Raw genomic sequence first — 71,567 nt, 5'->3', positions numbered from 1 at the left:
TGGATGTTTTACTTGTTGTGGATGCTTTAATATCATTTTGGATTGCATGCATAGTATTAAGTAAACTTGTTAAGTATCTCTACCGGTCTGTGTTTCAAGTGGTATTGTTTTTGCTGTCACTGATTCACCCCCTTCTCTCAGTGCTTTATAAGTCTGTCAATTGGTATCAGAGCCAAACTTCCTTAAGGCTTAATCGCTTGGAAGGAAACCCTAAAACCACCATGGAGGATATGAGCTACTTTGAGATGTCTAGAGTGCTTGAAGCTACCAAGGAAGAGCTTGAAACCCTAAGGGTCATATTTAAAGCTTCACAAGTCAAAAGGAGAGAGTTGACTGAACAACTATTAGAGATATCTGATAATAGTTCTTCAAATGAAGCTAACATTGATGCATTGGATGAAGAAGTTGATAAACTGAATGGTGAAAAGCTAAATCTAAGAAGAGAGTTAGAAGCCCTAACTATTCGCATGAGCCAAGAGCTTGAAGCAAGAAGGGCAACTGAAGACCTAATAAAAGAAAGAGATCATGAGATTTCTAAGATCAAACAAGAGAATGCAACTTTGCATGAGCATTGGCATGAGGAGAAAGAAGAGAAGGAGGCTTTGTAGCTAGATCTTGAAATGGAAACATCTCTAAGAGAGACTCTGACAAAACACAATGAAGATCTTACCAGAGAACTCACTGAGGCTAATGGAAAGCTAGAAAAGTTCAATAAGAGTTCTTCTATGCTGGATGAGAAGATCCAATCTTAGATGATGAAAGGTGACACATCTGGACTAGGTTTTAATACATCTGAGAAAGGAGAATCTTCTAGTACATAGAGCAACATACACAAAGGTAAACTGCTCCTAAGGTTAACAAGCCTACCGGTAAGAAAGTTTTTAAACCTATTTGCTTTGCCTGTCATAAACTTGGACATACTGCTAATGTGTGTAGAAGCAAACCTAATGAGAATACAGGCTATAATGCAAATGCTAGGTATGTATCTAGGAGATTTAAAGGTCATTGTTTTACATGTAATATGTATGGACATAGATTAGTTGAATGTAGATATGGAGCAAACAATCTAGCACCGCACATGAATCCAAGACCTAATGGTGACTGTAGGAGAACCTATGACAACCGGGGAAACATGAACTGACAGAAACCCTATGTCAACCGGTTTAGTCCATTTGAAATGGAAAAGGTAACTAATGTTATTTGCACCATTTGTAGCAATTATGGTCACGTGGCTATGAACTGTAGAAGGAGAACTGACAAAGGTAATACAAGACCTTAGAGATCATCTGGAATGGCTTGCTATCATTGTCACAAACTGAGACACATGGAGAAGTTCTATAGAACCAGAAAGAACAAACAGACTAATCATTATGTAGATCAGAAGGGTAAGCAGAAGGTAGATGTTGAGGAAACCAGAGAGGAGATGAACTAAATCTGGAAGAAGAAGAGTGAGGATAAGTCTGCAGAAGAACCTAATCCTTCACCTGGTGTGGAGAATCCTACACCGGTGAATTAAGCCTTTCAACAGGCCTAAGGGGAGCATAACGGTAAATCCACTTCCAGACCCCTTGAAAAATGCGTAGTAAGAAAGTTTGCATTTTTGAGTTATTTTGTGAGAAATTTTGATATCTTTGTCTATCGGTTTTTTGAAAGTCTATCAACCAGTTATATACTTGTCAGTATTGGAAGTAGAATTAAGTGGTGTATTAGGGTTTGTAACCCTATCGGTCGAGCAATTAATGTAGTAGGTAAAGTTTATAAGAGCAAGTTTTACTATGATATTTTTACCCTAATTGCTTTCGAAAGAGAATTCTTGAGCACTTGCAGAGCGAATAGAGAATTGCTAGTTGATTAGAGATGGATTTCTGTTGCGAATTGAAAGATTGAAGCCGATTCAAATATTAGTGAAGGCAGAACTGGTGTACATTCGAAGTGATCAACCAGAAACCTTGCCAACACGGAGGAGTTAAGGTATTCTTTTGCCAATCTCTCTCAAATTGAGTTTATCTAGAATGGCATCATCGTCTAGGCAAGTAGAGAGACTTATGATCACATATGAACCCGTGGAGACTACGGAATCGGAACAAATTGTGTCATATAATAATTTGTCTCAAGTTCTTGATGGTGTTATTATAAAAGGTGATTTATCTAGTTACATTGACTACAAAATTGAGGATTTAGGATCATTATCAATTTACTCTCAACTGAAATCCTTGTGTGATGAAAGCAGCAAGATCAAACTCGAGTTCATTAGGGTTTATGAAAAGGGTTTTCACAATGCAACATATTTCCTTGAAGACTTTGAAGAGGAACATGTTAGGATAATTCTTAGTCAAGAGCATGGTGAAAATATGTATCTTGAAAGGTCACACACAATTACTAAGGAAGCAATCCATGTTGTGACTGGTTTTTGGCAAACTGGTGAAGTTCCAAAACTAAGGAGAATCTCAAAAGAGACTGTGACGACATTAACTCAGACCACCTCTAATGGACATGCATTTTCAGTTAACAACATAAAGGACCCATCATTTAGATTGTCTACTATGGTTATTGGTTAAAAAATATTTTATTCTAGTAGAATGAACAGTGTGTCATCTGCAGCTGTGCATACAACTTATAGAATGATTGTTGAGGATGCAAATTATGACCTTTCTGAGGCTATAAGGAGTTAATTGATATTGAACTTACAATCAATCAAGGCAGACATCAGTCAAAAGTTCAAATTTGGTCAATGATAGATTGGTTTGTTCTTTTACTTTTAGAGTTTCCTACCGGGAATTGGTGACATTCAATGGTCACAGGACTTACCGGTAACTGCTCAAATCAAGAACAACATTAAGGCTGTAAAGAACACATTCTCTGCTGCAATGAATAGACATTTTAATGAATTCCAAAAGAAGATGAGTATGAGGGTGAGGCTACCTGAAGATGTGGTGAAAAACTTTGCAAAAGACATCCGATTCATAGTCACCATAGACTTTTATCTCATGGAAGCCATCAAACTCAGGGAGGATGAAACGGAAGATATGAGTTATGAAGTTAATTATGACTTGTTAAATGGTTATGCTAATAATCTGTTGGCATCTCCAGTGGATAAGAAGAAGAAAAGATTGGGAACATTCGAAGAGCAAACTACACTGGCTCAAACCAGTAGTGCTCAACCTAGTAGTGCTAAAGGAAAGAAGAAGAAGGTTGTGCAAGCACCTTCAGTACCAAATAGTACAAGGATGACACGAAGTGTCCAAGTCAAAAAGGAACAGACACCCAAAGTGCATGCTATGAAACAAAATGCAACAAAGAAGAGAGATAGGCAACTTATTCTTCAAGTAGAATCCGAGAATACCGACACTGAAGAAGAACCCAAGAAAATGAAAGCAACTGGTAAAGTAGCTAAACCAGTAGAAGAAGTGTCAAAGGCAAGTGTTCCTATTAATGTTTTATCTTACAATCCTATGACTGATTTTGAGAAGACATTGAAAACATTAGGGATAAATAGGTTTGATAATGTGAAAAAATATTTTGATTCATTTGATGAAGACCAGAAGGAACAAATTGTTCAACAGGTAATCAACTACTTATGTCAATACAATCGATTACCTTAGGATATTGAAAAGGATATTTTTGATTCTTTGTACTCTATTCTTGCAAATAAGTGGCAAATAGCTATTGACCAAGATCAAGAAATTATTGATAGTGTTTTCATTCAATATTTTCCTGAATTATTTAGAGATGAATTAGTTACATTATTGGATAATTTCAAAGGACTATTTATTTCTAAGGCAAGAAGATTGAAGTTATTGAATGGGAAAGCTCAATCTGTTGAAGTTGAAACTCATCAGATAGCTCGAAATATTAAAAGGATGCATGAGTAGATGGAGTCTCGTAATGATGACCAAACAAAGACTGTAGAACGACCAGAACTAGATGAAGAAGAGATTATTCCACAGGATATTGTCTATCCAATTAAGCATAAGGATGACACTACTTCTCTACCAGTTATCTTTGTTGATGATATTCATGACATCATTGATCTATCTGTTAATATCATTGAACCTATTATGCAACCATTACAACAACCAGTTATTAATGTGACACAAGTTAAAGCAGTTGAAGCACCAGTAATTTAACCTAGTGTGGATATTCCACCTCCACCAGAAAAAGATCCTCGAGTGGAAAATCAATTGCCACCGGTTACTATGGTTACTTAGGAGAAACAAACACAAGCAGAAAAAGAGAAAGAGAAACCTAAGAAAGAGGTTGAAGTGAAAGAATATGAACAAAAAAAGGAGGAAGAGAAAGAGAAAATTGAGGAGATGATACCTGCTGAAAAGGAAAAAGCAATAGTTAAGCTGCAAATTGATGATGAAGATGACTCATTAGGCATCAAAGGGCCTATAGATGTAGAAAATATGAGTGCATCTGAACTTATGGAGATTGCAACAATGATGCAATCTAGAGCTCAGAAGAAAAGGTTGAAAGAGCAGAGTTGAAATTCTGTCTAGTTTTCTACTGGAAACTAACATTGGGAACTTGTCAACTCCTATTGGCAAGATTGACCAGTTGGTTGTTGATGCTTCTGACCAGTTGAAGTCCCTTGAAGAAGCTGCTCAGACCTTAGCTGAGAAGAATTACAAAAAGAAACAAGGATAACACATAATGAAAGATATTGATACAAGGAAGATTGCTTTATCCTTGAATAAAGATCTTTTGAGAACTACTATTGAAACAGGAGGAAGGGTATTAGCTTATACATCTAATGTTTCATTTTTCTATACCGATTTAATTAAGAGGCAAGAAGAGACAGAATAGGAACTGGAAAGGATATGTACTGCATACATACCTTTATAGGATTCAGCCTTGACTTTTGGCAAATCAGTTGATGATTTACAAAATTGGTTAGATATGTATAATTTTGAATAGGCTAAGAGACTTTGATCCCTGAAGGAACTAAAGAACCAGTTGAGACCCAAAGTGGACATCTTGCAATGGTCATATAGGGATGTAGAAGCGGTTTTGGCTACTCCAGAGATGAACACAGTAGATGCAATGGAAGAATTTGCTGCACAAGTTATGACAACCATAAAGATCACTGAAACCTTATTGGAAACATGAGAAAATGATTTCTCAGATGAAGATCACTTTTAGTGACATTTTATTGAAACTTGCAGTGAACACTCCTTGATAAAGACTCTTACATTTTTGCGTATGTAACCTTTTGATGCAAATTTTGCTATATATATGTATTTTACTTTTCAATTTGGCATTGTTGTCAAAGGGGGAGTAGAAATATGTATTGTAAATTTTTGTATGCACACTTAGTTGTAAAGTTGTAAAATTTTCTAAGTGTTGCCATCAATGCCAAAGGGGGAGATTGTTGGCTTGACGATGATTGTAATAGATGACTTCATGTGTTGTCATTGATGGCACATGTATACACACACATATGATCACATTGTCTTAGTCATCTTAGTTAAGACAAACCGGTATTACTCCTAAATGTTCTCTGTATTGCAACCGGTATTGGATGTTTAGTTTAAGTTGGTTTAGAGGGTGTCAAACCGATATACATTGACAATCGGTATATGCAGGAATGGCTTGACATCATCTTGGAGATTCAGCAAAGACCATCAAAGAAGCAAATGAAGGACAATCGGTTTATGTGTTGAATATGGTTAACTCTTAACTGGTATCAGTGTTCCAACTAGTATTCATTGATTATGTGATGAGTTATCACCGGTCATGATGAGTTATCCCTAACCAATAGATTTGGCGGCAATCTGTGATGAGTTCTGTTAGATTGTCCAGATACATTGCACCATAGGAAATTGTGATATGATTCCTGAGATGACATGAAATCTAATGTCTATATAATGACATTATGATGAACTATTTTTATGATGCGAGATAGAAGTGTTAAGTTGTTGAAGGCATTGCAGAATATGTCGGTGATACAATTGGTGATGCAGTTTTGAGTGAGCAAAAGAGGATCTATTCAAGCAAGTTGTGCTACTTCTAGATCACACCACCTATTGTTTTTTAATCACTACAACAGTCAAATCCCTTAACTGGGTAAGCTCTAACAAGCTTCAATGTACAAATCCTTTAACAAGGTGATCCATTAGTTTGGATTTTGAAATCCTCTATCGAGGTTACTCCTAATAGGGTACTACCTTTAATAGGGAATATAACAGGGCTTTGGGATCTTTAACAGGATTCGCTCCTAGCATAGCACTTTTGTAGACCTTAACCGGTCAGTTACCTATTACTGCAGATAGTTAACTTGTGAGTCCCATCTCACTGTGGTTTTTCCCATTTGGGTTTTCCACGTATAATCACTTGTGTTATGGTGGATGTTTTACTTGTTGTGGATGCTTTAAAATCATTTTGGATTGCATGCATAGTACTAAGTAAACTTGTTAAGTATCTCTACCGGTCTGTGTTTCAAGTGGTATTGTTTTTGTTGTCATTGATTCACCCCCCCCTCTCAGTGCTTTATAAGTCTATCAATTACATAATTCAATAATGTACTAGTCTATTTATTTCTTAACATTTATTGTGACTTTTATATTTAGTGTAACCACTAATAGTTTAGGTAAACCATTAAATGCTTGTAAAGGGCAATGTTTTATTTTTGCTATAACTTACAAATGGGAAGCTAAGTTTTGAACTTGAATAGTTAACAAAACGGTGGTTCCCTCATGGAGACTAACTATGGTGTAATCAAAATATCAAAACTATGCCTTTTAAAACTATTTTTAGAGTCTAAATTTTAGTTTTGCATTAAATTTTGATGGGGCATAATGTTCACCCCAATTATCAAAATTTTGCAAACTTATAAAAAATTTACAAGGAATATATTTTCGAATGAAATAATAAGATTTGGATAGATAGTTTTATTAAAATTCTAAAAAATCTCCATGTGTTATAAATAGATAATTTAGGCAATCAATCTTAAATAACTTATAATTTTGCTTCCATGCCTTTCTAGGGGTTTAGTTTTAGTCATAATCAAATCAAATGGGTAATCTATGTGTTTTTCCTTTTGATTTTTTATTTATGTGATCATTTATCTCACAATAAAGCCCTCCCATTAGAGTAATGTTTACAATCCTCAAAATAGATGAAAAATCAAGCGTGGATATTGTGGGAAGAAGATATGGTATAGTAGAAGATTGTATTTATAATCTGATTGATGAAATAAAATAACTTCTTCTTGATCATGGCATTGTTTTACCTAATCATCTAGCTCCAACACATGCAAAAATCCATCTCATTTAGGGATGAACAATGTAGTATAATAAATTACATTGTGATATATCCTCCATCACCTATTGCTACATCTGAATCTAGTGTTTATATCTCCATGAATTCTAGTGATTCTATACATCAAAATCATTTTTTTAGATCTACCATATTGGGACACATTTTTACTAGATATATAATCCTTGTTTGTAGATTCCCACATTGTAGATTTGGAAAACAACTATTTAGAATATTCATCTTCTATTTGATGACAACCACATCAATGTTATTATCCCCACATACATATCTTTGAATATTGTTCTATATTAGAATTCACATGGAGAATTTTAGTAATATTTAAAGACATCACCATTGGAAACATCTTGGGCTTTGGATCATGTCCAAAATTCAAAGAAATTCATCATTTTTTCTGCATATTCCTATCTAGAATATGAAGTCTTCTTGCATGCATTTGCGATGTTACTTCTTCCCGAGGGGATAACTATTGTTTAGTATTAATGGATCATCTTCAACATCTAATATTGAGCATCTATTGACACTATAGGAGGCATTTTAAGGGGAGGATATATGGTTTCTCTTCACATCTCAATTATGGGAAGGAGTATTTTTTTGCATGGAGTTCTTTCTTTCTCGCCTTTTGGGGGGACATATAGACCTTTTCTCTTATATCTTCTAGTGCATGGGGAGAAAATTTATTGTAGACTGTGTTAGAAGTAGTCCTTGTGGCGGGGTCATGATAAGTCATCCCTCTATCTTCTTCACTTACATTTTTTTTATTACATTATTTCTATTTTGGAGAGGAGTTTTATTTCCTAGTGGGTTTTCTCTTTTACTCCAGTTATGTGAAATTTGTACATGGGTACCTAATATGACATAGTAGCTAAGATCCATCATCATTTTATTTATTTGAGCCCTATGTTACACTTAAGGGAGGTATTAGTGTAAATAGGATCATTTCACATTTAATTAGCATATCACTCTCTCTAGGTTGACCCATCCACACTTATTATCTACTTCAAGTTTTTTAAATTTTTATCTAACTTCATGTGGTTGAGACACATATACTCACCTCTCAAGACACCTGTGTTGAACAATTATACATGGTCTCACACTTGTCATATGAGCTAACATGTGTTACACATTTGGATGTGTTGTCAAGCATTCAATCCTACCTTCCTACCTCCTATTCTTTACTTTTATATGCAAGTTTGATCATTGTATATTTGTTGCATTCTAATTTATATGATAGACATACTGTAATAATTGTGCTCATCATTCACTTGTGGAAGTTATCATTATTCTTACATTTTGATCTTGGTTGCTTAGACATGATTTTTCCCCACAAGCTCTAATTAACTCTTCTAGTTGCATGCTTGTACATGGTAGCATCGACCCATCCAAAGGAAACTTATTCTTCCATGGACATAGTGCTAGTCAATGTGGATGAATGCAAACCTTTTTCACTTGTTCCATCTCACCATGATTGGTCAATTATAGGATCCTAGTTAGTAAACATGGTGGTATAGTTACGCTTTAATTGAACTATTTAACGTCTTGTAGTAGATTGTGACCTCCTAGATGACTCATGTGTCTTCTTCCCAAATGGTTTGAGATTTACTCATCATTCTATTGTAAAGTGGCATTTGTCATGCATTTGAGAAGGTTTTATTTTTAGCTTCTCTTTAAAAGGATTGAGCCTTTGTATTGTAAAAGTTGGTAAAAAGAGGAGCAAAAAACTTTGACTATAAAAGTGTCAAAGTTATAGAATGCATGATGTTTGTTGTTTATAAAATTTTTATTGCAATAGTTTTCTTGAAATAAATAATATGAATGAATGTTAATAGTTTGAATCGTTTCCAATTGCATTCTCTTAGCTAAGGGTTATAGAATTAATTACACACATTCATTGTGCTAAATTGTTGTTTGATGTTAGTTATTGTTCAAGAAATAATATAATATTTCACTAGTAATAATAGGGAGTATGAAATCTACAAGGGATCATTATGTGGGATTCAAATTGTAGATCTACATATGGTTGGTTTTATTATTGTAAGGAAGTCTTAGGAAAGTACGCCATCCAAAATATTTTTGTATTGATATGCAATAGATATATTGAATTAGGTACTCTGTAGCTCCATATAAGGCATTGATCTATATTGAGTATCATATCCTAACCCATGATATTTCAATCATGAAAAATTTACAAAATTATTTAGTTCTTCAGATTTTTACTTCATTCATACTAGGAAAGTTAATGGTATAAGGAAAACAATTATTGTTGTTTGTAATTTCACAAATCCTTGTTATAATGTATCAATGTTCATATCTAGAATGCATTGTCATTCAAAAATGTTGTACATATTAAACTAGTGTATGGATTAGGTCCACTTGCCTTGGTCTTGCAAAACCTAAAGTGCAGGGGAGGATATCTAAATCTCTCCCATTTGTTGGACAACCATGTAATAATCTTGACCAAGGGAGTTGGGAATTTCTCAGAGATTATTGGTAGTAGGTTAAGACACCAACAAATGTCACACTAAATTCCCAACATATAAGCTCCTTGATGTACTTTTTTCTATTGTAAATAGTGAACCGACCCAATACTTTAAAACTATAATTTTGAAGGATTCTACCATCCCTTAGATTCACTATCTTATTTTTGAGGCATGAAGCAAGAAACTTCTTGAACCTACTTGCTCATACTAGTGCGTCACAAATTTTAAATGATTGATGACTTGCTAAGATAAATTTTCATAACCCTAAAGGCTCTTCTAAATTTATAAAAGGTAAATGAGAGCATTTGTTTATTATTAGATTCTATTTGAGGCCTAGGTATTGGTGAGTCTTTTCCCACCTCACATCACATGCCGAAACATGCATGGTTAAGATTGACCAATCTTTACAATATTGAAAAACCTTGACATAGGTTTTCTAACCTATACCACTACTACAAGGAGCAATGTAATAAAAAATGCTTAGCATCCCACTACTTATATCATTTTTTAATCACCAAGATCTTGTAAAGTCAAACCTTTAGGGTATGCGATGAGTAGTTTTCGCAAGACACTAAACTATTATTGTTAATGTCAAATGCAACCCTAGAAAGTGCTCATATGCTACTTGGTAGGTACTTACCTACAATATTTTATCAAATAAAAGCAATAACATATAAAAAGACAACATAATGCTTAGAAATAGCTTTAAAAAAAATTATATTCATAAATTTGAAACACATGTCATGAGCCCCTTTGAGGAGGAAACTTTCTTATGAGAAAAGCCCCAATACAAAATATGATTCCAAGATGATCTCTTGAATACAACACACGTGATAACATGTGAGGTAAATCCACACACTTAATATGAACTCATTATACTATTACACTCATATTAACCAAGCAATCTAACCCTTTCCAAAAATAAATAAATAAAATATAACTATTTTTATGAAACATATTAATGCACTTTGAAAAGAAGAATAATTTGTCCATTTTATATTTTTCTACAACAATAAGAAAATTCACAAAAATTAAAAAGAGTTCATCGTCCAGAATTTACATGATTAACTCTCCTCCTAAGAATCAAGAACTTCTATTCTCAAGAATTTGAAATGACTATCTCTCCTTAAAGAATCTTAAGAAGCTCAAGAAGAAGCTTCCACTGTCAAAAATGTGCATGGGTGCATCTCCTAAGAAAATTAAGAAGTTTAAAAGGAAGCTTCTTTGGCCAGAACTTTGGAAGAAAAGAGACACGTGTTGTACCATTTGACTTGACAAAATTCCAAATACAACATTCTAGAATTCCAATTAGGCGTGCAGCGAGGTTTGACCAGAGCATATGGAACCCTTTAATGGTAGCTGAAGCTGATAACCTAATTTTATAACTAATAGATTTATTTGTAAAGTTGACACCACACCGCCAGCGTTTGCTCACATGGTTAAACGTGTACATGTAAGCTTATACAGATGCAAATTATAACATGCTCTTTGCCTGAATGAAATTCCGCTGATTTGAATTCAAATATTTTGTTTGATGGATGGTTGGTATCGACTATTTTGTTGAAATAGCAAGATTGATCAAAACACAATCATCTACCATTTGTTTGAGAGAAGGATCAATCCGAGCACTTTTTGTTGGCTTGTGGAATTTGGATTGAGTGTTTTTGGAGTGCACTTAGGGTGTGTTGTTTGTGTGAAAGAAATGCACATTGACTGATATAGCCAATTGGTTAGTGTTAGGTAACCCTGAACTGCAGAGGAGGCAGGGAAAATCATAAATTATTTCTGGGGTAGCGTTTCTTGTATATATAGGCATAAATTTATGCTGTGTGATAGTGATATTGAAGATCTCTCTTGGTTCTTTTCATTGGGATTTCATAAATTCTGAGCTGCGAATTCATAAATTCTGAGCTTGTGTGAATATTCTTAAGGATTTGGCATGATGATGGAAACCATGGCTTTCAGGCATCTGAGTTCAGCATCTGATTTGGGTACCCCCAAATCCATCAAGATGTCACAAACTAGTTATTATGCAAAGCCTGCGGTGTTCAGAAGATTGCCAAGGCAACATAAGATGATGAAAGTTGTTGTCAATGTTCAAAAAGCCCCTAAATTAGTGAATGGCTTCAGTAAGCCCAAGGGCACAGAGCTGTTTGAAACATCATGGGTTAATGAGTCTGGTTTGAAGGATATTTCAGGATTAGCAGAAAATGGATTCAACAGGGCTGGGAGACTTATAGAAGGGCGTATGGTTTATAGGGAGAAGTTTTTTATTAGGTCTTATGAGGTGGGGGCAGACATGACTGGCTCAATTGAGACAGTTTTCAATCTTCTTCAGGTAAGAAGGCACTATTGATTGCTAATTTGGAAGGAATGTGATTCTTTGTTGATTTGGTAATTTTTAGTTTTTGTTTGATATATATAGAGAGCTGGATATGGGTGGGCTTAAGTATATGTATTGTTATAAGTTTGCTTTAGTGAAGGGCCATGAACTTCAGACCTGAAATTCATCAGTGTCTGAACTTCTTAGGAGCTGCCATGCTCTGTTTTTGACATGAAACTATCTGCTGTCATAGCATATGCAAATGGGCATGTGCAGCCTAGTTCTTTAGGTGAGGCCATCATTGTCTATGGTTTGTACTAATCCTTTAAGCCAATGTTTAAGGACCATTTGGGGCAGAGCTCTCAGGGTGGGCCACTTGGGTTCTCACTAGACCTGGAATCATTGGGACAGAACTAGTCTGGGGGTGGACTCGGGTCTTTATAAGACCTGGAATCATTGGGGCATAGTTCATCTGTTTCATAGGGTGACACGGGCTAGACTTGGGCTTTTTAAGATCCGCAATCATTGGGGGATAGTTCATTAGTTTCATGAGTTGACATGGGGGTTGATTTCTTTTTGGTCTTCTGTAATCCTATTAAGAACTATATATGTGGATGTTTGGAAGGAAAGTGATCTGAGTACATTTATATATGTCTTGTGCAGGAAAGTGCAGTGAACCATGCATATGTAGGAGGAGTTTGCAGAGATGGATTTGGGTCTACCCACGAAATGGCTCGTCTAAATCTCATCTGGGTTGTCACTCGCATGCAAGTTCAAGTTGATCGTTATCCTTGTTGGTATGTGTGTAGGTCTATACATCCATTTATGTTTTTGCCATCATGCCCTGTTCTGCAGAATTGTATGGAAGGGCCGCCATGACAGCTTTATATAAAAGTTTCATGGTATTTTGTTTACAGGGGTAATGTTGTGGAAATTGATACTTGGATAGCTTCATCCGGGAAGAACAGTATGAGGCGTGACTGGCTTGTTCGTGACTCTGAAACTGGCAGCATAATTGCACGAGCTACCAGGTATAGGGAACTACCATAATCAATCAGGAAATATTTTCTTTCAAGTCTATTGTTTATCTCAGTTTCTGATTACCAATTAGCCTCCTGCCAATACCAACTTTTACTTTCTATTTAGGTGAGGAAGATGGGGATGGTTGGAATTTCCCCACCAATACTGCAACAAAATTAGCATTCATTCAGGCTATTTTAGTCAATAAAAATCACCCAAGAGAACTCTCGCCTCTTTCTTGTTTGATGGTGGTTGTGAAATTAGATTTTCCTTACATTTAATTTAATAGTGTAAAGCTACTTTATATTTCTACTTTTTCTCTTTTGAGTAATTAGAAAGAACATTCTTTTTGCTCCTGTAGTTAAAAGTAATTTTAAATTCATTTATCTTTATCTTTTTAGTTAAATATGTTGGAATTATTATTATTTTTTAAATATTGATTTAAATGTGGATAAAAGTTAAGAACAGGGGTTATTTATTCTCTCAAAGTTTTTTGGATACAGCTTCATCTCTTATATCATACATCCAGGATCTTTCTTATAATACCTCTATGAAGCTGACTTTTACTTTTGAATCGTGGTAGATAGCATAATCAAGTAATATCCCATCAACCTCACCAATTGTATATCAACCTCACCAATTGTATTCAATCGATATTGAAATACTTGAACTACAAACCCTTTGATTTTTTCTCATTTTGAAAATCCTCATATAAACATATACCAATGTAGCTTATAATATTAATTGTTTAAAAACTGGTCTGAAAGACCATATATTTTTATAGCTGAATGTGTGGTATGTTTGATTGCTAATTTTGCAGCACCTGGGTTATGATGAACAAAGAGACCAGAAAACTCATGAAATTCCCAGAAGCAGTGAAAAAGGAGATATGCCCATATTATTTAGAAAGGTCAGCGATTGCACAAACAGATGTCAAAAAGCTCGAGAAAATTGCTGAAGGTTCTGCTCAATATGTTCTTTCCGGTTTGACAGTAAGTTCTAACTAACTGCAAATCCCTTTTCCAGGCTCTGGGTATAATCCTTACATATCTGATATAAAATTGAATTTCTGTGCAGCCCAAATGGAGGGACCTGGACACAAATTGTCATGTGAACAACGTCAAATACGTGGGTTGGGTTTTAGAGGTGCTTATTTAAACAAAAACATTCACAGTTTTTAAGATTTGATTGTATAAGTATTTTCAAGTTATTGAATTGGATTGTTAATATCAATTATGCATTTGTTTAATGCGATGTACAGAGTGTGCCAGTGTATATTCTAGAGAGCCATGAACTGGCAAGCATTACCTTGGAATTCAGAAGAGAATGCGGGCAATCACACGTCATCCAATCCCTTACCAGCGTGGACAATGACGAGGCATCTTCCGATTCAACGTCAGCGCCAGGTGTTTCACATTGTAGTGGAGTAAACAAGAAGTGTTTAAATGCATTACACTTGCTTCGATTGCAAGATAGCAGAGTTGAACTTGTGAGAGGACGTACAGAATGGAGATCGAAGACGCGCAATATTAACTGAATATTCATTCAAATTCTTTATTTTTATATTTTTATGTTATTCCTCGTTTGGAGTGTAATTCTAGTTATTCTTTTGGGCAATATAGGTATATATATATATATATATATTTAAATTTATATTTTTCCATGAAACCGTGTGAGATCCGCTTGAGTGCATTGCACATAGAGTGCCATATACATTGAACCATTTAATGGTTATAAATAGTCAATTCTATTTTATTCTTCTTTGAACAACTTTTTTATTAATTTTTTTTTAATTATTCAATATATATGAACACAAGTTAATGTTGATATTAAATGCAATATTTTATTAAGAATAATTTATATGGAAGGAGTTTTTATAATAATGATAAAAAATAAAGAATGAATTTAATGTATCAAAATGTTATTTTTCAACAAATTTGATCTATTTTTATGATCTTATTATATGTTGATGTATTTTTATGGTTTTGTATATTGTTTGGAAATATTTCTTTGATTATTAAGATATTATAAAGAAAATACAATTTCTCTAAAATATTGTATAGGTTAATTAAATAATGATAACAATAAACATATAATTAACTAAAATAGTAAAATTGGGTAAATTTGTAATAATGTTAACTTAAAGAAACTAATTGTGAAGAAACAATATATGAAAGTTGTTTAAATATATATAAGAATAAGTATTTTTGATGCGTCAGTTGTCCAAAAATTTGCATAGACTTGTGGTTCTGTCTAAAACTTTGTGTAGACTTGTGATTCTCTCTAGTCACTTCTATGGTTCTAGGTTGATCTTGCATTGTGTGGATTCATTCGATGAGATACATATTTGATTTGGAGTAACATAGATGCCTATGATCTAATTTGTTTTGATTCTTTTTTTTAGAAGTAAGGACTAATTTTTATAAATACCTTGGAAAGGCTAATAAGGGTTTACTCTCTTCTTAGTCAATCTCCTTGAATAGTTGCCTTTATGAACTTGTTAAATGTTGGTAAATAATAAACAAGCACGTTAGTGATCTAGGATGTTAATTCTAATGCAAATATTGTTCTATTTAGTGTACTAATATAATTTTTTCTCATTTAATGCTCCTTGATGTTCTAATTTTTTTGAATTATAATTAGATAAAAATTAAATTTTAAAATGAATATCTTTAAATACCAAGACATAACAAATTATCATACAAACATGTACTGAGTTGGCTCCAATGTCTATGTGAATAGTGTAGGATCAATATTTTAAATTTTGGGTAATCTAAATGGTGCAAGATCATTTTTATGCAAATCGAGAGGATGACGTGAGATAGGGGAATGCCGATTTTGAGATAGGGATCAAACATACAAGGATTAAGGCTTCTAATGATGTAAATATGAGGGATTAATGTTAATAAAATAAAGATAAGGTCAAATGTGTGAGAATGTGTGAAAGTGAGAGAAAATGAGGGTGGTCAATGATTGAGTAATGAACCAAGCTTATCACAAGAGTGTAACATATATTTCTTTATGTAATCATATTAAGACATCATCTCAAAATGACCTAAATTCAAATGATATTTGACATAGGTATGCAAATTTCACATTATAATTCACCTCCACTTTGAGGTGCATGTGAATCCTACATGAGCATGTACTTCAAAGTAAATGAGCACTTACAAACATGCACATAAAGAAAACATAAATGATATTAGGATCCATCTAAAGTAATGTACCCAACTAGATATCTTTATTTGTCTATCCTCCTTGACATGTATGTTCCATAAGAACTTATAATATAGAGGAAATATGTACAATAAATTGATTCTATCTCACAAGTGAAGTAAGAACAAATTAAATTTTTTATTTAACTATCCAAGAAAGTGAAAAAATAGGAGTAGGTTACAAAAAATGCCTATATGCAAAGTGGTATTGAAATAATTTTCCCCCAATGAAACAATAGGATGGTACGATGTATCAATTCAAGATCCATTTGGACATGGTGATGAGTCTCTATTTAGCATAAGCCACTACTAAAATATCAATATTAGAATGTTAGTGATGATATACATCCCTCTTCAATTAGTCACATATATCATATTCAAGGAATTAGGGATGGAAACACATATACAAAATAAATGCAATGACATGATATGAAAGCATGTAGGCACCTAATCATCTAAATCAAGTTAATAGTGACAAAAATATAAGATATATAAAATGATATGAATGAAAACATACAAACTAGAAATTATTGGGAAATCACATAAATTTGCCATCAATATGGGAAAATCATAAGGTGAGAATAGCTCTAGAAGCATAATGTGGCTCCTAGTGTTGGCTCTTAGTACATGATAAGGGATATGATAATCCATAAGAGGATATGTAAGACATGATGCCACCGATGTGATTGATAGGTCTAAGAACATAATCAATCACATGAGTGCAAAATGAAATGGAGATCTATAGTGCCTTAAAAGTTAAACATAAGCAATGGAATAACACAATTTAGAAACTAAGAATGATAAGGAACCCCAAATCTAAAAAGATAGCACCATTAGAAGAATGATAGGGCAATGAAGGTGCATAATTATTTAATAGTTAAGACATGGTGGGCCCCAAATACAATAGGATGATATGGCAAGGAAAATACAATATGTAAATATAATATGTAGGTAATGAACATTGGCACATAGGAACCATGTAGGAATCAGATAATGCCATGATAAAGTGAATAATAAAGATAATGTAAGCATCACAAGTATGTAATCCAAGTACGGTAAATAACATAGGCATGCAATAATAATCATAAGCTACAATACATAAAAGATTAGGTAAGCGAACATGAGAACCATAAGCAAATACATTCCATGAAAAAAAGCATACAAACGCATAAAGGCGGGTGTAAAAGTATGAAAGGAATAAAAGAATAATCAATGGAGGTGGTAAACATGAGTAAGCATGCAATGACATAGTGACATGCCATAAAGATGAAAACAATCATAATACAAAACATCTCAATAGAAAAGAATGAAAATGCCCCCTCTCCCTTCCCCAAGTAATGAAAACTATGAAACAAGATATATAAAAGGTGAGATGAGCATACAAAACACAATTAACAAGGTATAACAAATGAAAAAAAACATACAATAAAAACTAAACAATATAGATATGAATGTGGTTAAGCTATATTATGCTCATGGATCATTGAATAAGACTTGGAGGATAATCATCACATTTCTCTTCAGTGATTCTTATGTTCTTGACTTGCCTTAAATTCTATTACAAGTGTTTCATCTCGATAGTCATTTTTACTTTGCACAAACACATTATCCATGGGTGGCACATTAGGAATTCCCTTCCTGAACCAAATATCTTATTTTTAAAATTGTAGTTATTGTCATGCCCACTTTTATACATGAAACATTAACACAAACACAACAATTTTCATTTTTTGTTTATGCAACTAATGCCTCAACATCATTGTACACAATGTTGTGTATTGCGTATAGTCAATTTAACATCACATGTGTAATATGATGACAAAGTACAAAAAAAATTATGAAATAAAAGAATAACTAAAGCTAATGAATTTAATATTTAATAAATAATACAAAAATCATTAAACTAAATGCTTCTGCTACTACATAAAATACCTTTTTGACATTTATATTATTTAAATTAAATTTAACTATTAATGAAATTGAATGTTTGATAAGAGAATAAATTTAAATTAATAAATAAGATTTAATATAACACTAGATACTTGACAAGACATTCATCCAACCTACCTACTGAATTTATTGATTTCAATTCTTAACTAAGCTCTCAACTTAACTTAATATTCTACAAAACATAATCACAAAAAACATTTATTGTTAGACTAAATACATATTAATTTTTAATAAATTAAAATACATTTTTTATGGCTAACAAATAATATAGAGTCTATCAATTAATGATTATTTTGATTATGTAAATTTGTGTTACAATTCTAAAAATAATGTCTATAATTCAAATCTAATATTTACATTTTTTTTTGAAAATACGATTGATAACAATTTGTTTAATTTATAATGAAGTGGAGTAGAGTGGAGTGGAGCAAGGAGAGCGGAGCTAGGTTTTTTGTGCATCATCCTAGGTTGCAGTTTGTCAGTCGGATTCCTCCTCTCGAAAGGCTATTTTTTTAGGGGTTGTTTCTTATTGTTTTCTTATGAGTACAACAAATGGGGGGGGCAACTACCCCGCCCCAAATGGTGGGCATGAGGCTCAGGCTCCCTGCTTCTTGATTTGGGGCCCTTCTTCCAAGAGGAAGATCCAAAATCTTATGTTGACAAACTACTGGAGGGGGATACTCCAAAAAGAGAGGGTACAGAGAAACTAGAACAAAATCCTCGTGTTTAATGAGGGGATACGAGATAGATGTCCCAAATGATTTAGTTCAAGATGCTATTTAAGACTTAAGGCTCTCACTTGTAGGTAATTTCTTGACCTTTCACCCTAATGTTGATAAAGTTAGGCATTGGTGGATGGGGTTTGGAAGCTGAAGGGAAGTGTTAAAGACTAATGCTATGGCAAACATGGTTTTTTTTCGTTCATCTTTGTCAATAATGAAGATCTTCTAAAAGTTCTCATAGGGGGTCCTTGGAGTTTTGGTTCTAATGCTAATAATATTCTTTCCCTTTGTAATTGAAAATTGGGTTTTGACCCTAAAGTTGATTTGGGATTTGTCATTCCTACTTGGATTAGGTTACCTAGCCTTCCATTGGAATAGTGGCACACCAAGTCTTCTCGAGAATAGCTAGTTGTTTTGGACAACTAGTGTTAGTGGAAAAAGTGACCTTGCAAAAATCCAAACTAGTCTTTGCAAGACTTTGTGTCAATATCTTGGCGAATTTTGTTCTTTCTAACTTCGATGGTCCTCAAATCTAAATATGGCTCCTAGACTCAAAACATTGAATATGAGAATGTTGTCCTACACTGCCAGAACTATGAAAGAAATGGGCACTTAGGTCTCAATCGCAAGAATCAACCTTGTCTTAATCTTAAATATTTTGACCCAAATATTCAAACTTTGGCTAATCTTGAGAAGAACGTACTAGACTATGAAGGACCAACACCTAGAACAATCTATTCTAGGAGATTCAACCTATTAATTTAATGGGAAGACATAGTTAAAGCAAATGGTAGTAGATGTGTAAGCTCAAAAGTAACCAAACAATGAGAATAGCTTGAAGAATCAGACCCACCCAAGTAACCAAGAAGAAAACAACAATCCTTCTCCTTTCAGAGAGAGGAACTTGAACATCACATATCAAAACTCCAATGAGAAACCAAAATTAAGCAGAAGGAGGGATATGAACCAAAATAAAGATGATAGGGAAGAAGTAGAGGAGAATCAACACCAAGACAAAAGAAACCAGATTTCCTCGATGGATAAGAAAGGTATGCAAAACCAAAACCAAACAAACAAAGTTGTCAAGGATATAAAATTTGGAGATCAAAAAATATTCAGTCTAAGGGTAACGATAGGATGTCTCCCTCTCTTGGGAGCCAAAACCAAGAGCCAGATTCTAAAAAAGAGAAGAAGAAAGAACAAGGGCCTAAGAAACAAAATTGTGGGTTTAAAGACTTAAGGGAAAAATTGGCTATTTTGGGCTTTACATGAACCACCCATCAAGCAAATAAAAAATCAAACTTATTAGAAGAGGAATCAGACATGGAGTGGACTCAGGTTAACAACAAAGCCAATAAGAAAAACAAAGTTGACGTTGGTTTTGAAAGCAAGATTGGATATCCATTTCAAAAAGAAACCAGAATCAAAGATGCAACAAGAAAGATAGTAAATGGTAGGCAGAAGAAATTAGATGATTTATTAGAATAAAAAAAGAAACAAAGGTAAAGGGAGTTTCTCCATTATAAGGGTGTCACAAAAGATACAATTTTGCTGGTGTTTGGGAAAGTGTTTGATGAAGTTTATCTCACAAAATATTAGAGGGTTAAATAACCATTCCAAGTAGCATATCCTAAATGTACCTTATTAGATCAAAAAATGGATTTTGTTTTGATTCAAGAAACAAAAATGAGGAGTGATGGTTTTGAAGAAGTAGCAAATAAAGTCTGGCTGAATGCTGATTTCTCATCTAGTGATTCTAAAGGTGCTTTCGAAGGCTTGGCTACTCTTTAGGATTCTAGTAGATTCTTAGGTATTTTGATTGATAGATGTAAAAACAATCTAATTGTGAGGATGAAGGATGATCTCTCTAATGAAGAATAGAATCTAATAAACATCTATGCCCCAAACTCCAAATCTGCTAGGGCATCCCTATGGTATAAATTGGTTACCATAATAATGAACCATAGAAATGAGCACTGGTTGCTGGAAGGAGACTTCAAATCTCCGCTTTATCCTTTGGAGAAGTCTGGGGGGTGGAGGACTTCTCAGGTAGTATGTTTGATCTTGCTATTTTTCTCACTACTATAGGTCTAGTTGATATTGATCTTCAAGGATAGTAGTTCACTTGGTATAACAGAAGGCAATGGAATAATTTGATCCAGATGAAACTTGACAAATTTCTTGTTTCTAACAATTGGTGTATTTTGGCCGATTTATCTCTTAATGCTCTCCCAAGATTTGGTTTGGACCACAATACCTTGATTCTAACCTGGGATAATAATCCTAACAAAGGTCCATTCCTATTTAGATTTGATATCATGTGGACTTATCACCTAGAGTTTAGAGGGTTAGTAGAATAATGGTGGAACCTCCCACATCACGAGACCCTTATATTCAAAATTATGCAAAAACTCAAAACTATCAAAGCTAGGGTAAAAGGCTAGAACAAAATATCTTTTGGTATCATCTTCCATAGAAAGAAGTTCTTGACTAATAGATTGAGTGAGATTCAAACAAAAATGGATAAAGGAGATTCATATGTCAACTTATGTAAGGAGGAAATAGAGCTGAGAATAAAATGGTGGATAATATCTAAATAGGAAGAGACTTTTTGGAAGCAAAAGTCACGTCTTCTATGACTCACTGAATGAGATAAGAACACAAAATTCTTTCACCAATTGGCTATGAGGCATAGGAGTTGGAATAGGATAAGAAGTCTACAAAAGGAGGATGGTTCTACTTTCTTTGAGGAAAATGAAATAATAGAAATTTATCTTTCCTTCTTTGCTAATTTCCAAAATGTGAATCTTCCACAGGTTGATTATGCTGATCTCTTTGAGTTTATCCCAGAGGTTACAGGTCCTGAAGATATTAAAAACCTTGAGAAACAAGTGACTCTTAAAGAAGTTAAAGAGGCTGTGTTTTCTTTTGGAGGTTTCAAATCCTTGGGGCCGGATGGGTTTCCCTCGACTTTTTTTCAATAATTTTGGGATATTGTTGCTCTTGATTTGTTCAATATGGTCAATTTTTTTTTTCATATTAGGTAAGATTATTAAACGAATTAATGCTACTATAATTTCTCTTATTCCCAAATCAAAGAATGAAAAATCAATGAAAGCTTATAGACCCATAAGCCTGTGCAATACTATCTACAAAATTAGCTTGAAAGTCACAGTCAATAGGCTTAAATTGGTGTTGGATAAAATGATATCTCCCAGTCATAAGGGATTCGTTAAGAGTAGAAAAATATTATATGTTGCTCTCGCTACCCATGAAATGATCCATTGCATGACTATATGAAGAAAGATATGATCTTGAAATTGGATATATCTAAGGTGTATGATAGAGTGTTGTGGCCATTCCTTATTGACGTTTTGAGAAAATATGGTTTTAAAGTTAAATTTCTAGAAATGCCTATTGAGTGCTTCTCCACCCCTACTCATTCTATTCTGGTAAATGGATCCCCTAAAGGTTTTTAATCCTATGGTAGAGGATTAAGGCAAGGGGATCCCCTCTCCCCATACCTGTTTATTATCATGGTAAGTCCTAGGTAGAAATATCTAGAAAAATCTAAAGAATGGTACAATTAAAGGGGTTAAAGTAGCTACGTCTCTCCAACCTTATACCCATTAGCAATTTGTTGATGATACAATCCTCTTTGGAGAAGCCTCTATATATGAAGCTAAAGGTTGGAAGACGATCCTTAGGAAGTATGCTAAAGCCTCAAGCTAGTTGATAAATCACAATAAAAGTAAACCCTATGTTTTCAATGTGAACCAATCCACCAAAAGAAGAATTATTAATATCCTCAATTGTTAGGAAGTTGCTTTACCTAATACCTACTTGGGTTTGTCTCTTGTTTGTAAAAAACCGAGCAATAACTATTGGAACCAAATAGTTGAAAGAACCCAAAATAAGTTATTAGGGTGGAAAGGTAAACTCCTAAGCCAAGTAGGAAAATTTCAACTCCTCAAAGATTCTCTTTAAAATATCCTTGTGTACTACCTTTCTCTTTTCAGAATCCTAGAATTCTTAGCTAATAAAATTGAGAAGCTACAGAGGAAATTCCTTTGGACTGGAGTGGAAGAAAAATCAAGGGTAGCTCTTGTGGGATGTGACAAAGTTTGTACTCCTAAAAGAAAGGGGGGTCTTGGGATAAGGAAGTTAGAGTTATTTAGCAAAGCTCTTTTCGTTAAGATTGGGTGGAAAATCATTTAGAATTCTAAGGATTGGATTGGTATAATGAAAGAAAACTATATTCACAATGAATCCACAAATCAGTTCTTCTAGGAGTCTAACCTACGCCAAGGATCAGTGGTTTGGAACAATCTTCTAAATATCATATTGATTCTCAAGAAAGGGGGGAGAAAATTAGTGGGAAATGGTAAGAACACCTTAATTTGGGATGATTCTTGGGCCAAATATGGATCCTTAACATCCATACCTTACTTAAGATCCATAAAAAATAACCTTATAAACAAAAATGATAAATTTCTAAATAACTATATAGATTGGCAAGGAGATAAGCCTAGATGGAGAAATTTTAAAGAATAGTTGGTGGACAATGACACTTAGGGAAATAGGAATCCAACTAGATGGGACCATGATAGTGCTATCCTAATGGAGCAGTTGGAAGGGTGTGCTTTCCTTGACAAAAATTCAAAGGATGAGTGGATTTAGAAGTTGACTCAGTCAGGGAAGTTCTCAGTTAAGTCTGCCTACTCCTCGATGGAGAATCATAGTGATATGTCCATGCACTAGAGACAGGCTTGGATCCCCAATCCAATTCCTAAAATTAACTATTTTTTGTGGTTGGTGACCCACAACAAAATATTAAGTATTGATAAACTCATCAAAAGAGGTTTTTATTTAGTGAATACATTCTTCCTATGTTGTCATAAGTTTGAGGATGTTCAACATTTACTTCTTCATTGTCCTTATGCCTTAGAGGCTTGGAAATATTCTCTCTCTCAACTCAATGTTGATTGGGTGATGCCTAGCTGCATTGGGCATCTTATATCGGCTTGGTCCTCATCTTCGTTTTCACATTTTGTCATTAAGGACTTATGGAGACAAATTCCTCCCTTTTTTGTGTAGGGAATTTGGAAAGAAAGAAAGAATAGGATATTTAGGGATTAGAAAAGAGATGCTAGTGTCCTAACCCCAGTCATAAAATAACAAATTAAAGAAAACATTAATGATGTTTCTTTAGGTTTTCTAAATCAGTGTCGAATTATACTGAGCTGAGGGTAAAACAACTATGGGGAATAAATCAAGGTCTTCTTAAAATCAAATGGCAAAAGATTGAGGCTAGAAACAATAGTAAATGTGAAGCCCCTATTGAAGGATGGATTAAGCGCAACTTCGATGGTTGCTTAAAAGGGAATCCGCGGATCTTTGTGGAAGGAGTCCTTAGAGATCACATAGGATTTTTGATAGAGGCCTATGGGTGTACTATAAGAATCTCTTCTAATAACAAATTTAAAGTGTATACTTCTTGGAAAAGACTTAATGATATGAACTTGGAAAGGATTATTTTTGAGGGAGACTCTAAACTAATTATCTCAATTTTAAATCGTCAAAGTGTAGGCCCTTGGGAAATTAGAAAATTGATGGAGGATTACAGTCTTTCAAAATGGCTCATGTCTATAGAGAAAGTAATATGGCCACAAACTTAATGAAAAATATAGCCTTAAACTACAAAGAGGGAAATTTTAAATTTCTCATATTGTCCTAAAAATCTATTCAGGAAGTCATGTTTAAAGAAAGGAAAAAAGATGGGACTTTTAGAAACATTATTTGTAATGATGAAGATTAACCCTCTTAATGACTCAAAGATATGCAATTCATGTCAGCTTCGCATGAGTGAGAGATACGAACATCAAAATCCTCTTATGACACAATGGCTTGATTTAAAACTTAGAGCCATGCAAAGGATATGCAATCAATATATATATTGGAATAGTTGTACTAAGCTAATGTGGAAGGAGACTTGTAATATTGAAAGGTAGGGCATTATTCAAGAAACTTCTAAAAAGATTTTTTGTGAAAGCTTAAGTATTGTTCTCCCCAACTATAAACTAATCAGATTTAAAAGAAATAAGGAGATTTCATAGGAGGAGAACTCAAACATTGCTGAAATGGGAGGAGCCATGAAGAGGACTGAGCTAAGGGATTGCACATCGCTACAAGAGAATGAACAACTTTGGGACTTGTTAGATAAAGCCAGATTAGTTCCTTATATCCTCTCCATGAAAGGTCACAACAAAACCTTGTCTGCTATGTTTTGTAATTCTTGATCTAAAGGAATAGTTAAAGTTGGTAGTGTTAGCTTCACTATCACTCTACAATTAATTGCAGAAGCTACTAGTCTTAGTTATCGTGGAGTGAAGATTATTTAAAATAGTTCAGGTGATTATAGAGTGTTCATTAATAAGTTTTTTAGAGAAAGGTGAGAAACTTAAAGTTGTTCAAAATGCCTATGAAAGGGAAGATCTCCTCACCCCGTATGCTCTGCTTATCTTATACATGATGAATTATTTCACCTTAGAGGGGCACTATACGACTGTACATGGATACCACTTTCCACTCCTAAATCATATATGCCACAAGGAATTTATAAATGTGCCCTACTTTCTTTTCACCTCTATGAGCAATAACATCAATAATGGAGCCTCCCCTCTCCTTCATTAAGGGTTGATGTATGCCCTCTACATGCATGAGCTCAAGAAAATTCCTCATGGCAATTGTTTTCTCTCCCTCTATCCTAGCAATGCTGTTAGTTGAGATGATTGAGAGTAGAGCCCACACTTTAGAGAAAGCCTCAGGATCCAAAAAGACTAAAATGTAGTCCAAAAGTGCTTTCTCGCGTCTGGGGAAAAAAGATGACTCATTTGCTAGCTCTTTGGTGAAAATGTTGGGTATGGATTCCCCTATTCCCAACCTCTTTGATGAGGATGCCAAACTGATCAAGCTTATCCCAGAGAAACGAAAATTTTCAGAAGCCAAAATTGGTAATCCAAAAAAAAAGGGAAGAAAAATCCCAAAAACCTAAGTCAAACAATGGGGTTATTGTAATTGAAGAAATAGATTAATATCTTGATCAAAATATTGACAAAGAGGGAAGCAAATCAAGAGAGAGGAGGTTAGAAAGGCTAAAACAAAAGGATAAAGGTAAGAAAGAAAACTAAATAAGAGAAGGTTACAAAGATGGATTCGGAAGAGGAATACCTACTAGATGAGGAAGAGGAATCTAAAAAAATAGAGGATGATGCTGAAGGGGAAATGGAATGAGGTTATGAGGTGGAAGGTAAAGAAAATGTAGTTGTTGAGGAAGATATGGAAGAATAAGTTTACTAGAAAGACTAGTATACTACCTTGGGTAAGGATAATGTAGAAGTGGGATACAACTTGGAATTGGATAACAAAAATGAGGACATAGACAATAGCCTAGAGAATTATATAAGAGAAATGCGATGCCACATTATAGACTTGGGGGCACAAGAATAGAAATTCAACGAAGCCAAAAATGGAATTATGAGTGCCATTAATTTCTTAATTCACATAACTAATGGCATAATGTCAAATCCGGTTATGGGAGTAGTCTCAGGTAAATCTAAGCTGATGAAGATGCTAAAGAAAAAAATCAGAGAGATAACAGGAAAGAAGAAGACTATATCTTGCAAGAGGACGATTGGAAAACTAATATCTAGAAACTGGCTGATGCCTGGGACAAGATCTCAAGAAAAAATGACTAATGCTATTACTTTTTATTATGCTTAGGCTTAGTGTCTATTTAGAGTTAGTTGCTACTTTTTTTAAAATTGCTGGCCTTGATGGCTTGTGTTATGATATTTTGATTTGCCACTCTCGTTGCTGGGTTCGAACTGTGCTTTTTTTGCTGTGGATTATTGATAAGTTTTTGATTAATGAGTTTGTTGTTGGGGGTTGCCAATGACTTGTAGTTTGCTGTCTGTTGTCCCTCTTCTGGTTAATGTTCCATTGATGTAAGGGATTAGGGCCTTCTCCTTGCTTACTTGATAAAAAACAATCTGCATAATTTTTCATTTCTACGATTTTAAATAAAGATGAAAGAAAAATGCATGATCTTATATCTTGACTTCTAAATCAATTTTGAGAGAAAATTGTGTACAAGAATTTATCTTGATAATATCATGTAACAAATATCCAATTCATGTTTGATATGCAATCTCTAGAAGCCCCCACCTAAATTGTAGTTTTACTCACCTTAATATATTTCAGAATTTTGTTAAACTCTTAGCACTTTTTCATTTATTATTTTTCTTTGAATCACTAGATGTTATGTTAAAGTTATAGTTTGTTTTTAAGCTCAAGCTTCTTATAGTTGGATTAGAGCATTGAACACTTCCAAGATATTGGATTTAATTTTATTATAAAAGAGTTCAAAATAGCTCTTAATTTCACATAAGATTATAAAGTTTATAACCTTTTACAATTTCTAAATGATTAAAATAAGAGTATTCTATTTAGAAGACTTGTTGAGAAAAAGGAATTTGAAATAAAGAGATATTTTAACTAGTGGGTCAAGTGCAACTAGAACCATGAAACCAAAGTATTGGATGAAAGTTTTTTAAATCATAGAAAAGAAACTTTAATGTAAAAGACAACAAAAAGATAAGAAGTATCACTTTATTAAAAAAATCATATATTATGTATGATTAAAAGATTCTCAATATTTCTTTTAAATGTTTAAATTTAATGGCACATACTTTACTCTTAAAACCTAATTTATATTAATACTCACACTAATATAATCTTATAAATAAAAGTATAACTTTATTTTATAAAAAAATAAATATTACTATAAAATTATCTTTATATAAAATATCAAACTTTCACATATCTATATATTAAGCATTTGATACATAAACAGCTTGAATTGTTGATATTTACCATTTTTAAACAAATATAAAAAATCAAAGAAAACCATCTTGAATAATCTCTCTTCTATTTCATTCACTTTAAATTAAATATTAATAACTTTAACATTTAAATATCACTTTGATTCAACCTCATGAGGGCACTTAATGTTTGCATTTTGTGTAATGTAACATAAAATTTCGTTTCAAATTACATTACCCATTATACTGTCTTCTATAATCAATGAGACAATCTATTGTTTATATTCAATGTTCTACTTGAATGCCTTTGTAGCAGAAAATAGCCATTGACTAAGGTTGCCCTTGCATCTTTCCTAGCTTAAGTCAAAACAGGCTTTACAACTGTAGATACTCTTAAAGCTAAAGCTGTAGGGGAAGAACCTTTGATCAGAATATATTACCTTTGATCAGAATATATAATCATATAGGTAGATCATTGAAAAATGAAATTAAATTATAGATGTTACATATATCCACAATTTACTTCACAGAGATTGTTTTATTTTGAGTTGGTGAAGTTCTAATTGAAAGCCTAATATGCTTTAGTTCAAAGCATATTCATCAGCCTTCCCTGAACCAGGTCTTTTTGCTTAATGGTTTGTAGCAATTTCTCATATGTTGTTCTCAATAAGTTGCAAGAGATTTACATAACACTACAGGCATGAGGATTTTCATCACTGAACAAGGTGGTTGCTTTGTCATCCATTATCACAGTGGAGGGAGAAGAAAAAGAAGAAGGTGTTCCTGATTCATAGCAGTCTTGCACAGTCCCATTATTCTGCCCATAGTTACATGTGGAAGAACAAGTGCTGCTCTGCTGAAAATAACGAGTAGCATAACTTGGATTGTATTCACTGCTGTATGGATAAGCCCACAACTCTGCTCTTTTACCAGTGGCATTCCTCACTGCTTCCAAAACAGTCATTTCATCCACATACCCACTCACACTTACTTTCTGTTTCTCAATATCTATGCCCACTGAATGCACCCCTGCAATTTAAAAGTTTCATACCATATTTAGACAACCAAACGTCACTAAAACTCACAGGAAATGAAAAATTATAGACATGATATTCACCTTCAATGTTTGACAATGCCCTGCGTATCTTCCTTTCACATTCGCTGCAGTCCATGTGCACTTCCATTTCTACGATCTGATAAGAAGAAGATAAAGAAAAAAAAAGACATAAATGATATAATTTCAGATGAAATGTTTTGCAACATTATTTGTTTCTTAGATATCATCATGGTTGCTAACTATATAACATTCGAAGAATTATCCTATCAGTAATAGAGATCAAATTGTAACATTGATTCTAGTGGGTCATTCAAAATAAATCATTCATTCACATGAGAAACACCACTCAATTGAATCCTCATATTAATATGATAACTGCTTAATAATTCCAATGTTTACAATCTCTATACTCCCATTATTATCTAAGAAAGAATACAGTCCCAAAACATTGCTCCAATGATTTTTTCACACATAGATGAGTTCAGTAAAGAGACCTAAAACATAGGAACTTCATTTAACTATGCAGTCTATCTTGAAGAACACTGTAAACAAAAGAATCTTAAAGGAGAACATTCGTAAGTGCTTATCAGATTTAATATATTGTGTTTGGAACACTTACCGGCATGGCTACTTTCTTGAAATTCTACTGTAAACAGGTTTACAGGAAAGAAGTTCTAAATCGAAGTGGGTATTGTCTGTTATACTACTTTCTTCAAAACCTTCTGTTAATAATGTTTGAGATTTGATGAAAACTTTTGGAGGGGTGACAGCGCTATAAATAGCTTAGCGTAGGGAGAAAGAGGTCTGACTTGCTTGGAAGGAGATTAAAGCATTTATTTGCAATGCAGCCCATAATGTTTTGGTCGGCATGACGCTTTCACAGCCCAAAGTATTCTATACTACCTCTTTCTAGTATAGTTGTTTGTCCGCGAGGGTACCACAGGTTTTGAAAATGATTTTGCTAAAAGTGGGGGAATAAGGTGCACTTTCTCTTTGGGAGAGGATTCCTTCTCTACCCTATCTTCACAGCTAAGGCATTCCCTTTGATGTAACAGTCAAAAGTTCTAAAGATGCATCCCAGTGCAATATTTAAGCGAAAATATTACATGCAACAAATCTACATCTGAAAACCCAAAAGTATGATGGGCTTTATGGTCAAATATCTTTATCGAACATGGATATATATATATATATAATTTAGAGTTATGAATTGGTGAGGTCACAAATGGAGATTTCATCCAAAATATAAATGCTCAATAATAATGTCTTACTGGGGTTTGGTGTCAAGAACCACTACAACACAATTTAACCATCACATTATGTAAGACCAACTCAATCAATAAACTTTTATAACACTACAGTTCCTTAAAATTATTTTATTGTCTTAATTCAATTTTTTTTCTTATTCAACAATTCCAATTTCACACATTTTATATCTATTATTTAAATTATATATTATTATTTTCTTTTTGTCGTAACACTCAAAATCAGAATTACTTTTCTCCAAAACATTTTTCACCAAAAAAACTCTCCTTAGGTTTGGTCCTCTCCTTACCATTGACTGCTACGGTCCAACAATAGAACCAAATTTTGGCTAGAAAGCATAGACCAAATATCTGATCTATTTCTATGTGAGTATTTCATTATCCTGGTGTGATGGATAGAGAAGAAAATTAGAATCTATGCAACATATTACAAATTAGTATAGTAGACCCCAACATGCATTATATAAATTTAATCATTCACACATATGTCATTTATGCATACATCATATTTCTCAACCTTCATATATTTGTGATAGCATCATGCAACAAAATATATCAATTCCTCAATAGCATATACATCTCTCATACGATAGTCTGACATATATCTATTAGAATATCTCAATATACTATTCTCTTATCCCTTTCTTTTCATACACATTCATTTCATTCACTTCTATCTTATCTCTCTCACATAAAAAATAGATCTCTTTTATTATAGATCTTCTATTACTATTAGTATATGTATGCTCATGAATACATTGGGGACATGTTTGTCTTTATGTTCCTTCATTGAAATACATTTCTATAGGTGCCATAAGTCATATACATTCACTTCATACACTTCTATCTTATCTCTCTCATAGACAAATCACATCTCATTTATCATATCTTCTATTCCTATGTAGTACATGTATGTGCATGATACATATGACACATATAGGGACGTGTTCCTCTTTATGTAGTAGCTACCTATGAATCTTCTATTTCAATATGTTCTTGAGAGACTTCAAGAATCTTAGCATAATATGGCTCTATGACCACTTGTCTGCTCTGAATGTCATCCTATTTTAGGGGTGAAGGAGGAGGACATTTCTATTGAGGGAGATCTTGGGAAGGTGGAGAACCTACTTCTCCTATTGGTTTTTGACTATCATTTTGTTCTTTTTTTTGGTTCTTGCCCCTCTCATGGTGCCATGCCAATAGGTTTCATTGTAGGAATGACTTATGTCATTGGCATGTCCCTAAACTAGCAGCGATCCTTACTTAAACCACCTTATATAATAATTGAGACTTTTTAGGAGCTTGGCCTACCTCATCTATGTCCTCAATTTCCTTAGGCTCTCTATTTATGGATTTTCTCCCATTGATTTAGAAATCCCTTACACATTGTCTAAATTTATGATATTTCATGAAGAGGAGTCCACATACTCGATATACTACATTTGATCAATATATATTTAGAAGACAAGCCCATAGAGGAAGACATATCCTTATCCACAACAATGTTTACATTGAATTTGGAAAAAGTAATAAATTTTCTAGAATTGTTGACCACATCAAAATATTTGAGTTATCTAATGGATTTAGCTATTCCAATCATTACTTCCCCTCCTATTACTCCAATGGTAACTTCAAAATTTGACCCAAATAAGGACCCTATTAACATTTGTCTCTTCTTAGGATGGAAACTCAAATTCTATTTTTTTAAGGAAGTGTCCTATTTTACCTAAAAGCCTAGGACCTCCCAAAAGGGTCTTGATGTAGTCCTCATGGTTTAAAAAACTATCAAGAAAAAATCTTTAGATAGAGCTTAGATCTCAATTCAACCAAATGGTTTCTATTTTCTCAAAGTATTTTCTAACAACATGTATACATTAGGTTTGAATCCTAGAAACTTTCAAATTAGATAATTAACCCACCTTAAGGAGGATCTTTTAGTAGCAAAATTAGAGACTTGAAGATGGATACCTTGGCCAATCAAGATGTATACAGTTTGCAAGCTCGATTGACGTAGCTTTTCCATTAGAAGTAGATTGCTGATAGTCATGTTGCTAGAGGGGCTCAAATCAAAACTAGACTTCATTGACTGAGGGTGGGGGATCGAGATTCCAAAGAGTTATTTTTGACTAGACTGTGAGCTCGTCACTCATCACCAAGCATTAAAAAAATTAAAGGCTGACTGGTTTTTTATGTTTCTCCACTACCCGCACTTTGCCCTTACAACCGTTATTTGTTTTTTTTGGTATTCTACTTTTCGGGATCTGCCCATGTGACTTTGATATAATCTAAAAAGAAAAAGAAATAGAGACATTTCCTAGATTGTTGTACTCACCTTTGTTATTCCTATGATAGAAGATTTATTTGAGGATGTGGACAAGGATCCCTACAATGCTCCCCTACCTCATCGCTCTTTGAGTCATTATTGTTATGTTTGTCTTGGCTTATAGACCCAACCTATAGCTTCAGTTAGGAGCATATAGAGAACTTTGCAATACCAACTTGGTGAATGAGAAACCCTCAATGTAGACTATTCCTAGATTGAGCTACTTAACCAAAGCTTTCCAACCCTTAAAATTAATTGATCCTTTCAAATGGGTAGAATATTGTTGGATGAACAAAGATTCAATAATAATTAGGAAGTTGACCTCATCAATAGTTAGAAAGAACATGATTGACCCCATCTTTTTTCTCATTTTCTCAAAGTACTGTTTATACTTTTTTATTCTTCTTTTGTTTGTTTTGACTCCTTATTATGATTATACATATGTTCACCCATACAAAATTCTCACATACCATATTTAAAACTAAACAATTTTGAAGATAGTGTCCGATTTACCTTTCTCAAAGATAGAATCAAGATCTAATATTTACAAAAACCATTTAAAATACCATTGATAATAATTTAATTTATGAACTTCACTTCTAAGATTTTAATTGAGATGAAAGAAAAATATATTATGCATGATCCTTTTCTCTACTATTGATTTATAAATCAAATTTGAAAAAAAAAATAACAAATTTATCTTCAAAATATTATATACCAAGCATCCAATTCTTTTGTGATATACAATGTCTAAAAGCCTCCACTCAAGAGTTTGTTAAACTCTAATTTATATGATATTGAACTTTTTTATGTTTCCATTTATTACTTTTCCCTTTTCAAGAGGATTTATGAGATATTAGAGTCATGATTCCCTTCTAAGATGCAAGCTACATAAAATTAGCTTAGAGGATTGACCAATTGAAGGATATGCCACTTAATTTTATTATAGAACTTAAAACAAATCTTAATACATATAGGATTATAAAGTTTAACTTTCTATGATTTTTAGATGGTTAAAATAAGAGTATTCTGTTTAGATGATTATAACAGTCATTGAAAGAGAACTTGTGTTCTTGAAAGAGAGGTCATAAGTTCAAATTTCACAGTTAAGTGCCTCCCGCAAGGGGTATGAAGTAGTCCCATATTGCTCTGTAGACTCATATGCAAATTGTTTACATCGTGGACTATAAAAGATCTTTTCCTTTGATTTGTTTAAGGCTACCCTGACACCTTTCTCAAATTAAGTCAAAGCATACTTTAAAATTGTGGACACCCTTGATGCTAAAGCTGTACGAATTTAAAGAAAAAAGTAATAACCTTTGATCAAAATTATATTCATATAGGTAGTTTATTGAGAAAATGAAATAGATGTTACATATCTGCAATTTACTTCACAGAGATTTTTTTAATCTTGAATGGGTGAAGTTAATTGAAAGGCTAATACGCCTTGATTCAAAGTGCTTCTGCCGAGCAGTTCATCAGCCTTCCCTGAGCCAGGTCTATTTGCTCAATGATTTGTACCAATTTGTCATATGTTGCTCTCAGTAAGCTGCAAGAGATTTACATAACACTGCAGGCATGAGGATTTTCATCACTGAATAAGGTGGTTGCTTTGTCATCCATTATCACTGTGGAGGGAGAATAAGAAGAAGAAGAAGAATGTGCTCCTGATTCATAGTAGTCTTGCGCAGTCCCATTATTCTGCCCATAGTTATATGTGGATGAAGAAGTGCTACTCTGTTGAAAATAATGAGCAGCATAAGGATTGTATTCACTGCTATATGGATAAGCCCACAACTCTGCTCTTTTACCAGTGGCATTCCTCACTGCTTCCAAAACAGTCATTTCATCCACATACCCACTCACACTTACTTTCTGTTTCTCAATATCTATGCCCACTGAATGCACTCCCGCAATTTAAATGTTACAAACCATATTTAGACAGCCAAAGTTCACTAAAACTCACTGGGAATGAAAAACTATAGAGATGATATGCACCTTCAATGCTTAACAAAGCCCTGCGTATCTTTCTTTCGCATTCGCTGCAGTCCATGTACACTTCCATTTCTATGATCTGATAAGAAGAACATGAAGAAAAAAGATATATGAATGATACAATTTCAGATGAAATTTTTTGCAACATCATCTGTTTCTTAGATATCATCATGGTTACATAACCATATAACATCTGAAGAACAAATACCAATAAGAACTATTATATTGGTAATAGAGAAAGAGTTGTAATTGTTCAATAATAGATTAATATCAAGATTTAACTGTATAGTTTATTAATCAAATTTAATTGTATAGTTTTTTGATGTACTATGTCAATGGGCATTTGGTATTGGGTAGAATAGGCTTGTGTTACTTAAGCAATACTGAAGGGTTTTCTTACTGGTTCTTTCCCTTCAGTGCTTTTTGAACCAGACACTGTAAAAAAACTTTTAAATTTTAATATAATTCAGTGGTTCTATCCATTTTTATCAAAAAAAATAAAATAAATTTAACTGTAGAGTTTATTAATCAAATTTATAATTTTATCGAATATAAGATATAATGAATGTTTAAGTAAGTCATTCATTCTCATAAAAAAATAAATTTATATTTTTATAATCAAAATCAATAACTACGCAGCTGAATCTGATGACTCCTAGACCCATCATCATAGAATTCAATGAGGAGTCCCAAAATATTGGTCTAATGTTTTGGATTTTTTAACGAGTTCATTCAAGAGACCTAAAACATGGGAACTTTCAATCTATCTTGAAGAACACTGTAAACAACAGAATATTGAAGGAAAACATTATTAAGTGCTTATAAGATTTAATATTTTTTGATTAGAAGACTTACTGGCATGGCTCCTTTCTTGAAATTCTTCTATAAATAGGTTTACTGGCGAGAAATTTATAAACCGAAGTTGGTATTGTCTGTTATACTACTTTCTTCAAATCTTCAGTAAATAATGTTTGAGATTTGATGAAAACTTTTGGAGGGGTGATGGTGCTAATAGCAAGAAAGAGGACCGACTGATTTGATTAAAGCATACATTTGCAATGCAGCCCATAATATTTTGGTCGGCATGATGCTTTCACAGCCCAAAGTATTCTACACTGCTTGGTTTTTTTGTCCTCGAGGATACCATATAGGTTTTGAAAATGAGTTAGCCAAAAGTGGGGAATAAGGTGCACTTTCTCTTTTAAAGAGGATTCTGCTCTGCTTTACCTTATCTTCACAGCTAAGGCATTCCCTCTGATGTAACAGTTAAAAGTTCTAAAGAGACATTCCACTGTAATACTTAAACATATTAAGAGTTTACTTACTATTCAATATTTTATAATAGGCAATAATATCTTGTGGGGTTTGATGTCAACAATCATAATATTATAATTTTATCACAATTTAACCATCACACTACTTGATATCAGTTCAATCAATAAATTTAATAATACTAAAATTTCTTAAAATTATTTTTTTGTCTTAATTTATTTCAACAATTTCATTTTCACACATATTATATCCATCATTTAGATTATAAATTATTCTTTTTCTTTTTATTATAACACTCAAAATCAAATTTAATTCCTTTTTTATTTTATCTATAATTACTTCTCTCTAAAACATTTTTCATCAAAAATTTCTCTCCAAGTTTTGTTATCTCCTTACTATTGACTATTAGGGTCCAACAATAGAATCAAATATTGGCAAGAAAGCATGGACCAAAGATCTGAGCTATTTCTATGTGATTTTTGTATTACCCTAGTATGATGGATTGAGAAGAGAATTAGAATATGTACAACATATTACAAATTAGTATAGTATAACCTAACATGCATTATATAAGTTTAATCATTCACACATATGTCATTTATGAATATATCATATTTCTCAAACTTCATATATTTATTATAATGTCGTGCAATGATATTAATCAATTCCTCAATACATATACATCTCTCAAACAATAGTCTCACATATATCTATTAGAATATCTCAATATATTATTCTCTTATCCCTTTCTTTTCATATACATTCATTTCATACACTAATGTCTTATCTCTCTCACCAATTATATCTCTTTTGACAAATCTTCTATTACTATGTAGTATATGCATGCTCATGGATACATATAGGGGCATGTCCCTCTTTATGTTCCTTCATTGAAATACATTTGTATAGGTGCCATAAGTCATATGCATTTAGTTCATACACTTCTATCTTATCTCCATCACATACAAATCACATCTCTTTTATCATATCTTCTATTCCTATGTAGTACATGTATTCGCATGATACATATAAGGACATGTCCCTCTTTATGTTCATTATTATGCATTTTTATAGGTGCCACAAGTTGACTATAGGTACCACACCATTGTTTCCTTATCATAGGGTGACTTCAACTAGTTCTATCTGTAGATGTCTAAAAATGGTCAATGCTTGCGGAGTCATACTTTAACATTGGTGCATTGCCTTATTTTAGGGTTTTTGCGTCGCATTAACATTTCTTCTATGTTGCGTACTTGGTCTTTATCATTTGCGAGCATCGAGTCATTCTTCTGCATTTCTTCATTTGTCTCGCTTTCGAATTTGGTCTTGTCGATAACAATCTTCAGTCATGATTTTGGTCCATCTTATCCTGTCGCATCAATGTGCGTGTTCATTTGTCATCATTTTGGACATCGTCAATCCTAATTAGGGTTTTGTCCTCTTTTCAATCTTGTCGACTTGCGATCGATTTGTCATTGATCATTGTCATTTTCAATCTTGTCGACTTGCGATCGATTTGTCATCGATCATTGTCATTTTGCGATCGATTTGACATCGATCGTCATCTTTCTCAATCATGTCAATTTGGATCAATTAGTCATTGTTCCTCGTCAATTGGCGCATTTATCAATCAAATCGTTTGTCAGCATTGATCCTCTGCCAATTAAAATCATAATCGAATCGACATCAATTATCTTTCATCAAGACCTAATTGTCATCCTTGCATTTCTAATTCATCTTCTAGGGTTTCATGATTTATTCATTTAACCTTGTTTGTCATTTCTCCCTCTAGGTTAAATAGTTTATTTATCCTAAGTCTTCTCATTGCAATTAAATGTTCATTTAATTGGCTAACTAATTCCTCCCTCTTTTGTGAATTAAATTAATAAATGAAAAATTGTTAATTAATTCACTTAATTCCTAATCTCCTCATTTTCTAATTTTTCCTAATTCCTAATTTCCTCATTTTCTAATTTCCTAATTTCTAATTCATCTAATTTTCAATTCTCTCCTATTTTTCTCCTAATTTCATGGGAATGACATTTCAATTTGTCATAATTTGTCATAATTGACAATCAATCAATTTTGACATAGCAATTTGTCATAATTGTCAATCAATCAATCTTGCATAGAAAATGTCAATTTGTCATGTTTGTCATTCTTGATTTGAAATTTCCATTCGAATCAAATTCATGCTAATCTTGTCATCTCTCCAATTTGTCTATAAATTGGATGAATTTCTTCAATCAAAGTCCCTGGTCGAATCAATCACACTTCTAGTACCCTTATGCTGTCATCTCGTCTTGTCTACTTGCTTTCACATCATGCTTATGCACTAGTAGGTGAGATCCACAAACAAAGCTATTTGAAGGAGAAAGAAGGACAATGGAGAATCATGGAGGAGACATTCACGCTTGTGATGGTTTGCATCTGATTTGAATGTTTCATTTCCATAACTCTATTGAATGTTTGTAGGTTTTGTTGTCATTGCATTCTGGTTTTGTGATTGAACTAGTTTAATTTACATTGCTTTGATGATTTCCGAATTCCTATCTACACTATCCTATTTAAATTTATATTCTCCTATTACTAGCCTTTGGTACCCTTGCAAGTTTTCAATATAGACCTCCATTAGGCCACCCTTTTAGGTTTTTGATCTAATGGGAGTGGCAAGGGTCCATGCTACCAACACATGTATTATACCAAATAGCCAACTAACTTGCAAATTTTGAAGAGGTGTAATGTTACATTGCACAATAGAGATATAATGCAATATAAGGTCTAGTGGGACCAATATTCTATGGATACTATCACATGAGAGAATGCAGAGGATATATACCGTTCTTTCCTTCATTTGAGGACTTAGTTTGAGACATTTTTACATGTGAGTTGTAATATGTAATACATATACTAATGATATTTCTTTGCATTTTCATATTAATGAGAAAATTAAGTTATTATTTTATTTCGTGATATAGTTAAAGGTTGTGTACCTTCCATACCAAAATTGATGAAAACACCATCAAATCTAACATGGGATGAGTACATCAGATTCTTGTACTTAATTTTCAATTTCATGGTTTCAGTTTTTGACATTGTGCAAAAATAAATAAAAATGTATCTTCTTATTGAAGAATTTCACCTGGGACTCAGCTACATAAGTGTATACTTATTAATTTCACATGTCATAATATTCAATTTGAATATTATTATCTACCAGAAATATAAAATTGATTTCAAGATGACTATTTTATCATAGAGTTATCAAATTGTCAAGAATAACATGGTAGTTAAGTGACTTTAAATTACAATTCATAGACATCCTGCCTGCATAATGGATGTGTATGATAATGACATGTGCAACAGAAAGCTTCTATGTACAGTTCAATTCACCCCCCTCCTTGTTTAAGTAAAGGGAGAACATTGTCATATCATTTGGATAATTATTATCTTGCATACTCACTCGTTATATTAACTTTGAACATTTAGATTGGATTCCCTTTGAATTGGGCAATAATTATTGCGTTCCCCATTTATTTATTCATCATTATATAAATATTATGCTGTGTAATTGTTGACCACAAACGAAGCTCCAAATGCCATTTCCCAAAATAAGTACCATCTCATGAAGAGTAGAAATAGCAAAAATAGCCCAGAGTGTATATACAAGGCATGCGAACTGTTTGACAGAATGCCTCAAATAAATGAGGTCACATGGAATGCCCGAATGCAGGGAATACATAAAATAGAGTTATTTAAAAGGCTTTGGAAACTTACAAGCAAATCCAAGGGCAGGCTTTAAAATTGTGGGCACTCTTAAATGCTAAAGCTGTACAAATTCAAAAGAAAAAAGTAACAACCTTTGATCAAAATATATAATCATATAGGTAGTTTATTGACAAAATGAAATAGGTGTTACATATCTGCAATTTACTTCACAGAGTATTTTTATCTTGAATGAGTGAAGTTAATTGAAAGGCTAATATGCCTTAATTCAAGTGCTGCTGCCGAGCAGTTCCTCAGCCTTCCCTGAGCCAGGTCTATTTGTTCAATGACTTGTAGCAATTTCTCATATGTTTGTTCTCAATAAGTTGCAAGAGATTTACATAACACTGCAGGCATGAGGATTTTCATCACTGAACAAGGTGGTTGCTTTGTCATCCATTATCACTGTGGAGGGAGAATAAGAAGATGAAGAAGAATGTGCTCCTGATTCATAGCAGTCTTGCACTGTCCCATTATTATTCTGCCCATAGTTATATGTGGAAGAACTAGTGCTACTCTGTTGAAAATAATGAGTAGCATAAGGATTGTATTCACTGCTATATGGATAAGCCCACAACTCTGCTCTTTTACCAGTGGCATTCCTCACTGCTTCCAAAACAGTCATTTCATCCACATACCCACTAACAGTTACTTTCTGTTTCTCAATATCTACGCCCACTGAATGCACCCCTGCAGTTTAAATGTTTCAAAGCATTTTAGACAGCCAAACTTCACTGAAACTCACATGAAATTGAAAAATATAGACATGATATGCACCTTCGATGTTTGAGAGAGCCCTGCGTATCTTCCTTTCGCATTCGATGCACTCCATGTGCACTTCCATTTCTATGATCTGATAATAATAAGAGGAAGAAAAAAGACATGAATGATATGATTTCAGATGAAAAACACCATTTGTTTCTTAGATATCATCATAGTTGCTTACCATGTAACAACATCTGAAGAACTATTATATGGGTAACAGAGAAAAAGTTGTGTTTAATAATAATCCAAAGATCTTTTTAAAGTCTGTTATATGATATTAATATCAAGATTTAATTCTGTAGTTTTTGAGTCAAATTTATTTATTTTTGTGAGTATTATTTAGATATAGTGAATTGGTAAGTGGGTCATTCATTTTCATGAGAAATGGAAGAGTACAGACGAGTACTCATGAAATATAAGTCAATGAATTTGATTAAAAATTATACAATTAAATATAGGTCAATGAATTTGATTAAAAACTATACAATTGAATCCTCATATTAATATGGGTCAATAGAAACTACGCAATTGAATCTTCATATTAATAAATATGAATCAATGAATTTGATTAAAAACTATGCTGTTGAATCCTCAAATATCATAACCACCTAATAATTCCATTGTTTGCAGTCTCTCTACTCCTTAACCCATCATCATTTGGGAAATAATTTAGTAGGGAGCTCCAAAACTTGGTTCAATGCTTTGAATTTTTTCCTACACAGATGATTTCAGTAAAGAGAGCTAAAACACAGGAACTTCATCTAACTATTCAGTCTATTCTAGAAGAACACTTATAATTTAACTATGTAGTCTATTCTAGAAGAACAGTTATAATTTGATAAACTGTAAACAAAAGAATCTTCAAGGAAAAGATTCTAGGTGTTTATAAGATTGATATATTGGGATTTGAAGACTTACCGGCATGGCTTCTTTCTTGAAATCCTTCTGTAAAAAGGTTTACTGGTAATAAATTCATAAACAGAGGTGGGTTTTCTCTCTGATACTTCTGTGCAATGTTTGAGATTTGATGTAAGTTTTGGAGTAATGGTGCTATAAATAGTATAGCAGAGGACCCACTTGCTAGGAAGGAGAGTAAAGCATGTATGTGCAATGCAGCCCAGCTGAGAATAAGTTAGCTGACAATGGAGAATAAGGTGCACTTTCTCTTTAGGAGAGGATTCCCTTCTACCCTATCTTCACAGCTAAGACATTCCCTTTGATGTAACTCTAAAAGTTGTAAAGATACATTCCATTGTAATGTTTAAGTTCAACATATTTCATGCAACAAAGTTACAGCTAAAAACCCAAGAGTTTAGTTATCCAGTATCTCAGTATGTCCATCCAGCACACAAAAAAAACACTGTAATTTTTTCATAAATTTTTTATTTTTTATTTTTAAAATTTTAATGAATAAATTTAATATTATTAAAGGTTTATTATTATATTTTTATTAATTTTAATACGTTTCTTACTCTGCAATGCCAATGCCACATGTATTATACCTTTACTTGAATCATAGATTATTCTTTTCTTTTTAACTATCTAACATTAGAATTTACTATTTGTAAATTTCTTATAAAAAAATATTAATTTTAAATTGTATTAAGGTTTCCTTTCTCATTGCTTCAGTTAGAGGTTATTCTTTTCGTTTTAGCCCATCCTTCGCCCCTAAGTCACGTGACCTCTTTCACTGTGTAACTTTATCCTTGAATGCAAAAGTATGCTCGAGGCATCGGAGTGATTTTTTTTAATCAATTTGGTGGGTTTGTTTAATATAATGAATTCAATTTTTGTGGCAGACTTAATAGAATGTTTTAAAGCTATATTTTTTTTTTAAATATTTATATTGGTGTAATGATGAAAAGTGTATATTTTGTGTTTTTTTTAGATTTATTTTAATTTGGTTTTTTAATGGAATGATTAATTTATTAAAAAATTTGATAATTAATCTAATTTTACTATAAAAACTGGTAATTAATCTAAGTTTATGTAATTTCATCTGCTCACATTTCTAGGGACTAGTCTCAAGCTTCAAATTATTTGTTTATTATCTTGAATCAAATCCACATGATTTAGAAATGACATTGTTGTGAATCAATTTGACAATGCTAAATTTTACTCAAGTTCTAGATCATTTATGCACTTGGCTTCATTTATCCCATCATATATTACTGATATGATAAATTTCTTTATGGGTCTCCATATGTCAATTTTTCCTAGGCATTGTCCTTTGGTATTAGAGAAAGGTTTGAACCCTTTGGGAGTGTGTATTCTAGAGGAATCTTGTGTGGATAGATCATTGACCTAAGACAAACTACAAGTGTTGTCAATAAAGTACCAAATTGTGAGACAATTGCAACCCTATATCCAGACTATTGACCTAGGGTATTTGCACCTGATTTGAACGAAAATGTCACTGAGGAGGATGCTTGTGATGGCCAATGTTGTTATAAGTATAGAGGAGATGAGGGACATAATGAGGACAATGAAGAACTAGTTGGACGTTGTTGAGGAAGATAGATGAAGGGGTCTAAAACCTAGATTGGAGGAGGAGACCAGTAACGTAGAGCCAAGGATCCTAGACCAAAATGAAGAAATCCAAGAAGAGGAGTTAGACTAGCTCAAGTTGATGAAGGCTATTGTTAGGATTCGAAAAAGGTCAAGGATATAGATTCCTAGTTATGGCAATAGTTTGAATTTAGAGGAGCTGATTGATTAGATAAATGAGATAGACGAATACTTTGAATATGAAAATTTGAAGATCCAAAGAGAGATATGTTTGCAAAAACCAAATTAAAGGGACGATACTATTTGGTGAAAATAAGTTTAACTGGAGAGAAACCAAAGAGGAAAGTAGAGAATTCAAAAATGGTATAGGATGGTGGTGGAACTAAAGAATCCATTCATATTCATGGATTATGAGTTGGAAATGCTACAAAAACTGCAAAACTTGAGGCAAAGAGAGAAAACAATAAAAGAGTACACCGAGGAGTTCCATAAGATGATCATAAGAACTAATCATTATAAAGCTAGAAGGGAGAACATGGCGTAGTATATCAATGGACTTAGAACCAACATTTGGGAGGAATTGAGTCTGGTTTGGATGCCAACCATGGAAAAGACTACCAATTTGCACTTAAGCTAGAAGAGGAGTTGGCTAGGAGGTCTAAGCATGGACTAGGAAGTAGAAGTTAAAGATTTTTATAAGAGTTGGCATTATGCAATGAAAGGAGGCCATATACGAAGTGGAACAAAGGAAGGAGTCCTTACCACAAAGATGAACAAAATCCCAAAGAAGAATCCTATTGCAGCAAGAGGGAAGATGGTGACCACCACCGCAATGGTTGGTATCCGAGGAATGAAAGAGGATTTGATCAGGGATCATTTCAGGGAACTTGTTTCAACTATGGAGAAGTAGGACATTGTGCCTTTTGAGTGTCGCCAAGGAAGTGCAAGAAAGCGAGGAGAGCCCAAAGAAAGAGAAACATACGTAGAAGAAGAACTAGATAGATCATCTAGATCTATGGTACATTTAGAGAAGGGAAAGTCATTGGTCATGAGAAGAGACCTACTATAAACTGAGGCTAAGGAGAAATTGATGCAAAGAAAGCACCTATTTTGGACAAAGTTCTAGTTAGGAGACATGTATTGTAATGTCATTGTTGATAGCGGTAGCACATACAACTTGGTTTTAGATGAGATGATCTAAAAGTTAAACCTAAAGAGGATGAAACTCCAATCCCATACTGGATTTATTGGATTCAACATGTTCGCAAAATCTTGGTACGTGAACAGTGTTTGGTTAAATTCCACATTGGATCATATAAGGATGAAGTATTTAGTGATATCATGCCAATGGATGTCTACCATTTGTTGTTAGGGAGACCTTGGTAGTATGATAGGAGGGCCATACATTATGGAAGAAAAAACACCTACATTGTGACCTTGAATGGGAAGAATCATATCTTGGAAGAGGAAGAGCATAAGAATGTGATATGAAGTAATGCTAGGATTTGTTTAGTGGGTGGGAGGACATTTTGGATGGATTGAGATATGGCAACACGTGTTTTACCCTAATTCTAAGTAAGTGAAATAATGAATACCTAGGGAGTGTCATCACAAAAGTAGAAGAATTATCACAGAATAAGATCTCAAACTTACTAATGTAGTATTAAGATATTGTGTTAGAGAATAGTTCAGAAGGACTAACCAGGCACACTAGATGACATTGGTAGAGAATGTAGAGTTGAGTAGATAAATGCAAGAGTTGATGAAGAAATGATTGATTTGGGAGAGCATGAGCCCTTGTACGGTACCTGCTATCTTGGTGCTAAAGATGGGGAATGGAGGATGTGTACAGATTCAAGAGCCATCAACAAGATTACTAACACGTATGGAAATTTTTCCTGCCAAGAAAGGATAACATCATGGATTTTTTGAGTGGTGCAAAAAACTACATGGTTTATCTACACATTACCTTGTTGCTAACTTTGGAAGATGTGTACTAGCATGTAAAATATTTGGGATATAAATTAGGATAATATGATATGATGTTTTTAGGTTATCTCTATCTCATGGATTGGACCACATTCACCACAATTGTGTTTGATGGCTGACTTTGTAGGATGCATGCTTGTCCTATGTTCTAGCTGACCTAATTGATATTTTGCAATAAAGAAGATGGTATATATAAAAGATCAAGTTTGTGTGGATTGGTGTACATTTTGGATGTGGATAAGAGTATGTATGCACTTACATGATCCTATCAATTGCAGTGTATATGATGCAAAGTCGAGGTAGTGTGTGGTGACTACTTTGGAGTTAGTCACTTGAGATAGAGGTTCAAGGGTGGATTCATACTTTAAGATTGTTGGAGGTAGTGTTGCTGAAGGCTTATTCATCTTGATACATATATTCATGCACCTTTCTTGGAGACAACGAGTCTCCCCAACAAGTTCTTTGTATCTTACTCTAAGGTAGTGAGTCTCAACCTGCAAGTCACTTGTATCTTGCCCTAGGGCAGTGCACCTAAGTGGTACAGGAGCACCCTTCCTAACTCTTTGTCTTTCTTTGTTTTGTTGGTGATATGATTCTTTAGAAGCCATTGTACATGAATAAGAGCCATGAGCTCATGTGTGCTAGACTAGGTCCTAGTTTTAGGTCCTTAGTGAGTTTGTTGTGATTTCTTGGGCAGGAGAGGTTGAGTGTGCTAGGAGTGTGTGTTAGGCCTTAGTGGCATGTCGATGTCCTTAGGATATCCCAAAATAGGCTTAGGAGTCATGAAAAGCAACAATGACAAAGTTGCTCAAAAGATGCAAAAGTTGCATGACAACTTTTAAAAGTTGTCAAGCAACTTTTCCACCCAAAATGGTCATAGACCCTTGTTGTGCGTGGAGAGCCCTAATTTTGGCACATCGAATGAGGAAAAGGTGGTATAAGTATTGGAAAACCCTAAATTAGTGGGTTGGATGTCAGAGATTGTATGACCCTAGCAAAGAGATCAGATTGAGACTGTAAAACTGTTACCAGTCAGTTTGAATGAAGAAAAACAAGCAAGTTAATGGATTGAGAAACGTCTGAATTTGTGTGGAATGTTTGTCATGGTGTAAATACTTTCATTTAAAGCAATTAGTTTAGGTTTTTATTTGCAGCTTACATGTGTTTGTAAATAGTTTGTAAACTGTATTCTTACTATCCAGTTTTGGACAAGATTGTGTAAATGAAGTCTTAACTCCATTCCCCATTGTGGAACCACCATGAAACCATGGGGAATGGATGTGAAGACCTTGTACTATAGTCCCAAGCAAGAAGGGCCCTTCAAAATGCAGGAAGGCCAAGCAAAGACCTACTCCTAGGCGAGACTAGACAGTGCCTGGTTAGAAGAGGTTAAATTGCAGAGGTCTTGGAGAGAAAGGTTGAATAGTGGAGAGTGCATCCTTTGGAGGAAGTGTAGAGGAGTGAGTGAAGAATCAATGGTGTGAAGGAGGAGCCTCCACCAATCCAAACAAGGTGGCTAAAACTCAAAACACTCACTGTGACCCAGGCAGACTCTAGAAACCCTCACAAAACCCTTAAAAACCCCAAAATTTGCCCTAGGCACTGTATGACCACTTGGAGGCCCAAAACCTAGAAAATCCTTGAACCCTTGCCAATTGAATGGCAGTCCATTTTGGGAGTTAGGGTTGTTTGTGCATCGTTTGTGAGAGGGAGCCCTAGAAGACCGGGTAGGAGGCCTAATTGGTCCTAATCCTTATAGCCCTATTTGAAGGCAAAAACCCAAGTTTGTGAAATTGGTAAGGGGTTAGAATCTTGAAACCTCTTGGGGGCACATGAGTGGGTGGATAGACCATGAAATAGACCTGAAACAACCTTGCTAAGAACTTGGAAGGTGTGGAACAAGATTAGCCCTTATTAGCCATAGTAAGGGGTTTTGAGTCTCATGAGTAGGTGAGACCTTAGGAGCAGCATAGCAACTCATTAGTGGGTGGATTGGGCAAGGTCAGGGGATTCCTCAAGCAAAGGAAGTCCTAGAGACCCTAGGGTGTGAGGAGAACACCAGGAGATCCAAGGAAAGGATCCAAGAGCATAGACTAGGCTAGTCTATCCCAAACCCCATCCCACCAGATTGGTATCAGAGCAAGTAAAAGATTTGTTGGACTATGTATGTCTCTATATACTGGTGAATCAGTAGGGGAGAGAAGAATGGTTACTAATGCAGAGCTGGCTAGAGAGGTAGAAGATCAGAAGGAGAAGAATAGACTCCTTGAAGCAGCAATGAGTGAGATAAGGGATAAACTGCAGGATGTGGTGGATCAGAGAACACATGAACCTTGGGATGAAGACACCAAGGGTAAAGGCAAGAGAACTATAGACATAGATGAAATAATTCCTGAACCAGATCCCTTGTTCAATGAAGAACCTTTTGTGAAGGCTATTAAGGCCTTGAACACCAAAGCCTTTGAAGGATTGCCACATTTCAGTGGAAGAATGGACATCGACATTGTTATGGAATGGATTGAGGGCATGGAAAACCACTTTGAGTGTGAAGGAGTGATAGAGGCTTAGAAGGTTAAAGTTGCCAAATCAAGATTGAGGGGAGCAACTTTGACATGGTGGAAGTACCTGCAAGAAGAAAGGGTTAGCATGGGGAAGCTACCTATTGCAAATTAGAAAGCTATGGTGAGTAAGATTAAGGAGAACTACTTACCAGAGGATTATGAAGTCCAACTTCATAAGAAGAGGCAAGGATTGAAGCAAAAAGATCTTGATGTAACCTCCTACATCGAAGAGTTCCAAAAAATTTGTCTTAGATCAAAGGTCCAAGAAGATGAATCAATTAAGGTGGCTAGGTATCTAAGCGGCCTAAAGTGGAACATTCAGGAGGAGATAAGCCTATGGACTCCTACTACTGTGTAGAAATGTCATCAACTTGCTATCAAGGTAGAAGAGAGGAACAAAAGGAAAGGAGACTCCAATAATAGGGGTAGAGGCAGAGGCAGAGATCAAGTGAATCACCGAGGTGGTTACCGAAGCAAAGCAAATGAGCAGAGGAACCAAGGAGAAGCCAAGTTGATTGAGCATGGTAGTGAAGCCAATCTCAGAGGAGGACATTCTAGAGGAAGAAGTGCACAAGGTGGTCCAAATAGGGGTAGAGGTACTGACAGAGGTAACTCCTATTTTGCAACTATGAAGTGTTACAATTGTGGACAATTGGGACACCCGACATATAGATGCCCTGACAAGCCTACCTCATCAAATAGTGGAAAGAGGGTTGCATATGCACAAGAAGACTCTTCAAGCAGCAAGACATCGGATGTGGACCAGACTGAATAAGAAGTTGGTGAGAATCTGATGTTCAATAGGATTTTGATCAGACAGCCGGTTAAGGAGGAACCCAAACATAGGAGAGCATTGTTTAGAGTGAGGTGCAAAGTTCTTGGTAAAGTGTGCAAGGTGATAGTTGATACAGGCTCAACTAACAACATCATCTCAAAAGAGGTAGTTAGGAAGTTGAAACTCACAAGAATACCCCACACCAATCCTTACAAAGTGACTTGGTTGAAAAAAGGACAGAGTGTGCTAGTCAATGAGCAGACTTGGGTAGAGTTTTCTATTGGAGGATATAAGGATAAGATTCTTTGTGATGTGTTACCTATGGATGCATGTCACTTGTTGCTAAGAAGACCCTAGCAATTTGATAGGAAGGTGATCTATGATGGAGAGGAGAACTCCATATCCTTTAAGAAGGACAACAAGACCTTCAAGATTCAGTCTTTGACAGAGGATGAAGAGGGCACTTCAAAAACACCTAGTGTTTTAATGGCTACTAGTAAAGAGTTCTTAAATATGCTACATGAGGAGGAGATAGTGAAGTGTGCCATCTTTGTGAAGCCAAAGGAGAAAGAAGACAAGTTGCAGGCAGAAATACCCAAGGAGGTAAAGCAAATGTTGCAAGAGTATAAGGATATAGTGAGTGATGGAGCACCTGCAACACTCCCACCAAGAAGGTCCATAAGTCATCAAATAGACTTTGTTCCTGGTGCATCCTTACCTAGCAAGGCCGCATATAAGCTCACACCTGATCAGAATAAGGAAGTAGCAAGGCAAGTGTAGGAGTTATTGGAACAAGGACTGATTAAGAAGAGCATTAGCCCATGTGCAGTCCTAGTAGTGCTAGCATCAAAAAAAGGAGGTAAGTGGAGACTATGCACTAACTCAAGAGAAATGAATAGGATTACCATAAGGTATAGGTTTCCTATTCCTAGAATAGAGGATCTAATGGACTATTTAGGAGGGGCTATGTATTTTAACAAGCTAGACCTTAAAAGTGGTTATCACTAGATAAGAATTAAGGAGGGTGATGAGTGGAAGACTGCTTTTAAAACCACAGATGGATTGTATGAATGGCTTGTGATGCCATTTGGGCTTACTAATGCTCCAAGCACCTTCATGAGGTTGATGAATGAGGTGTTGAAGGATTTCACAGGCAGATTTGTGGTAGTGTACCTAGCTGACATTCTCATCTATAGCAGAACCAAGGAAGAGCACCTTGGACATTTGAGGTTAGTTTTAGAAAGGTTGCATGAGGAGAAATTATCCATCAACCTAGAGAAGTGTGACTTCTTGAAGCAAGAGCTGGTTTACTTAGGATTTGTGGTGTCTAAGGGAATCTTGAAGATGGATCCAAGCAAAGTGGAGGCAACTTTGAATTGGCCTGCACCTAAAATAGGGACCGAAGCTAGAAGTTTCCATGGATTAGCTCAATTCTATAGGAAATTTGTGAGGAATTTCAGTGGTATATGTGCACCAGTCCTTGACACCATAAAAGGAGGTCTGAAAACTAAGTTTAAATGGACTGAGCAGGCAGACTGTATATGGTGAAAATGGATAACAATAACAACAATATTGAAAGGCTAAATGAATCCAACCACTAAACCCTAGCCTAACAATGAACAAAGATCCACCATAACATATGAAGATTACCTAAGACCATGCAAATAACTCAAAATCACAAAGATTATACCAATCACATGTCCAATAGGGTTTTGATCTCCATTCTTCCTATCTCCATTGATCTTGCTTGATGTATATTTTCTCTCAGATTTTTGTATGCACAAGAGCTCAACAAAGAACGGAATGTGGTTGCAAGTAGGATCGTAGTGTAGCAAGTGATCATTAGCATGAGTGATTAGGGTTTGACAATGAAAAAAGCATCTCCTTAAATAGAAGACACAATATGAAATGGAGGGATAAGATTGAGAGGTGTAAAAAGAGAGGTCGGCTAGGATTAGAGGGTAGGTAAAAGAAATACCAAAATAATGAAAGAGGTAGGTAGTGTAGAAATTAAGAAATGAATGACATGTGTCATGTGTAGAAAAAGATAATGAATTAATTAAATAAAGATTTATTTAATTAATAGAAGAAATAGGACAATTAAATAAATAAAATATTTATTTAATTTAGGAAAATGATAATTTAAATAAATAAATGTATTTATTTAAATGAGAAATGAGGCTAGAAGAGGATAAATGAATTAATTAAATAAATAAAAATTTATTTAATTAATAGAAGAATTAGGCTTAGATAATTAAATAAATAAAATATTTATTTAATTAAACTGGGCAATTTTGGGTGTCTACACAAACAAAGCATTTCAATTATTGAAACAGGAAGTAGCCACAAAACCCATCCTTCTCCTACCTACGTTTGATAAGCTATTCACCTTGGAGTGTGATGCAAGTGGAGTTGCAGTAGGTGGTGTATTTAGTCAAGAGGGAAGACCTGTGGCATTTTTCAGTGAGAAGCTTAATGAAGCAAAGAAGAAGTACTCAGCTTATGACCTAGAGTTGTATGCATTAGTGCAGTCTCTAAAGAAATGGAGGCATTACCTACTTCCAAAAGAATTTTTAGTGTTCACAAACAATCAGGCATTGAGTTACATAAACACTCAAGAGAAGCTAAGCAACAGGCATCTAAAATGGATGGAATACCTCTAATCCTTCACCTTCACCATCAAGCATAAGAAGGGGCAACTTAACAGGGTGGCAGATGCATTGAGCAGGAAGTTGTTGATAGTTCAAGAGTTACAGTTGTAGAGAATAGGAATAGAAGGTTTCAAAGACCTCTATGAAGGAGATGAAGATTTCTCATCAGCTTACAATGTTTGCAAAGAGTTTGAGAACCATTTCCATGGTGAGTATGCAGATTACACTCTCCAAAATGGTCTCTTGTTCAAAGGTAGCTAGTTGTGTGTACCAAGGGGATCCATGAGGGAGAACCTCATCCAAGAGAAACATAATTGCAGTTTGAGTGGACACTTTGGGATTAACAAAACCTTAGACTTAGTATAGAGGTACTACTATTGGCCAAAGTTGCCAAGGGATGTGAAAAGATATGTAGAACAATGTGGTGTATGCCAAAGAGCCAAAGGTGGATCAAGCAATGCCAGTTTATATCAACCATTACTGGTCCCTAGCAGACCTTGGGAATGTCTAAGCATAGACTTTGTAGTAGGACTTCCCAAGACAAAAATAGGTATGGACAACATCTATGTGGTAGTAGATAGATTTTCCAAGATGAGTCATTTTATCCCATGTAAGACTACACATGATGCAAGCTATGTTGCACATCTCTTCTTCAAAGAGATTGTTAGGATTCATGGACTCCCTTTAAGCATTGTTTCAGATAGGGACAACAAGTTCATGGGTCATTTTTGGCAAACATTATGGAGGAGACTAGGAACTAACTTGTCATTTAGCTCAGCTTACCATTTTTCAAACAAATCGTCAAACTGAAGTCATCAATAGGGTGTTAGGTAACTTGCTGAGGTGTTTAACTAAGGAATATGGCCAGACATGGGACCTAATCATTTCTCAAGCAGAGTATGCATATAATGACAGTGTGAATAGAACCACTGGTAGAAGTCCTTTTGAGGTTGTCTATGGCAGAAATCCAAGAGGAGTATGCGAGTTGAGAGACCTTGGTAGTTTGGAAATGAAGAGTGGGCAAGCAGAAGACTTCACTCAAACCATCAAGGAAGTTCAGGAGCAAGTTAAGTAGGCCATCCTTGAATCCACTCAAAAACTGAAAGCCAAAGTGGATGAGAAGAGGAGAGAAGTTCAATTCAAGGTGGGTGACTATGTGATGGTCCATTTGAGTAAAGCTAGAATGCAAGGAGGTAAGCCTACCAAACTGTAGATGAGAAGGGTAGGACCTTGTAGAATCCCGTCGCAATATGGTAAGAATGCCTACAAAGTTGACCTGCCTTAAAATTTAGCTATATCACCAGTCTTTAATGTAGCTGACCTGATCATGTACAAGGGTGAGATAGCAGGGCAGACTGAGAACCAAGCCAAGGTACTGTAGGACCTTGATGTTAATGTCTTACCACAGGTGAAGAAGCCTAAAGTAGAGGAGATCTTGCAATCAAGGGTGAAGAAGTCAACTAGACACCAGGTCTACATGGAGCACTCAGTGAAATGGCCAGACCAACCAGTATCTGAAGCTACATGGGTGGAGGAGAGCAGGTTCAAGGCACTTGGAATAGACCCAGCTCTCATCTCTTCTTATTTTCCTTAATTGTGTGTAGAGGGGGAGTATGGTGCAGGAGCACCCTTCCTAACTCTTTCTCTTTCTTTTTTTTGTTGGTGATATGCTTCCTTAGAAGCCATTGTACATGAATAAGAGCCATGAGCTCATGTGTGCTAGACTAGGTCCTAGTTTTAGGTCCTTAGTGAGTTTGTTGTGATTTCTTGGGTAGGAGAGGTTGAGTGTGCCAGGAGTGTGTGTTAGGCCTTATTGGCATGTTGATGTCCTTAGGATAGCCCAAAATAGGCTTAGGAGTCATGAAAAGCAACAATGACAAAGTTTCTCAAAAGATGCAAAAGTTGCATGACAACTTTTAAAAGTTGTCAAGCAACTTTTCCACCCAAAATGGTCATAGACCCTTGTTGTACGTGGAGAGCCCTAATTTTGGCACACTGACCAAGGAAAAGGTGGTATAAGTACTAGCAAACCCTAAATCAGTGGGTTGGATGTCAGAGATTGTACGTCCCTAGCAAAGAGATCAGACTGAGACTGTAAAACTGCTACCAGTCAGTTTGAATGAAGAAAAACAAGAAAGTTAATGGATTGAGAAATGTCTGAATCTATGTGGAATATTTGTCATGGTGTAAATACTTTCATTTCAAGAAATTAGTTTAGGTTTTTATTTGCAGCTTACGTGTGTTTGTAAATAGTTTGTAAACTGTCTTCTTACTGTCCAGTTTTGGACAGGATTGTGTAAATGAAGTCTTAACTCCATTACCCATTGTGGAACCACCATGAAACCATGGGGACTGGATGTGAAGACCTTATAATATAGTCCCAAGTAGGTAGGCCCTTCAAAATGCAGGAAGGCCAAGCAAAGACCTACTCCTAGGCGAGACTGGACAGTGCCTGGTTAGGAGAGGTTAAATTGTAGAGGTCTTGGAGAGCAAGGTTGAATAGTGGAGAGTGCATCCTTTGGAGGAAGTGTAGAGGAGTGAGTGAAGCATCAATGGTGTGAAGGAGGAGCCTCCACCAATCCAAACAAGGTGGATAAAACTCAAAACACTCACTGTGACCCAAGCAGACTCTAGAAACCCTCACAAAACCCTTAAAAACCCCAAAATTTGCCCTAGGCACTGTATGACCACTTGGAGGCCCAAAACCTAGAAAATCCTTGAGCCCTTGCCAATTTAATGGTAGTCCATTTTGGGAGTTAGGGTTTTTTGTGCATCATTTGTGAGAGGGAGCCCTAGAAGACCAAGTAGGAGGCCTAATTGGTCCTAATCCTTGTAGCCCTATTTGAAGGCAAAAACCCAAGTTTGTGAAATCAGTAAGGGGTTAGAATCTTGAAACCTCTTGGGGGCACATGAATGGGTGGATAGACCATTAAATAGATCTGAAACAACCTTGCTAAGACCTTGGAAGGTGTGGAACAAGATTAGTCCTTATTAGCCATAGTAAGGGGTTTTGAGTCTCATGTGTAGGTGAGACCTTAGGAACAACATAGCAACTCATTGGTGGGTGGATTGGGAAAGGTCAGGGGATTCCTCAAGCAAACAAAGTCCTAGAGACCCTAGGGTGTGAGGAGAACACCAGGAGATCCAAGGAAAGGATCCAAGAGCATAGACTAGGCTAGTCTATCCCAAACCCCATCCCATCACTAAGCTTGCAAGTCCCTCTAGGAGCAGTTAGCTTCCTCGGTAGTGATACTAAAATAATATTATAATATTATTCATATATTGTGAGTCGAATCTCATCATGGTTTTTCCCAGTTAGGTTTTCCATGCAAATTTGGTGCTCTCACATGCATGGTGTTCATTGATTAATCTTTCATTGTTGTTGATAAAGTTAAGGTTAAGTTGAGATTGATATGTAGAATAAAGTTTAAGTATTTGACCAAGACTGATTCACCCCCCTCTCAGTCTTGTAGTGTGTTTAACAATTGGTATCAGAGTTGAGTTCCTTTATAGGAAGGTTTGGGATGACACAAGATGGAACTAACAAGATACCTAAGTTTTATAGCATGAGCTAATCCTTCCAGAAGCTATGAATGGAATCATATTTGAATTCTATGGGGTTTAGAATTTGGAACTATGTTGTAGATGGTTATATTGCTCCTTCTACTCATCCAACTACTTCAGATGAGATCAACATGTATGAGAACAATGCAAAAGAAAGGAAAGCAATCATAAGTGGTTTGGATGATATAGAATATTTGAAGGCGATAAACTGCAAGTGTACTAAAGATGTCTTGGAGAAGCTTATCGGTATCTATGAAGGAGATCAAAAAATAAAATAGGTCAAGTTGTACAACCTTAAATCAAAATTGAGAATGTAAAAAATGTTAGAAGAGGAAAATATTGATAGCTATATACATTGAGCAATAGAAGTGGTAAATGGAATCAGAGGTATTGGTGGAAAATTGGATGAAGATGGAGTTGTGAATAAGGTAATTAGAACTCTTTCCAAATACTATAGCTCTAAGCTGTTTGCTATTGAGGGAAGTAGTGATCTAGACAAATATACAATGGATAAACTCTATGGTGTGATCTTTTCCTTTGAGATGAGGGGGTTTGGATTTGATGATCATGACAATGAACTTGAATTAAAAACTAGTAAGAAAGTGGAAGGTGATACAAACTAGGATGATGATCTTGATGATGCAGAAGCAAGTTTTGTGAGAAGATTGAAGAAAGGCATTGAAAAATATAGTGGTAAGTTACCCTTCAAATATTTTAATTATGGAAGAATTGGTCATTATGTATATAAATAAACTTTCAAGGAAGATAACAATAGAATAGGAGATGATAGAAACAAAAGAGGACAAGATAAGGGACAAGCTTAAAAGAAGTTCTTACTCGAAAGAAAGTAGTCACTCATTTGAGGATGAGGAATGTGATGATTCAAATGATGAAACATTGTTTATGGCTATGAAAGTTGATAATGTTGATGAATGTAAGGAGTAGTACCCTATCTAGTGATGAAAATAGTGAAAGATCATTAGTTGTGTGGACTGCTCTTCATGAAAAAAGAAAAAGAAAATGCTTGGGTAATTGACAATGGATGTTCTAATCACATGATTGGGGATTGAAGAAAGTTTAGTAATCTTGAAATTTGGAATGGTAGATCAGCTAAACTAGAGTTTACCTTGAGCTGCATCCAACTGGAGCTAAACTACAGTTTGAACGACTCTAGCAAATGGTTGAAAGATAACTGTAGCTATGGTCATAAGAGCTATCAAATGTGATGATGCATCCTAATGTTGCATAGATTGGGGTTGAGAGTTCAAAAGGGGAGGACAAGGAGGCCTAGGTGGAGGACATGAATAAGAAAATGAAGCAATATTAGAACCAAATGAAATGCAGAGCAGTGGGAACAAGATTTGAGCTGAGAGCTAAACAAGGGAGGATTCCCATAGAGGGAAGTAGGGGAAGAAGGCTAAATGGTACAAGAGGGTGAACTCACAATACTAACTAGTACAAGAGGGTGAACTCACAATACTAGCTCCCACTTTTTTGCCAACTTTGACATTGAGATGAATATTTTAAAAATAATCTTCACTTTCTAACACCTTTAACTTTTAAACCATTAAGAATTTGAAGATGATGTAAATTAGTGATTTGTAACATCTTGTCTGTAGATTCTAAATATATATTTTTTAAATTTTTTTGAAGAAAATTATTTTTTATTTTTTCATCTCCCCTGAAAAGTAGTTTTTTACATCAAACATCATTTTTTTAGAGTGATGTGCCTCCTGAAATACATAACTTCTTTTTTTATAATAAATAAAAACTCAATTCTTTCGAATTTTGGTTTGTAACAACAATATCCAGGGCATGGAGTTGGTTTGATAGTGATATGCTAAATATTTTTTATTTTATTAAGTTTTGAAGTCTGACTAATTATAATTTAGACATAGGTGTATGTTTGAACACATAACTTGTTCTATATATATCGATTTTTTTTTTTAATTATAAAGAAGACATCAATATGTAGGGCATAGATATTTTTAAGATTTTTTTTGAATTAGTCTACTATTTTTCTCAATGCATTGAACAAAGTAGTTCATTTTTGGTGAAAAACCTATATTTAGTAAAATTTAAAAAACAAGATCATAATAAACTCACAATGTAATAAAATTATATTCGTTGGAAAATTTGATTCGAGGACTACCATCCTACATTTTGGGTTGTCAAGATTCTCTCATTTGAGCCTTGAACAAAATTTTTGAAGGCCAAAATTTCTTAGAAGTCTTAAGAGATTGGGGGGGGGGGGGGGAGATGCCTAGAAAGGGGGTTCACTCGAACCCCCCTTCGAGCGAAGAGGGTTTGAGTGAACCCCCTTGGGTTCGTTTGAACCCATGTTCATACGAACATGCAAAGCACAAACAATGCATTTTAGAACCACCCATGAGGTCACATGTTGGAAATAACTGGGGGGTTCGCTCGAACCCCTAAGGATAGTTTGTTCGAACCCCCCTAGTTTGAATGAACACCCTTTAAATTTTTTTTCTCACCCTTGTGTTTTTCCTTCATGGGTGAAAGTGGGAAACATTATTGTGAGTTCACCCAATAAGTAGAATGGAAAGAAGATTTGGGGTGAGAGATGAATAGGGGAGGCCTTACCAGCATCATCTTCACTGAGGAAATAGAAAGTATCAAGAAACTGAATCTTACATTGAATGTGATGAAAGAAAGAAGCAAGAAAATGAATCTTGCAATGGATGTAGAAACATAATAGTTTAGAGTATATTCAATTTAAAATTTCTAAAGAATTGTATGATAAGAAATTATCAAGAAACTAAATCTTTAGTGAGGAAGTAGTGGAGGAAGCCGATCTTCATCTTGGTCTCCTCATTACCGTCCTCTCCCTCGATAAACTTGAAAGCCCACTCATCATCGTCACCTTTCTCTCTCTTGAACTGGATCTTGATCATGGCCTCCTCCAATATCTCCACCTCCCTAAAACCTAGAGGACCCACCGTTATCAAAGTGTTGAATGTCGCCACAATCGTCGACTAGATGTCATGCTTAGACACATTGATATAACCCAAACCAATGTAATGAACTCAAACCAATGTAATAAACTCAATCCAATACAATAAACTCTCTAGTTGGGTAATTTACTATTGCCTTACACAACCCAATGTAATAAACTCAACACATTGATATAAATGACATCACACAATCACCAAACTATTGAAATCTTAATATATTATAATAATTCGCTTCTTATATTAACATTTCAAAATTTCATAAATGTAGAAGTTGATGATAAAACTAGAGGAGTCAAAAATCATCTATAAGAAAAATACGTGGCACACAAAAGAGATCAAGCAAAGATAATATGCTCCATAACAACTTAAAAATTATGTATTATTGCACACAAGAATATGGAGATACAAATACAATGAATGAAGGAATTGTTTCATACTAAGCAAGAGATGCCTTGATCCTAAAATTAGAAGAAATAAAGAAAATCTAAGAGGAGCTAAATAATGCTCAACTACAACTGAGCTAATGCTAGAAATGTAGAACTCTAGATAAAAAAAGCTCCTAAGTTAAAGCTTAAGTAAAAAAGTAATTAAAGGACTCAATTAATAAATAGTTAGATAAATGTCCTAATTACTCCAACACCCCCCCTTTGTAGTTAACTTAGGGATAAGCTAAATAGATAATGATAAATGCATGCACGAATGAGTCCTAGCAACAAAGGCCTAATTAGGCACATATGTAAAATGAAAAGAAATGCAACTCTCACAACCAGAGAGAAGAAGAAAAATCCAATGCGAGAGAACTCTCCAAAAGAGAAAATATAATAATTGTATTAGAGAAAGAAAGAATGAAGGACTCAATGTGACCCCCCAAGGAATGCTTCTATTACAATAGTACAATGAATGTTCCCACCATAAGAGAGAGAAAATATGGATAGGAATTCACCCAATGAAAAAGTAGTTCTTGCATGCCAATGATGAATGGTTGAAGATGAACATGATCCACTAGCTACAAACAATATTCCCCCCTTTAGGAATAAATAAACCCACTGAAGATACGAAAACCCACTCCCATAATCTAGAAGAAGTAGGAATCCAAATCCAAACTATGTGTGCCTTTGGAAACTTCTCATATGTTACTATGCCTATGATAGGCGATGATGCCACAAAACCAATCCAATACATGCCCAATCAATGTAAGAGATGACAAATTAGGACTCTACAAAAAATGATGAAGAAAAATCTCCACGAGTGATGAAGATAGGTTGACAATACTGATACGGGCTATCAAAAAAGAGGTCCTCAAAATAATCCTCCAAATTTGTGATATGGGACTCCATAAACAAGGATGATATGTTTGTAAGATATGAATCCCAAGTGGCTATGTCTGCAAGAATTTTGTCCTACTGCATTGAATTAATGGGAGCTATACATGAGCCAATCCCAATCTGATAATGAACAACATACTATGAATATTATTAAGATGGGATCTCAATGCGAGAAGTAGGAACATGAAGAAAAGTCTATGATCCATTAGAGTCCATCCAGGACTTGTGATATACTCAAGCTCCTCTAAAGTATCATCATTAAAGGGTATGAAATTTGCATGTGCAAGTAGAAGAAGACAATGCATTGTAAGATCCTCCGATAATGGAGAGATATGAGGGTCTTCATGCATCTCCCAAAGTCTAGTCCAAAGTGTGAGAGGACACTCAAGGTTTAATATAGCATGCACATAGTGTCATAATCAAAACTATAAAAAACCAACCCTACAACATAGTCTATGATATTATCGCAAGCTAATTTACCTCTCAAAGTCATTGGTTCAGGTATGAATCCATGCAAATAAGACAATATCTAGCCACCCACGATGTGCCATGATGCCAAGAATCATAATTGACCTTTTTCAGGTTGATAACATAAGGATGAATAGAAAAACCTATGATACCTCCTCAAATGAAATTATCAAACCCCAAAAAACTCGACACATGCATAGTAGATCTAATACAACCCTCTCCAACAAATATATCTATTCCAAGTACGAAAAAATCCAAATAATTGAATAGATAGTAAAAATACAAAAATATGGTTTAAATGTACCTAAGACAAAATATAGAAAAATGAACCTGATATCTAGTTAGAGGACTTTGAGATCTTTTCGGTAATGTTTAGTTTTAAAAAATGGAGTCTACACATGCAAGATGTGGCCTATAAATTGCAAAAATGAAGGTTAACTTTGGAGGCTTTGTATAAAAAATTAAAGAAAAATCTAGCAGAATGACCAAATACCACTGGATTGGCACAAGAACTAGCCTTTTAATGATATCTTATTTGTGTGATTTTGATCCCTGATACACAAGTTATGGCTAAAAAACCACTCCTAAGTCAACTAGGGTTCAAAGGCTTTAAATGGGTCAAAGGGTTGAACATAATGTTGATGTTAGAGGAATATTCCACTCCATAGGAAAAAATTAGGCCCCTTATAAAAAAAGATGTCACCAAAATATTCCTTGCCCCTCAAAATATTCTTCCAAGATTCTCTATCTCAAAAAATAGTTGCCACCAAATTTAATTAAGGGGTGCTAAAAATATAGGAACCCCTAACTTTTGCAAAATCTGCCAAAGTAGGAAAGGTGATGTCAATGTTGATGGTTGACTACACAAGCTACAAGGAGGTACAAATCATACCAAAGGCTTTGCCCATACAAAAAAACTGATCCCCCTTTGATTTAAAAAATTGCATCCCACAATAAATTTTGTGCAAAAATAAAGGAGGCAATGGATTTTTTTTATACCTACAAGTTAGTGTGATGGAGGAGCCCTGCCTAGTATGGATCCATACAGTTGTACAAAATTCCATACAAACAAGTCAACCCGCCAAAAAATATTGAAAATTTTCACCTTCAGGAATTTTCGCGATTTGATGGGCAAATTTAGGGTTCTCAAGCCTTTTTAAGTGTGATGGTGACCTCCATTTCACTTCAAAGTGCCCAAATTTTTTATCTATCCCCTAAATTTTCCTTGATTTTTGTACCCTCAGCCAAATTAACCCAAAACTTCAACTGCTCAAATTTTGACAAAACGACAATCAATCTAAGGGTTTTGGAATGTTGCGAACATGATGAAACCTCTGTTTGAGCCTAGTGTGCATTGAAAAATCACTCAAGGTTGGATACCTCAAGAATAATCTAATACCAATATAGAAGTTGATGATATAACCACAAGAGCCAAGAATCATCTATAAAAAAAACACCCATCACACAAAAGAGATCAAGCAAAGATAATATGCTCCTTACAACCTGGAATTTCTATATTATTGCATACAATAATACAGAGATGAAATTACAATGAATAAAGGACTTTCTTTATAGAAAGAAAGAGATGCCCTAATCCTAAAATTAGGAGAACTAAATAAAAGCAACAGGGAGCAAAATAAAACTCAACTATAGCTGAACTGAAGCTAGAAAAGCATAAGTCTAGATGAAAAAAGCAGCTAAGTTTAGCTTAAGTGAAAAAATAATTAAAGGACCTAATTAATAAATAATTAGATAAACTTTCCTAATTAGTCCAATAATAAACACCCAATTATTGCACATGAATTGAGAGCCTATATATCCAAGCACTAGAGATATTGATGGGAAGTTGATGTTTTCTTTAACAAGCCTTTTTTCATGACCTCCCTCACTTAAACCTTTGTCCTTTACCAAACCATTTTTCTCCCTCTTTCTTCATTCATAAGAAAGGTAAAAAGAAAATATTTAAAAAATTGTTATCCAAAATCAAAAGAGATGAATAAATAGGAAAAAATCATTTCTTCATCTTTGAATGTGGATATATGGCACTTGTCAACTCCAAATAAGATCTTGAAACAACCATAGAAATCACAACCAAATGACACCTAGCCCCCTTTGAAATCCTCACAAACGTCTTTAATTGGCAAATTCCCTTTTAAGAGGGATGCTCATCCTCAAGTGTCTACCCAAATGGGTGAGATACAGAGATCTTGTCCCGACCTTACCCATCTAACAACAAACTTGAGGATGGGATGTGGTGGTGACATCTCATCCAACCTCATCCTAACAACCTTACAATTTATCTTATAAGAAATGACAAATTTAAAGGTTAGAATTTTAGTTTAAAATTTAATTTAACATACCAAACTTACCTTAAATACTAGTCCTATGGCCTAGGACTTCAAATTAACTAAATAAAATGAAAGTACCCACTTAAATTCACTTTAGAACATCAACAAAAGAATAAAAACAAAAATCTTAAATGACCACACCCTTTGACATATGACCAACTTAATGTTAGCATTATTCTATATATTGTCATTGATGTCAAATCTTGTGGTTCGAATTAGGTCTAGCTGTGGCATGTTGAGCAACAATGTATGTATGAGATGGTGTTGAGCGTTTGAAGGTTTCCTGGATTTACAGGGTGTTCTGGATTTTCAGAAAATATTATTTAGTGCTACTTTTGGGTCTGGATTGGTTTGGAGCTTGAGGGTTTTTGGACTAGACATTGAAGTTGTGTAAGAGTAGTTATGTAGTGCGTGGATAATGTTTGGGGTCCGACTTTGGTGATATATGTAACGTGTTTACATGTTCGATGAGGAATGGTGTAATAAGGTCTACTTCTCATTTATTCCCACCATTAGAATGATTAGTGGAGACCTATTTTAGATCTCTGTATCAACTGACATTAAGGATTATGTTTTTTTTGGATACAATATATGTAGGTGTATAATTTGATGAGTTGAAGTATGGCATAATGTGCTGAAAAAATGCGAGATTGAAAGAATCCAGTTGTTGTGTGAGTATATAGTGTTATGTGTGTGAAGTAGGGTACTTGCAGCTGCAACACAAACACTCAATAGATCATTACAAGCATGGATAGCAAATTGAAATCCAACGAAAGATAAACCATGAAAAAGTGACCTATCGCCTCCTAAGAGATGCGAGTGTGGATTTTCTCTTAGATTTGGATAAGCAATCCTAGTGACTTGACTACACCTAGACAGAGGATTTAAAATGATATGATATGCAAGCTAGGTGAGATTGATTATGCTATACTGATCCAAGAGGATAATTAAGCTAATGATATACCTGATTAAGCTAGGATGATGATACAATTAAGCTACAATGGAGATTGATTAAGCTACATGATTCAACAATTATGCTAGAAAATGATCAAATTAAGCTAGATCTAAGATGCAATTGCTTATAATATAAAATGCTTAAATGATATGCTAAAATGGATATACCTATAATAAAAATACCTATAATGATATGAGATGGGATCTTCCTATAGTAACAATGCATAAGATGAAAATGAGATGGGATCCTTTGTGCTCCAAAATGGGGGATATTTATAGGATTTCCAAGGCTAGGGGTGAGGTGGCAAGAATCAATGATCAAGATTGAGTTTGAAGATATCAAGGGTGAAATTGGAGGAGGTTGGAGAAGAGGTTGGAGGGAGGGACACTTGTCATCTCCGTGATGACAAGTGTCAAGCAATCTTGCTCACAAGAGGGCAAGTGTCCAAGAGAGGAGACATGTGGCATAAGTGTTGTTGGTCCTCACAACTAGAATGACAACTAGGTGATAAAACACAATTCAAAGATTGAATATCCTTGAATAGATAAATTTTCCTGTGGCAAAGGCTCATTTAGTTATCAACTAGGGATGTAAACTTGAAATGGGCTAGCACTGTATGTGCACCAAGTTCATATTTGAACCATTTTATATAACTGCAGGAAAGGAAATTCTTCTTAAAGTAAACACACAAAATCTCTAATAAACTAATACTTAATCCGACAACTGAAAATTGCTTTAAACAATTACTGTTAAAAGATAAAGTTCTGGTGAGCAGCAGGAACTACTTTGCTACCATGGCTGCAGGAACAGACACACGAACTGTTTCCTATGGCTGCAGGAACAGACAACTGCAGAAACAACTATTACAGAAGTATGAAAACTAGTTAAAGCATACAAAGGATTACTCACCAAGTGGGCCCCCTTGAGTGAGTATTTCTAGAACTTTAGATTACACTTATCTAATCATCCAAAATTACGTTGATCTCTTTATTTCATCTTGACTGGAAAATACATACATAACACCAGAAAATTGTGTATTACAAAATACTATCTTTTTCTCTGCTATCCTCGAGAGGAGAGAGATCATTTTATTTATAGGAAAGATTATAAAAAACTTCTAACTAACTGCCCACATCCCTACAGAATAGGTGAACAAGATTTATTAACAAAAGAAGAAGAAGAAGTCAGCACAGGACAACATAACAACATATATCCTGCAACTGAGAAAATATAGCATGACCGCCTCCTAGATCCGAGATCCACTAGGAACAGTTATAAATGTTTTCATAAATCAATCTGCTAAAGAACCGATCAAATCTTGATCATAACTGCATTCTTTTGAGTGGGTCTGCATTGCGGTTATATACTTGATGATCTTTTGAACTTCCATTTGTCTTTACTTCACCTTTGCTGACCCTGCATCAAGATATTAACACACACAACAACATGTGTATATACTAATGCTAACATGATATAACATAAACCATATTTATAATTAACTTTATATATATTTGCATACATAGATCATTTGAAACCACTATATGACATCCTTAGGTATAGGTTAAACCAGTTTCAAAAACACTTAAAAGGTATCATCGTAGGAAAGAATTATAATCCAAATGTCATCTAATCATAAGACCTAGGTAGGAGTATTATATAAAAAATCTATAAAAAATAGAGCCATTGTTTAGGCTCATCATCTCCCCCTAACCTAACTTCTTGCCGATCCTCCAGCAACAAGAAAATTTCAGATTCTGGCATTTTTTCCTAAATTGCCTGGAGTAACTTGCCCATAACCGCCATTCTTTAAGCTCCAATAGAATCCTTTCATTTTCTCCAATCTCTTCCACTTGGTACATTTTGCTGCTTCATTGTATGGTGGGTCACTGTCACTGCAGCCCATCAGTGGCCATAGGAGGATTGGAGGCTGAAAACAGAGAGGAAGCCAATGTCGTCCCTTTATTCTTCCCAAGTGCATGTACTTGGGTGCTTTGTTTAATGCTGCATGGTAATTTTGCACAGAGTGTGGTTCAGATTGCTTTAATTCATCTGTTAAGCTATCTCAGAGTTGGACTATATGTTCTTTTGCTTCATGTCCTTCCCTTGGAGCCATTTGTTCATATTATTTATACACTTCTTCCCTCAGGGGTAGGATTTCCTTTGCATAGTTTGGCTCATATACAATCTTTTGCCAATCAAAGTAAAATCACCTGGGTTCTCTTGATTCAACCCTTAAGGGCAATGAAAGCTTAATTTCTTCCCTGTGATGCACCTGAAACTGCTCTCCCCTTGATATTTCATTCTGCATCCATGACATAAGAGCCCTCAACTGAATATCTCCAATGTAAAGGAGAGGGTTCCAATTAACATCATTAGGGACAACATAGTTGTGGACATACAATTCACAGAGTAAGTTTCTGATTGCCGTAGGAGACGTCTAAAAAGCACTGTAAAATTCTTTTGGTGTTTGCAATGAGGGACTTAAGTCCCTAACAATCCTTATCATTTGGAAACTGATGTGCTATTCTTTTAAATATAGAGAGTAGACACTAGGAGGAGCTCGACATTGCATCAGTTGTGGAACCATGATGGCTATTGTTTCCACCTTAGCTTTAAGATGGGTTATTTCCTTGTCCTTCTGCTCGATAACCTTCTTCTGCCAGTTGATTATCATCTACATTTTTATTTTCTCTAGTTCCCTATCCTCATAAAGAGCAAGTCCCATTGCAAGACTAGTAAGAGAGATAGGTGGTCTATGGACAGGTACCCTGGGTTTCTTCATTTCTACTTTACTCCCTGCTTCAATAACCTTCTCTACAATAGATGCGAAACTGTTTAGTCTCTCAAAATCTACTTCTTCCCGTAGCTGCTCTATATTCGGAAGCTCCTCTTCTTTTTGAAGCTGCAGTTCCTACTCTTCCCCCATATTTTGCAGTTCTTCCTCCTTTTCATGTTCCATTTGAGGTTCATTAGATGGAGAAGGAGGGATATAATGATGAAGCGGACTGTATTGATCTTGTTCTGGGTTGTTAATCAAGATGGTAATTTTTGGCTCGGTTGATTGGTCTTGGATTTTATGCTTTTTACGGAGCCTACCACTATTTCTTCGAACTTTCCCTTTCCCAGCTGCAAGGCTAGTTCCTATAGCCACCTTTTCAACTACCTCAACAGTTACTGCAGGACATTTACAATTTTTCTCTTCTTGGCCACATGAAGGGTTATATTCTCATTTTTACTTTTTTTGTCCTTATGCTCTATATCAACTTGTTTTTCTTTGCCCTTTTTCCTTTCACGTGGTAGCCCTAGTTTTTCTTGAACCTTGAGGAGGAAACCCTTCTTAAGATTCTTTTTGTAAGGGTTCCTCTATTGCAGGAAGATTTTGTTCTGAGGATTTCAACGAGGATGAGGGTTCAAGAGGGGAACCGGGTTCTACAAGGTTTTCTTGTTCCTGAGATGGAAGTGGTTCCTCTATAACTATGTGCTCTACCCTAAACATTCTAGTTTCAAAAAATTCATTCTAGAGCATTGGAGGAATATCTCTCAAGGATTTTTCAACTAAAAGCTTAATTAGACAATGATGAGAAATAGAGCGAGGCCTACCTTTTCGAGTCTCTGTTGCACTTATAGAAAGAAGGTTGTATAATAAGCTTGGAACGTTCATCCTTCTTTCATGGAGCAAATGAATTAGGAGCTTGAAATGATGAGAATGCAGACATGAAAACCTTCCTTCACAGGTTAAATATTTTAAGACATATAATACCACTTCTCTCCATTCAGGCGGAAGGGATTCTTGCCTAGCTCATTGCCTATCTACTACTAATGGGGGGTCTCCTGGATGTGTAAATTTTGCCCTTGCACTGCGTGCATCCTTGGACTCTGAGTACTTCTCCCCATTTGTTGATAGCCCAACTACCTCTACTATCCTTTCCTCTGTAGCCACTACTCTTAAACCTTTTACCTGAGCTTCTCCATTTGACAGTGTGCGGGTAAATTCCCTCGCAATTTATTCATTAAACTCTATCAACTTTAAGAAATAATCCAACCATCCATTGTTCCTAAATACTGGTTCTTAATCCTGGTCCTGAAGGAGAACTTCATGGACTGTCGACTCATGTTGAATAAGTGAACCACCCATTACAACAATAATGCTTTCAACTTTAAAATGGCATAAATCTGCTCAGTTTGTGCACTATGTTCTATACTATAGAATACTCAATGTTTTTACTTGGTCGGAACCTAGCTGCAATCTTAAAAATAACTCTAAATAGACAGACAAGTAGAACACAAGATATCACCTCAAACTAGCAATTTTGAAAAATAAAATGCAATCCAAGAGGACATCACAATTATTTGCTAGAGTAATTATCAGTGTACTTCCCCCCCCCCAACCTAAGGTTTGACAGGTGTCCACACATGCGGAGGAGGATTAATACAAATGACCATATGCAAAATATCATTATGAGAAGTAATATGGTTTAATTATACACACGTAGCAAAAATAATGACACACGAGCGTACCTTATATCACGTGAGAATGACTGTAGTTGAAAGATATGATGCCGCCATGCATGGAAAACGATGTGATAATGGATGAAGTGAAAGGAAAGAAATGAGTGAATATGGAATGAGATATTTATTATGCAGAAAAGTACTCCCTTGAGATGTGAAGTGTTTATTAGGATCATGTGACAAAGATATTAAGATGGAGTGGTGACGACCAAGCCATCATCAGTGGCTGCAGGAATCTTGACATGCTGGGTAGTGGAAAAATGTCATAGGAAGTCATCTTTTCTCAGAGGTTTATGGTTAGGCATAGCCAATGAACATTGACTAATAATTTAAACTTAAAAGGATCTATGGTAGATAATCAGACAACACCATTATAAAATGTTTCAACTATCTCATGTCTGCAATTTGCCTAAGTTATCTTTGTACTTGGAATCATAGAGAAGAGCCCAATCACCCGGCTTGAATGATTTATCCCTGATATAGTGATCATGCCATTTCATGCACTAATTTTGAACAGATTCACTATGCTGTAGTGCATATTTCCTTATTTCATCCAAAACATTAAGTTGCACGATCCTTTCTTCTTGTGCTGCAGAAAGTGTCATATCTAAGGAAATAGCTGTTCTCAAAGTTTCATGTTCAAACTCAATAGGCACCATTGCTTTTGTTCCATACACCATTTGAAATGGTGTAAACCCTGTTGTAGTTTTCTAGGTGTTTCTATAAGCCCATACAACCTCAAAGAGTCTGCTACACCAATCTTTCCTATTGGGTGCTACGGTTTTTGTCAATATTGATTCAAGCTCCCTGTTAGTAACCTCTGCTTGTCCATTAGACTATGGATGATAAGGAGTGGATTTCCTGTGCCTGACATTGTATCCATTAACCAGGGCTGTGATCAGAGTATTTTTTCATATAAGAACTCAACCACCCCTATTATCTCGAGCATGCTTGAAGGCTTTGACCTCTACCCATTTAGTAACATAATCAATACAAAGAAGAATATAGGAGCGACCATTGGATGGTGGATCGATTGGCCCAACAATGTCTTGTCCCCATTTGTCAAATGGCTTAACAACCACCTGAGGGTGTAGAGGCATTTCATTAGACCGAGTTGGTCTACCCATTCTTTGACACCTGTCACATTTCCTGGTGTATTGAGCTACATCCTTGTGCAAGGTTGGACAATAGTACCCTGTAGTTAATATCTTAAAAGATGTTCTTTTGGTTGCAAAATGACCTCCACAAGGTTCATCATGATAGGCATGAAGTATGTCATATGTCTCATCTTCCCTTACACAACGCCTCATAACCTGATATGGACTTGTGTAAAATAAGCAATTTGAAATCCAAGAGAAGTTGAAACTCTTTTCTACTAGTAGTCTCTTTTCTTTGGGTGAGAAATGTGGGGGTGTCTTGTTAGTTGCGAGGTAGTTGGCTATGTCAGCATACCATGGACTATTGGAAATTATGAAAATAGATGCTCATCTAGAAAAGCATCATTAATGACTTCACTATTGTCTGGTGTTTGAATCCTTGACAAAAAATCTGCCACCACATTTGCTTTTCCAAGCTTGTCAATGATAGTAATATTAAATTCTTGCATTAATAACAACCATCTTGCTAATCTACCGGTAATGGAGCTTTTGTTCATGAGGTACCTGATGGCTGCATGATCAGTATGCCCAAATATTTGATATCCTGTTATATAGTGCCTAAACTTATTAAGGGCATAGACGACAACTAACATCTCCTTTTCAGTAACAATATAATTCAGTTTTGGTCCTTGCAAATTTTTACTAATGTAATAAATTGAATTTTCCAAAACTCCTTGCTTCTGCCCAAAAAATGCTCCTATTGCAAAATTAGATGCATCAATATGAATGTGAAAAGGATTTGATCAATCGGGTCCTTTAAGTATAGGGGCCTGAGTTAAGGCTTCTTTTAGTTTAGAAAATGCATCTTCACATTTAACTGTCCATTCAAACTCAACATCCTTTGTTAATAAAGAATACAATGGCCCTGCTATTTGACTAAAGTTCTTGATAAATCTCCTATAGTACCCTGCATGGCCTAGAAAACTTCTCACATCCTTTTGTTTAACAGGGGCAGGAAGATTAAGTATTACCTCAATTTTAGTTGGATCTACTTGAATACCTGATTGAGAGATTCGATGCCTTAACACTATTCCCTTTTGCATCATCATAAAACATTTTTTACTGTTGAGGGATAGATTGTGATCTCACATCGCTACAATACTTTTGTCAGATTTTGTAATGCCTCCTTAAATTTAGTTCCATATGTAGTAAAGTCATCCATGTAAATTTCCATACAATCATGGGATATGTCTAAAAATATACTGAGAACTTCCCTTTGAAAGGTTGCAGGAGCATTACATAAACAAAAAAGGAGGACTGAATAGGTATATGTACCCCAAGGGCAGGTAAAGGTGGTCTTCTCCTGATCTTTTGGAGCTATTCTGATCTGGTTATAACCACTAAATCCATCCAAAAATGAAAAGTACTGCTTACCTGCTAGAGAGTCTAACACTTGATCTATAAATGGTAGTGAGAAATGATCCTTTTTAGTAGTAGTGTTGAGCTCCCTATAGTCCACACAAACTCTCAATTTCCCTCCTTTCTTGGGAACTATAACCAGAGGAGAAACCGATTGACTATCTGAAATAGGGTAGATGAATTCTGCATGAAGCAATTTCTGCAGTTCCTCTTTAACTATTTCCCTCAAAGCAGGATTAATCCTTCGCTGAGGCTGTCTAATTGGTTTACAATCCTCTTTGATATAAATTCTATGTGTACACAATGTAGGATTTAATCCTTTCATGTCTTCATAATCCCATGCAAAAGATTGTTGTTGGGCTTTGAGTAGTTCTATCAATGACAATCTTTGATCTGCTGGCAATTGACCATTGATATTTAGATACTGAGAAGGGGGGGGGGGGGGGTGAATCAGTATCTAACCGGTTAGTAGAATATTTAACCTTATTAAGAACTTTGCATTTTAAAATAGTGTATTGGTAAATAAGAATTAATGCAGTAAACAAGAACAATAAAGACAACATAGAAAACACACCATAACACAAGATGTTTAATGAGGAAACCCAATGTGGAAAAAACCTCGGTGGGATTTGTGACCCACAATATTCACTCACTGGCCAATGAATAAATAAATAAATATTACTTACAATGAGGGGACTGCACATGCAGGAAGGCCAACTGCCTAGAGCTCACTGCTCAATAAGAGTCACATTGACTACAAAAGTGGATTATGAAATCCAATACAATGTACTACCTCAAATCAGCATCAACTATGCCAGGTTGAGTACCGGTTTAAGCTTATTCTATAACCAAAACCTTCGCTATCAACTATTTCTCCTTACACAAAATATCATCTATATATTTTCTCCATGCATATACCTTACTACTCAAAATGACCCAGAAGATCTCATACATATATATGAGTCTTTTACAATATGCCATGTCGGTTTTACAAAAGATAATTATAATTAAATACAATAAACAAAAGTTTATTCCCCGTCGGCTGGGGTGCCGGTATGCATTGTTGCCGCTGCCAGTGAAGTGTTTGCTGATGTATGTAGATGTCTATGCCGGTGCCGGTGCCTGCCGATGGAATTACCAGATGAGTGCTAGAAGGTTGCCAGATAGTTGCCATCAATGACAACACCACTATTCTCATAAGAGTGTAGAATGCCAACAATCTCCCCCTTTGGCATTGATGGCAACACTCATGACAAAAATCCAAAAACTCTTCCAAAAATCAAAGTCCAAAAAGTTACCAAAAAGATGTGCTCCCCCTGAGTAGGTGATCTCCTCTGATTAATCATTTTTCTCTGTCCACTACTCCCCCTTTGACATCAATGACAAAGATTGTCAAAATTTTTCAAATGAGTGCAAAAATTTCACCTCAAAGTTTGTAACCGATTGGTTACAATCTGGAATATGTCTACTAAAGCCAAATTTAAACTCTGCATGAATCTGTTGCTGTTGTTTAAGGTTGCCTCAGTCTGTTGGATCATGTTGGTGAGATGATGCATGTGCTCTTCCGGTGATCTTTCTCCTTGAAGTAATGCTTCAGAGATCTCATTTCTCAGAGAGACAAGGTTGTCCAACTTAGGACTAAGTTTATACTTAAGTTCTCTGGCATTAGCCTTAATCCTTACCTTCTCTTTCTCAAATTTCTCTAGTTTCTCCTCAAAACTTGCTATTTCCTGCTCAACAACTGATATAGGTTCGGATGAACCAATTATATTATCAGCTATATAATCTATTTCTTTCTGTACTTTGCTTATTTCCTTTTCTATGTCCTTTGTCAAAAGATGTGGTTTGCATGTTTCTCTGTACAACTCTTTGGAAATTGTAGTATTCAGTGTCGATAATAGTGTATTTATGTGTTCTGTGCACTTCTTTATTGTATCCTCAAATAATTTATCCTTTTCCTTTTCAACTTTCTCTTTGAAGGTGTCCTCATTCACCTTATCAACTGTTATTACATTGTCAGTAATGAATTTGGACAATGTGTCCAATTTACCTAAAGAATCCTTTACATGATCTATATTACAGTTCAGTGCAATCAATTTAAGAATTGGTAT

The 71,567-nt window shown here is 34.9% G+C and overlaps 3 protein-coding genes across 4 annotated transcripts; 1 reads left to right on the top strand and 2 right to left on the bottom strand.

The window, feature by feature from the left end:
* Window positions 1-11,145: 11,145 nt before the first annotated feature.
* On the top strand, window positions 11,146-14,871 carry LOC131040032 (palmitoyl-acyl carrier protein thioesterase, chloroplastic). Its single transcript, XM_057972910.2, has 6 exons — window positions 11,146-12,096; window positions 12,745-12,878; window positions 12,999-13,112; window positions 13,922-14,093; window positions 14,179-14,247; window positions 14,363-14,871. Exons 1-6 carry the CDS (start codon window positions 11,698-11,700, stop codon window positions 14,636-14,638), a joined length of 1,164 nt encoding a protein of 387 aa, XP_057828893.2. The 5' UTR covers window positions 11,146-11,697; the 3' UTR covers window positions 14,639-14,871.
* Window positions 14,872-28,077: 13,206 nt separating this feature from the next.
* LOC131040030 (heavy metal-associated isoprenylated plant protein 45-like) lies at window positions 28,078-29,732 on the bottom strand. The gene is made up of 3 exons (XM_057972908.2): window positions 29,547-29,732; window positions 28,988-29,063; window positions 28,078-28,899 (listed from the first exon to the last, which is right to left on the bottom strand). Exons 1-3 carry the CDS (start codon window positions 29,550-29,552, stop codon window positions 28,553-28,555), a joined length of 429 nt encoding a protein of 142 aa, XP_057828891.1. The 5' UTR covers window positions 29,553-29,732; the 3' UTR covers window positions 28,078-28,552.
* A 4,175-nt stretch (window positions 29,733-33,907) lies between these two features.
* LOC131040033 (heavy metal-associated isoprenylated plant protein 45) lies at window positions 33,908-41,386 on the bottom strand. 2 transcript variants are annotated; one of them, XM_057972911.2, is made up of 4 exons: window positions 41,231-41,386; window positions 40,325-40,400; window positions 39,971-40,237; window positions 33,908-34,176 (listed from the first exon to the last, which is right to left on the bottom strand). In XM_057972911.2, the coding sequence occupies exons 1-4, from the start codon at window positions 41,234-41,236 to the stop codon at window positions 34,076-34,078; spliced, it is 450 nt and encodes a 149-aa protein (XP_057828894.2). In that variant the 5' UTR covers window positions 41,237-41,386; the 3' UTR covers window positions 33,908-34,075. The 2 variants fall into 2 exon arrangements, with proteins under 2 accessions (XP_057828894.2, XP_057828895.1); XM_057972912.2 differs by lacking the exon at window positions 33,908-34,176 and having other exon boundaries at window positions 39,644-40,237.
* Window positions 41,387-71,567: the final 30,181 nt, after the last annotated feature.

The sequence above is a fragment of the Cryptomeria japonica genome, chromosome 11, assembly GCF_030272615.1.
Source record: "Cryptomeria japonica chromosome 11, Sugi_1.0, whole genome shotgun sequence".
Taxonomy (NCBI): domain Eukaryota; kingdom Viridiplantae; phylum Streptophyta; class Pinopsida; order Cupressales; family Cupressaceae; genus Cryptomeria; species Cryptomeria japonica.
Note: the sequence above shows the minus strand (reverse complement) of the source record. Positions and strands in the feature narration are given on the sequence as shown.

What these genes read in the sequence shown, in the direction of transcription:
- LOC131040032 (XM_057972910.2), top strand. Translation starts at nt 11,698, where the DNA reads ATGATGATGGAAACCATGGCTTTCAGGCATCTGAGTTCAGCATCTGAT. An exon ending in CAGTTTTCAATCTTCTTCAG is followed by an intron (nt 12,097 to 12,744) that starts GTAAGAAGGCAC and finishes TGTCTTGTGCAG; the next exon opens with GAAAGTGCAGTGAACCATGC. An exon ending in ATAATTGCACGAGCTACCAG is followed by an intron (nt 13,113 to 13,921) that starts GTATAGGGAACT and finishes CTAATTTTGCAG; the next exon opens with CACCTGGGTTATGATGAACA.
- LOC131040030 (XM_057972908.2), bottom strand. An exon ending in GGCATTGTCAAACATTGAAG is followed by an intron (nt 28,900 to 28,987) that starts GTGAATATCATG and finishes TTTAAATTGCAG; the next exon opens with GGGTGCATTCAGTGGGCATA.
- LOC131040033 (XM_057972911.2), bottom strand. An exon ending in GGCTCTCTCAAACATCGAAG is followed by an intron (nt 40,238 to 40,324) that starts GTGCATATCATG and finishes TTTAAACTGCAG; the next exon opens with GGGTGCATTCAGTGGGCGTA. An exon ending in AGCACATTCTTCTTCATCTT is followed by an intron (nt 34,177 to 39,970) that starts CTTATTCTCCCT and finishes AATCAGGAGCAC; the next exon opens with ATTCTTCTTCTTCTTCTTAT.